General features: G+C 38.0%; 4 protein-coding genes across 4 annotated transcripts; 3 read left to right on the top strand and 1 right to left on the bottom strand.

The window, feature by feature from the left end:
• Positions 1-7,866: 7,866 nt before the first annotated feature.
• Positions 7,867-13,851, top strand: LOC306879125 (zinc finger protein Gfi-1-like). The gene is made up of 7 exons (XM_079431850.1): positions 7,867-7,967; positions 10,491-10,693; positions 11,137-11,313; positions 11,794-12,191; positions 12,277-12,414; positions 12,533-12,698; positions 12,781-13,851. Exons 2-7 carry the CDS (start codon positions 10,582-10,584, stop codon positions 12,957-12,959), a joined length of 1,170 nt encoding a protein of 389 aa, XP_079287976.1. The 5' UTR covers positions 7,867-7,967; positions 10,491-10,581; the 3' UTR covers positions 12,960-13,851.
• A 14,685-nt stretch (positions 13,852-28,536) lies between these two features.
• Positions 28,537-31,102, top strand: LOC306879122 (glomulin-like). The gene is made up of 3 exons (XM_079431843.1): positions 28,537-28,758; positions 29,033-29,152; positions 30,222-31,102. Exons 1-3 carry the CDS (start codon positions 28,720-28,722, stop codon positions 30,378-30,380), a joined length of 318 nt encoding a protein of 105 aa, XP_079287969.1. The 5' UTR covers positions 28,537-28,719; the 3' UTR covers positions 30,381-31,102.
• A 10,365-nt stretch (positions 31,103-41,467) lies between these two features.
• Positions 41,468-44,243, top strand: LOC306879120 (glomulin-like). The gene is made up of 9 exons (XM_079431841.1): positions 41,468-41,952; positions 42,221-42,262; positions 42,357-42,426; positions 42,576-42,660; positions 42,766-42,875; positions 43,424-43,481; positions 43,582-43,717; positions 43,808-43,899; positions 43,990-44,243. The coding sequence occupies exons 4-9, from the start codon at positions 42,583-42,585 to the stop codon at positions 44,095-44,097; spliced, it is 582 nt and encodes a 193-aa protein (XP_079287967.1). The 5' UTR covers positions 41,468-41,952; positions 42,221-42,262; positions 42,357-42,426; positions 42,576-42,582; the 3' UTR covers positions 44,098-44,243.
• cUnh1orf146 (chromosome Un C1orf146 homolog) lies at positions 43,402-46,238 on the bottom strand. The gene is made up of 5 exons (XM_079431842.1): positions 46,131-46,238; positions 45,929-46,022; positions 45,188-45,359; positions 44,790-44,868; positions 43,402-44,555 (listed from the first exon to the last, which is right to left on the bottom strand). Exons 1-5 carry the CDS (start codon positions 46,188-46,190, stop codon positions 44,445-44,447), a joined length of 516 nt encoding a protein of 171 aa, XP_079287968.1. The 5' UTR covers positions 46,191-46,238; the 3' UTR covers positions 43,402-44,444.
• Between the last annotated feature and the right edge of the window lie 20,055 nt (positions 46,239-66,293).

The following is a 66,293-nucleotide window of genomic DNA, read 5'->3' as shown; positions in this document are numbered from 1 at the left end:
ATATTTGTACCAACTAGCTTCTGAGTCAGTTTGCTTTTTTGCACAGATGACATGCATATCACTTCACAACAATGGAAACTACTACTACTCCCTGTTTTTGTCAATTGAGCTTCACTCTACATAGTTGTTCTCCAATGAGTTTGTATGTCCCAATGGTTCTTTTGAAGACTTTGGAAGTCATCTTCAAAGAAAAGAAATGAAGTTATTTCACATCAGTCTGCTATTTCTGATGTTATGCTTGGCTGGAGATGAATAGCACCTGAGAACAAGCCTTAAAACCCATCATGATGGATGTAAAGTTGGTACACTATCTGCCCACCTTTTAAAATGGCTAGTTCACCTACAGTAATAAGACTTTGAGAAACGAACTTGCAAAGCACTAAACACTAAAGTGATTTAAAGTAATTAAGTAAAGACATTATTTAATATAAACTAAAACCTTACAAAAAATTGAATTCCTGTGGAATGTTACTGTGGGCATTAGAGGCTTTACAGACTGTTGAGAACGCTAAAGATAAGTGTCTTGAAGATGGAAATGTTGATTCAGATCACAAAATTTAATTTGATAGTGGCCTACGAATGTCATGCTTTGTTCGCATTTTTCCGTGCAGCATTAGAATTAAAAAAATAAAAGTAATTTAATAAATGAGTTGTTTGATGAATCGAAAATGTAGTCATATGTTTATCTATCTATCTATCTATATATACACAGTGGGACAAATAAGTACAGGTCCTTTTCAAAAAATTAGCATATTGTGATAAAGTTCATTATTTTCTGTAATGTACTGATAAACATTAGACTTTCATATATTTTAGATTCATTACAACACAACTGAAGTAGTTCACGCCTTTTATTGTTTTAATATTGATGATTTTGGCATACAGCTCATGAAAACCCAAAATTCCTATCTCAAAAAATTAGCATATCATGAAAAGGTTCTCTAAACGAGCTATTAACCTAATCATCTGAATCAACTAATTAACTCTAAACACCTGCAAAAGATTCCTGAGGCTTTTAAAAAGATTCCTGAGGCTTTTACTCAAAACCGCAATCATGGGTAAGACTGCCGACCTGACTGCTGTCCAGAAGGCCATCATTGACACCCTCAAGCAAGAGGGTAAGACACAGAAAGAAATTTCTGAACGAATAGGCTGTTCCCAGAGTGCTGTATCAAGGCACCTCAGTGGGAAGTCTGTGGGAAGGAAAAAGTGTGGCAGAAAACGCAGCACAACGAGAAGAGGTGACCGGACCCTGAGGAAGATTGTGGAGAAGGACCGATTCCAGACCTTGGGGGACCTGCGGAAGCAGTGGACTGAGTCTGGAGTAGAAACATCCAGAGCCACCGTGTACAGGCGTGTGCAGGAAATGGGCTACAGGTGCCGCATTCCCCAGGTCAAGCCACTTTTGAACCAGAAACAGCGGCAGAAGCGCCTGACCTGGGCTACAGAGAAGCAGCACTGGACTGTTGCTCAGTGGTCCAAAGTACTTTTTTCGGATGAAAGCAAATTTTGCATGTCATTCGGAAATCAAGGTGCCAGAGTCTGGAGGAAGACTGGGGAGAGGGAAATGCCAAAATGCCTGAAGTCCAGTGTCAAGTACCCACAGTCAGTGATGCTGGTGTTGGTCCACTGTGTTTTATCAAGGGCAGGGTCAATGCAGCTAGCTATCAGGAGATTTTGGAGCACTTCATGCTTCCATCTGCTGAAAAGCTTTATGGAGATGATTTCATTTTTCAGCACGACCTGGCACCTGCTCACAGTGCCAAAACCACTGGTAAATGGTTTACTGACCATGGTATTACTGTGCTCAATTGGCCTGCCAACTCTCCTGACCTGAACCCCATAGAGAATCTGTGGGATATTGTGAAGAGAAAGTTGAGAGACGCAAGACCCAACACTCTGGATGAGTTTAAGGCCGCTATCGAAGCATCCTGGGCCTCCATAACACCTCAGCAGTGCCACAGGCTGATTGCCTCCATGCCACGCCGCATTGAAGCAGTAATTTCTGCAAAAGGATTCCCGACCAAGTATTGAGTGCATAACTGAACATAATTATTTGAAGGTTGACTTTTTTTTGTATTAAAAACACTTTTCTTTTATTGGTCGGATGAAATATGCTAATTTTTTGAGATAGGAATTTTGGGTTTTCATGAGATGTATGCCAAAATCATCAATATTAAAACAATAAAAGGCTTGAACTACTTCAGTTGTGTTGTAATGAATCTAAAATATATGAAAGTCTAATGTTTATCAGTACATTACAGAAAATAATGAACTTTATCACAATATGCTAATTTTTTGAAAAGGACCTGTATTTGATACACTGCCGATTTTTCAAGTTTTCCCATTTACAAAGAATGGAGAGATCTGTAAATTTCATTGTAGGTACACCTCAACTGTGAGAGACAGAATCTAAAAAAAAAAAATCCAGAAAATCACATTGTATGATTTTTAAATAATTAACTTCCATTTTATTGCATGAAATAAGTATTTGATCACCTACCAACCAGCAAGAATTCTGGCTCTCACAGACCTGTTAGTTTGTCTTTAAGAAGCCCTCCTATCCTCCACTCATTACCTGTATTAATTGCACCTGTTTGAACTCGTTACCTGTATAAAAGACACCTGTTCACACAAAATTGTAGACCTGCACAAGGCTGGGATGGGCTACAGGACAATAGGCAAACAGCTTGGTGAGAAGGCAACAACTGTAGGCGCAATTATTAGAAAATGGAAGAAATTCAAGATGACTGTCAATCTCCCTCGGACTGGGGCTCCATGCAAGATCTCACCTCGTGGAGTATCAATGATCCTGAGAAAGGTGAGGGATCAGCCTAGAACTACACGGGAGGACCTGGTCAATGACCTGAAGAGAGCTGGGACCACAGTCTCAACGGTTACCATTAGTAACACACTACACCGTCATTGATTAAAATCCTGCAGCGCGTGCAAGGTCCCCCTGCTCAAGCCAGCACACGTCCAGGCCCGTCTGAGTTTGCCAAAGACCATCTGGATGATCCAGAGGAGGCATGGGAGAAGGTCATGTGGTCAGATGAGACCAAAATAGAACTTTTTGGTATAAACTCCATTCGCCTTGTTTGGAGGAAGAAGGATGAGTACAATCCCAAGAACAGCATCCCAACCGTGAAGCATGGGGGTGGAAACATCATGCTTTGGGGTGCTTTTCTGCAAAGGGGACAGGACGACTGTACCGTGTTGAGGGGAGGATGGATGGGGCCATGTATCGCGAGATTTTGGGCAACAACCTCCTTCCCTCAGTAAGAGCATTGAAGATGGGTCGTGGCTGGGTCTTCCAGCATGACAAAGACCCTATCTGACCCCAAACACACAGCAAGGGCAACTAAGGAGTGGCTCCGTAAGAAGCATTTCAAGGTCCTGGAGTGGCCTAGACAGTCTGCAGACCTGAACCCAATAGAAAATCCATGGAGGGAGCTGAAACTCCGTGTTGCCCAGCTAAAGCCCCAAAACCTGAAAGATCTAGAGAAGACCTGCATGGAGGAGTGGGCCAAAATCCCTGCTGCAGTGTGTGCAAACCTGGTCAAGAACTACAGGAAACGTCTGACCGCCGTAATTGTAAACAAAGGTTTCTGTACCAAATATTAAGTTCTATTTTTCTATTGTATCAAATACTTATTTCATGCAATAAAATGGAAATTAATTATTCAAAAATCATATAATGTGATTTTCTGGATTTTTTTAGATTCTGTCTCTCACAGTTGAGGTGTACCTACGATGAAAATTACAGATCTCTCCATTCTTTGTAAGTGGGAAAACTTGAAAAATCGGCAGTGTATCAAATACTTATTTGCCCCACTGTATATATCTATATACAGTGCCCTCCAAAATATTGGAACAGTAAGGCCAATTCCTTTATTTTTGCTGTAGACTCAATCAATTAATAGGACACACCAGGGCAACAAAACACACCTGTCAGTCACATGTTCCAATACTTTTGGTAACATGAAAAATGGGTGGGTTCAAACAAATGGCGCTATCTTCTAAGTTGTGTATCAGATCCAGATGAAAATACCTGTAAATAAAAGCTGAAATGTTAATCTCTCATCTCATATTCATCTTTTGATGTCAAACCCAAATGTTTTCAGTCTACAGCAAAAATAAAGGAATTGGCCTTACTGTTCCAATACTTTTGGAGGGCACTGTTTATCCATATACTATATATATATATATATATATATATATATATACACACACACACACACACATACACTCACCGGCCACTTTATTAGGTACACGTTCAATTGCTTGGTAACACAAATTGCTAATCAGCCAATCACATGGCAGCAACTCAATGCATTTAGGCATCTAGATGTGGTGAAGACGACTTGCTGAAGTTCAAACCAAGCATCAGAATGGGGAAGAAAGGGGATTTAAGTGACTTTGAACGTGGAATGGTTGTTGGTGCCAGACGGGCTGGTCTGAGTATTTCAAAAACTGCTGATCTACTGGGATTTTCACGCACAACCATCTCTAGGGTTTACAGAGAATGGTCCGAAAAATAAAAAATATCCAGTGAACGGCAGTTATGTGGACGAAAATGCCTTGTTGATGTCAGAGGTCAGAGGAGAATGGGCAGACTGGTTAGAGATGATAGAAAGGGAACAGTAACTCAAATAACCACTCGTTACAACCAAGGTATGCAGAATACCATCTCTGAACACACAACACGTCGAACCCTGAAGCAGATGGGCTACAGACCACACCGGGTGCCGCTCCTGTCAGCTAAGAACAGGAAACGGAGGCTACAATTCGCACAGGCTCACCAAAGTTGGACAATAGAAGATTGGAAAAACGTTGCCTGGTCTGATGAGTCTGGATTTCTGCTGCGACATTCAGATGGTAGGGTCAGAATTTGGCGTAAAGAACATGAAAGCATGGATCCATCCTGCCTTGTCTCATCGGTTCAGGCTGGTGGTGGTGTAATGGTGTGGAGAATATTTTCTTGGCACACTTTGGGCCCCTTAGTACCAATTGAGCATCGTTTAAACGCCACAGCCTACCTGAGTATTGTTGCTGACCATGTCCATCCCTTTATGACTACAGTGTACCCATCTTCTGATGGCTACTTCCAGCAGGATAATGCACCATGTCACAAAGCTCAAATCATCTCAGGCTGGTTTCTTGAACATGACAATGAGTTCACTTTACTCAAATGGCCTCCACAGTCACCAGATCTCAATCCAATAGAGCACCTTTGGGATGTGGTGGAACGGGAGATTCTGACAAATCTGCAGCAACTGCATGATGCTATCATGTCAATATGGACCAAAATCTCTGAGGAACGTTTCCAACACCTTGTTGAATCTATGCTACGAAGAATTAAGGCAGTTCTGAAGGCAAAAGGGGGTCCAACCCTACTAGCAAGGTGCTAGCAAGGTGTACCTAATTAAGTGGCCAGTGAGTGTGTATATATATCAGATCAGGCAACGTTTTTCCAATCTTCTATTGTCCAATTTTGGTGAGCCTGTGCAAAGAGTAGTCCGTTTCCTGTTCTTAGCTGACAGGAGCGGCACCCAGTGTGGTCTTCTGCTGCTGTAGCCCATCTGCTTCAAGGTTCGACGTGTTGTGCGTTCAGAGATGGTATTCTGCATAACTTGGTTGTAACGAGTGGTTATTTGAGTTACTGTTGCCTTTCTATCATCTCTAACCAGTCTGCCCATCAACAAGGCATTTTCGTCCACACAACTGCCGCTCACTGGATATTTTCTCTTTTTCGGACTATTCTTTGTAAAGCCTAGAGATGGTTGTGCGTGAAAATCCCAGTAGATCAGCAGTTTTTGAAATACTCAGACCAGCCCATCTGACAGCAACAACAATTCCACATTCAAAGTCACTTAAATCCCCTTTCTTCCCCATTCTGATGCTCGGTTTGAACTTCAGCAAGTTGTCTTCACCACATCTAAATGCATTGAGTTGTTGCCATGTGATTGGCTGATTAGCAATTTGTGTTACCAAGCAATTGAACAGGTGTACCTAATAAAGTGGCCTAATAAAGTAACTTATTTCAAAAAGTGAAACTTTCATATATTTTAGATTCATTACATCTAAAGTAGAACATTTAAAAAGTTTTTTTTGTTTTAATTTTGATGATTAGAGCTTACAGCTCATGAAAGTCAAAAATCAGTATCTCAAAATATTAGAATATTTACATTTGAGTTTCAATTAATGACCATCCCTACAGTATAAATTCCGGGTATCTCTTGTTCTTTGAAACCACAATAATGGGGAAGACTGCTGACTTGGCAATGATCCAGAAGACGAACATTGACTCCCTCCACAAAGAGGGTAAGTCACAGAGGGTCATTACTGAAAGGTGTGGCTGTTTACAGAGTGCTGTATCAAAGCATATTAAATGCAAAGTTGACTGGAAGGAAGAATTTGGGTAGGAAAAGGTGCACAAGCAACAAGGATGACCACAAGCTTGAGAATTCTGTCAAGCAAAGCTGATTCAAACACTTGGGAGAGCTTCACAAGGAGTGGACTGAAGCTGGAGTCAGTGCATCAAGAGTCACCATGCTCAGACATCTTCAGGAAAATGGCTACCAAGCCACTTCTGAACCAGAGACAACATCAGAAGCGTCTTACCTGGGCTGTGGAGAAAAAGAACGTGACTGTTGCTCAGTGGTCCAAAGTCCTCTTTTCAGATGAAAGTAAATTTTGCATTTCATTTGGAAATCAAGGTCCCAGAGTCTGGAGGAAGAGTGGAGAGGCACAGAATCCATGTTGCTTGAAGTCCAGTGTGAAGTTTCCACAGTCAGTGATGATTTGGGCTGCCATGTCATCTGCTGGTGTTGGTCCACTGTGTTTTCTGAAGTCCACAGTCAACGCAGCCATCTACCAGGATATTTTAGAGCACTTCATGCTTCCTTCTGCTGACAAGCTTTATGGAGATGCTGATTTCATTTTCCAGCAGGATTTGGCACCTGCCTACACTGCCAAAGGTACCAAAAGCTGGTTCAATGACCATGGTATTACTGTGCTTGATTGGCCAGCAAACTCGCCTGACCTGAACCCCATAGAGAATCTATGGGGTATTGTCAAGAGGAAGATGAGAGACACCAGACCCAACAATGCAGATGACCTGAAGGCCACTATCAAAGCAACCTGGGCTTCCATTACACCTGAGCAGTGCCACAGGCTGATTGCCTCCATGCCACACCACATTGATTCAGTAATTCATGCAAAAGGAGGCCCAACCAAGTATTGAGTGCATAGAAATGAACATACTTTTCAGAAGCCTGACATTTCTGTTTAAAATATCCCTTTTTTATTGATCTTATGTAATGTTCTAATTTTCTGACACACTGAATTTTGGGTTTTCATTATCTGTAAGCCATAATCATCAAAATTTCAAGAAATAAAGGCTTGAAATATTTCACTCTATGCGTAATGAATCTATATAATATATGGGTTTCACTTTCTGAAATGAGTGACAAAAAATATTGACCTTTTTCACGATATTCTAATTATTTTAGATGTACCTATCTATCTATCTATCTATCTATCTATCTATCTATCTATCTATCTATCTATCTATCTATCTATCTATCTATCTATCTATCTATCTATTCAAATAACATTAATAACAATACAATTTTGCAAATTTGTTTCTCTAAAAATCGAGAAAGAAACTATGTATTTTGTGTATTTTTATCCGTATTGTGCGAGATTTATTTGTTTAAATTTTATGTAACACTTACATGACAATTAAAAAGCATTCACGCTTCAAGCATTGCGCTTAAATAAACAGCTTCTGAAGGTACAGCCCTCCTTATACCGGATTACTATTGAGATGTGTCGCAAATAACGTTCAGGAAGCTTTTTGTCTATGCTCTTATGCTTAAAAACCCATGAGATGAAATGGGCTGCGCGCGCTCTAAAACACCGCGACCATACTGAATTCATCTTACAACGAAAAGTGAGATCAGGTAAGCGCTGCAATTCCTGTTGGCAAATGAGCCCTTATCAAATTTAAAGTGATTGTTAGGTATAAAACGTAGCTAATTCTTAAATCAGGGTTTCGCTGAGAGCAAAATCACAGTTCGCGCGTTTCCAGTTATGCATGAAGTTTCATACTGTAGCCTTAACATTAATAAAACTCATTGACTCATCTCAGCACTGTTTTATCAGTGCAAATGTAAACGTTGATGACATTACTTTGTCAATTAGGACGTACATGAACGAATAATTTGAGAAAAACATCGCGTTATTTTGGTAGGACGTTTTTGGTTGTTCGGAGAAATAATCTTCTCTCTATAGTCTGTCTTTATAACTATTAATTATGCACTGTATTTTAGAAGTGTAATATAATGCTCATCATTATATTAAAATTTATATTCAGAATAAAAAGAAGCAACAAGACTACAGTCAGGTTATTTTTTGTGCTAATTTTCTGATTTTATTCCGAGAGTTGCTTTATGGATCGTTACACTGACGCGATTCTGGGAACGACAAAAGTAGGCCTATTTGGTGCTGAGATTCAGTTATTTCAGTTATTTATTATACAGTGTTCTGTAAGTAGCTTTGGGTTTCTGTCACTTTCGTTATTTGGGATAAATAGGCTGTATAAATATATCCAATATATGATTTTCGTGATGAAGCACAAAGCAAAAGTGAGATAATGTTTGAGCATCAGTCAAGATATTGCCTATAGTGTCCTTACATGATCTGTATCCTATCTACCGGATGCCCTGCGGTGATATGTCTAATCGACGGAGGGCACATTGCGCTTTGATTTCCTGGGCTTCGCGTCCTCCTCTACAGATCCTGGACTGTGTGATTGTAGGCTATCAGTGTAGCCTACTGATGGGCGAGACAGATTTCATAAATCCATGCAGACTGATCAAAAAGTGATCGAAGCTTGAAAACAAAAAAGTTGAAGCAGTAACTTACATAGCGGTTTGCCCACATCATTTTACAGCTTTTTTCTCAATGCGATAGACTGCAGTAGCCTATATTGCGCACTATGTAAGTGAAGTGAAGCGATTAATTTAGGAGACGGCTGTCACGAGTCAAAGGCAGGTGAGACGCAGACTGATGGACTGGCTATGGTCTCCCACTGATTGTCTGCCGCACGAGTTGAATGCGTGTCCCTGTTGTGTCCACGACAGATCACCAGCGTCCACTCTGAACAAGGCAGCTCTGTTCACTGAGCAGCCACGAAACTCGAGAACACCGTGACCCCGCTGGCGTGTGGACAGCTTTATTCCAAGGCTACAAAAACCAAGTTTTACCTTATCACTTTGATCAAGCCCGATTAATGAACCTATAGTCAATTAACAAAAAAAAAAATCAAGTGCAGCATGTAAGGAGCCTTTTAATTTCGGCATTAACTAGACTTAATATATGTCATTCCACAAAATGGTTGATTTTTCATTTTGAAAATGTTATTAATGTCTATGGCTTCAAAACTAGCTTGAAGGTTAGTTTTGTTAATTTGGCCATTTTTCGCCTTGCGGTCAAGCGCATGACAATTCATTGTGTTTATTGGAAAGAAAATTTGATGTTGATATTTCTACAAATGTCAGTTTAAAATTTTTTATAGTTTTTTTTTTTCAAAATCATAACAGGGTTGACTATATAGGATAAATAACTATTCAGGACAAAAGTAGAAAAAAACAAAGTTGTTAAGAGAGGACAAACTTTCTTTGAAGGGTTGAAGGTGTCATTATGATGACGTGTCATATGACTTAAAAAAAATGGAATTGTATATGAGGGGGCGTGGTGACGATAAAAAGTTGACAGGCCTAACCTGAAATTAAAATATAAAAAATATAGAATTATAAATACAAAATTACAGTTCTAATTTCATTAGAACAGCAATATTTCTTTCTTTTGTTCAAAGTGTGCATTTGCGAATGCAGCAAACGAAAATAATTTTAAAAAAAGTAGGCCTGCATTTAGGCTATGTTCGATTTTTGTTGATGTGCATATAGTCTATACTACATATATTAAATAAGTTGTGTTAGCATTTACACATATTCATGTTTAAGATTAAAGACACAAAAAGATTATCAATGACATCCATAATGTGCTAACAAAACACAAAATAAGCGACGATTAGTGAGCTACGATTTTCGGCTGTTTTTCGAAGTAACAACTTTTTTTTTTCTTAACAGCCAGTTTTTAATACCTGCACAAATCATGAGTCTATAGAGGGAGAAGGCACAGGCTGGGTTGCCGTCTCCGCGTTTCCTCTCCCCCTGCAGCTAAGGATTGAGTAACACATTGATAAAACAGTGTATCACTTATCCTGATAGCCACGGTTCCCCCCGGACCTGTCTGTCCTCTCGTTGAGGGGCGGACCAATCACAGGCCTAAGGCTTGGTAGTTGTTCCTTTAAAGCACCTGTCTTCATAACACCTGGCAGACGAGAGAACTGCTTTACGCATGCTCCCACTCTGCCTCTATACAGACGCGCTGCTAAACCAATGGTCTTCAAATCTTTTCAGAGATAAAAAAGCCGCCGCATCCGTGGATCTGACAGATTGCCTGATCTTCACTAATGACTGAAGACAGCAGGGAGGAACCAGAGGAAACACAATGCCTAGGTCTTTCTTGGTGAAGAGCAAAAAAGCCCACAGCTACCACCAGCCACGATCTCTGGAGGGTGACTACAGCAGACTTGATACTATTTTAGCTCATATATGTGCAGGTATGTCAAAATTATATGATTTACTGATAGTGTGGATAACAATGCAAAATGCCTCGCAATTATCAAACATACGTCAGACAGAAAGTGTATAGGCCTATTTATTCAGAATAAAACAACGTTGTCTAGCTTTTTTTTTTTCTTTTTTTTTTTTTACCATAACCCTAACCCTTTTATTATGACATTTTTCCTTTTAAACTATTATTTTTCTGATTCCTAATAGATGAAAGACAGACTTACTTGTCTAAGAAAGAAAGTGATGTAAAATAGCGAGCGCATATGACAAGCCTATAATTTTTACATTTGTGTGGGGGGAACTCTAGATTCTAGATTTTGGTTGGCATAGTCAACCATACGTAGTACATTAAATGTTCGCGAACAGTTGTGAGATAAATATTTTATGCAGCTGTGGTTTTGACGAAAAAAAAAATGAAATCTCATAACAGAAAGCAAAACTTTAGACGAGTCAGAGTGCTGTGCGGATGCCCTGACAGGCGACACGGACTCGCACCTGGTGGATCAAGCGGATCTTTCTTCCAAGTCACCTCTCAGCTGTGGACTTACTGACCGCTCCTCAGATTATGATGACTTTTGGCGACCTCCATCACCATCAGCATCACCTGGTATGGATTTATTTATTAACGTAGCCTATTTAAGATATCTGAATCTCATCAAATTTGATCTACAGTGTGAATGCACTGTTAGGTTATAAGACTAATGCCTTTCTTTACATATGAATAGGCCTACTTTTGAACGTCAGCCTGTTTTTTTAAACATTTTGTTTTCTACCAAAACATTTTACATGCCAGTGGAAATTTGCATGTAGGTAGCGACCATAATATTAGGCACGCTTCGTTCATTTTAGGCACAATAATATTTAGGCTATCAATTAGCCTAAAAATATGTAATTGTAAATCGTTTGTGTTTTGTTTTAAAAGTATTTAAGACATTTGCGAAATTAACTTCAGCAGATTTTGGCACAAATTGTAGGTAACAATTAGGCATAAATTGGTAAAAATAGCTATGTAAGTCACTGCAAAATCCCTACAAGGTTTATTAAATACGTGGAAATCATTAAATTATCGATTTTGTTTCTTTAACAGAATCAGAAAAGTCCTTTTCACCCTCCGCTGAGGAAACACAGCCCTTCGCCGTCCCCTTCAGGCCTTACGCGTGGAGCAGGTACTCGGGATGTGAAATCAGACAGTTGGCACAGCGTGCTCTCAACCATCAGCACTCTCTGGATCTAGACCGGCCTTCTCCTCCAGCCTATTACAATGACCGCGTGGTCGAGTCCTCTCTTTTCACTGAAAGAGGATCTGGCGCTAGCATTTACAACAGTTATAGTTCCACCGCCACCCTGTTCGAGCGCGCCACTGCCTCAGGACTTTATGATGACAGCAACATACTGGGAAAAGGAACTGAGATGAAATCCAGCTCTGATGTGATGTGTAGTCGTCTCCTGCTGAATGGCGCATACAAATGTATAAAATGCAGCAAGGTAATGTAACTAGCGCAAATAGCTCGCTCGGGTTTTTATAAATCACGGTTAGATATTAATAAAGATCCCCCTCTCTGTTCCACAGGTGTTTTCTACTCCACATGGCTTGGAAGTTCACGTCCGGAGGTCGCATATTGGAACAAGACCTTATGCTTGCGACATCTGCGGGAAAACGTTTGGACACGCAGTCAGTCTGGAACAACACAGAGCTGTTCATTCACAGGTAGAGTGCTCGAGTTTTCTTCTTATTTGGTATTATAATGAAAATTATAGCAAAGACGTCTAAATTAAATCGACTGAATGCAAAACGATTTTTTTAAAACACGCCTTTCATCCCACAGGAGAGAAGCTTTGATTGTAAAATCTGTGGGAAAAGTTTTAAAAGATCATCCACTTTATCCACTCACCTCCTCATTCACTCCGATACACGGCCCTATCCGTGCCAGTACTGCGGAAAGAGATTTCACCAGAAATCAGATATGAAGAAACACACATTCATCCACACAGGTAAGCTAAATACACGGAGAGAACTGTATCTATAAAAACAGAATTTGGATAGAAACGCTGATGTATGGATTTTCTCTCCCAGGGGAGAAGCCGCACAAATGTCAGGTGTGTGGGAAAGCTTTCAGTCAGAGCTCCAATCTGATAACACACAGTCGAAAACACACCGGATTCAAACCTTTTGGATGTGACCTCTGCGGCAAAGGATTCCAGCGCAAGGTCGATTTAAGAAGACACAAGGAAACACAACACGGACTGAAGTGAGGAAACTCTTTACCAAACACTATTGGACAAACCATCGGGACTTTAATAGTCTTTTTAATTTAACAAGCTACAAATGCTCTTTCATGAAACATTAAATCAGTGTTTTAGAGTAGGCGACTAATAGCGTTTCTAGAGCTGTTTGTGCTTTGTGAGATTTGCCTACGAGTCAGCAGCAGGCCAGCAGGTCTGGCAGCTTTCATGCTGATGTTATACAGGGTATCACAGGGTATCTTGATCCAAATCAATAGCCCGCTGCAGAGACATTGTGTCTGAACCCAAAATATTATCACCAAAATAATCAGGGACGAAATATAACCGCCGCGAGAAAGGACACTGTATCACCCAAAATATCAGCTGAAGGAGAGAAAAATCACCGCATCTCAAAAGAATGTCACTTTGTTTTCAACGCAGCAAAGGGAATGCTGGCAAAACAAGCACTACAATAGAATGCGAGATTTCATCAATAAAAGGATTGTTTGTGTACTATAGCCCAACATAAATGATTTGGCAACTTGTCGAAGTCTTTCCATTCATCATTTTTTATTTTCTATTAGCTTCATTTTCTTTAGCCTAAATAAACAAATATGTAAGAACTCAATTGTCAAGCCTATATCTTTTTAAATCGATAAATAACATTTAATTTGTTTTATCATTTACACTATTTATTGGAATAAAGAATTTTAAGGACAGATATTTCGTTTGTATTTTTTGTGTAATTATCAAAGTTTGTATATGCTTTCATGCAGATTTATAAATTCTCTGCATAGTGCGCAACGAATAATTTAGGCTATCTTGAGCTAAGCATTTTCATTTCATGACTGTAAATGAAAGCATTTCATTATTTTAAGAATTCAGTATTTCATTACATGTTTAAAATAAAATGATTTATTCGAAACAACTGTGGGAATTTCCAAATGTGTTCCGCAATCAGTGCGTTATTTTCAAGATAACACATATGGGACAGACCAATAGATAGGTTAATGGAAAGTCAAGAATTATTTTATATTAGAAAGGAAAGGGAAGATACAAATGTGGAAAAATAAAGATGATTGTCTTATGTCTTTGAATACAATAACATCTCAGCCTAATTCACTGAAGGCCACAACATGAGTCAAAAACAGATTCATTGAAACCAAGAATAATTTATGTTCGTATTGTTAATAAAAAAGACCAAAAATATATCTATTTTTTTCTCAAGCTGGAAGTAATATTTTGACTATTTATTTGTCCATTTGGTTTCAGACACCAACTTTTCCAAAGATTTATTGCACAGCCCGAGAAATGAATGTCACATTTATTGAACACCAACCTACGATTTATACGGTTTATTTTATAGCTTACTTTAATTCATAATTAACTGCAGAAATTATGAATTACTATCACAGATCAATTAGTCATCAAAAACAGGATAAATGTGGCCAAAACCTTACATTTTTTAATCGAAATGTATATAGGCTGTATACAGGTATCGTTTTTAGAAATCAGATGCAGATGTCGTCAAATCGAACGTCTATTTGTTTTTCGATCTTATCTGAAAATAATTATCCCTTTTTATTTACACTCTAAACACTCTTGGATTTCTCCTGTTAACCAAACTGAGTTTATTCAGCAGAAACAGTTCACTCCCACGGAACAATAGGGCGGGTCAGTGCATTCTGCTTCCCTGCAGCCTAAAATGGCCCCGGGATATAACGTCAACTTTTCTAGGGATCTGGCACAGTGAAGGTAAATACTGTACAGTCTAAAATCTGTTTGCAAAAACGCAACCGCCCATTTACGCCGGATTTAAAAAAAAAAAAAAATCTAATTTTCCAGAAGTAGCCTACCCTCAACATTTAAAAAAAATAATTATTTGTTGGATGCGCAGGTTTTTGTAAAGGAAGACACAATCACAGAACACTATAGCACCACTTGATTGAAATCACTGACTTTCCATGGCTCAAATCTTACCCGTGAAAATGCTGAATATTTTAAAACCCTGAAGATTTGACTGCAGGGAACATGAAAATGCATATTTATTCCAGAGAAAACAGAGATAAGAGCACAGCTGTGGGATTTACATGTCCTACTGTTGTTTGGAAAATCGAACATGACCCAGGAATTAGGACAATATTTGGTATGTAATCTGCTCCTCCTTGTTTGACTTTATCAAGAGCTGATAACATTCATGATTGTCAGATTGACATAATCATTGTAGTTGTATCCATCATTTAAAATGCAACATTAGTTATTTCCCTGTTAGAGAACATTAGAGTGTAAGAATAGACAGTATGACTACAGTGGGTATAGACAGTGGATGTGGTCCAGGGTGCTGCAGGGATTGCCTTAAGGTAGGTCAGTACCCACCACAGATATTTCAATCCTTTTGTTTTGCAATTTGTTTGTCAAATTGCCCCACAGCCTCCAGGCATATCAAATATGAATAGAAGAAGTCCTGGAAAGAGCCTAATCAATTTCAGTGGGCGAGTAATCAGAGCACCCCAGTCTTTGGCTAACACACACACACACACACACACACACACACCAACATAAAGGTTGCTATAATCTGTCTGATAATTTAAAACAAAAGGTATAAAGAGTTATGGAAATATTCACATGGTGGTGTATAGATATGTGTAGATTCCCTATTCGACCGCTCCAGGTACGTTGAGGTGTTGGCCAACTCTCATTCACCATAATAATCAATGAATATTCATAAATGGCAGATGGCTTACGTATGGCGGCCCATAGAAACAGACATGAGGCATGCTAAACTTCAGCCGCGAAACAGGCTAACTAGGAAATTATTAGGAAAGACGATCTGCAAAGATGAATAAAAACCCTTATACTCACTTCAGTATATATTGGGTTTGGATGAAATAATGGACGAAACGCATTTGTCCGTGTTTCACTCCGTCTCGAATCGCACTCATGTTAAGCGCTTCAGAAACAGTATCTCTTCCGCGGCTCAGCACGCTTTCAACTCGGTAAGATCAAGAGACTGTATGACAATCACGTTACATGATTTGACTGATTTTTACATAGAGAGCGTGACAGCACACGCATTAAAATAAATGATCATTCAACTGCTGGCCAAATTCGAGAAACTAAAATTAAAACGTCTTTGAGAGCAAAGGGGCCCCCTGGTGTTTCGGGGGCCCTATGCAGCTTGCGTATTCTGCGTATAGGGAGGATCGGCTCTGCTACAACTAACATCTTGTCTTCCCCTGCACCGGAGGCGGACAGCTCACAGCTCACTCAGGGTGGGTCTAAGGTAAGATGGACTTGTCAATCAACTATCATGGGAGGCAGGGAGGGGCCTGTACAGAACTACGTCATTCTGACAGGAACCTCAGTACAGCCTGATTTGAGAAAGAGGATTTTAAAATAGGGATTTAAAAAAAAAAAAAACACTGGGTGCATTTTTATCATTACAGGATGGATGTGTACACACACTTCCAACACACATTTATGTTCAAACTTGTAAAGTGAATTTTGCATCCGATGACCCCTTTAAAACTTGCCTGTTTAATGATAGACAAACAACATTTCCTAAGTGACCAGACCAGAGAATATTAAGTACTAAATCCTAGGAATCCTCCAAATTGCCAATCACTACTTGAATACTGTGTTAAACATATTTGTGAAAATAGCTTGAAAACCACAGGCACTTTAAATAGAAAAGATGGGTGGATTGGTTATGGTGTGTGTTGTATAAAAATAATTTCACTTTTTTTTTTTTTTTTAAAGCAGAAGTATCATGTAAGCAATTAAGCATAAATAGGTAGCCTAAGTACTGTATTGGATCACCTGTGAAACATATTTTGTTTTTCATCAAAGATGAATTACTCAGCAGTCCCTCACTCAGCCACATGAACAGTAGTGACAGAAGAAATGCAGGGCGTCTGCACCCCTGTGATGGGATAGCAGTGGAAGGTCTCAGCGAGACAGGGCTCAGGTACTGTGTTCTTTTGTTGTGGCGCTTTATTCATTATTTACTTGATCTGAAAAATAGACTGCAAGACAACTGCACAGCTGTCATCAGGCCGTAGGGTGAGGATACAAATTATTCATGATTTTAGAAGGAAAGCTAGATAGAATAAAAAGAGAGATAGAAAAAACATAACAGGGAATTTGCTTGGCACAGATGACAGACCCTAACACTATCCGTGAGAAGAACAATTTGCTCAGGTTTTTATTAATTATACTAGATGAAGATACATTTTTTTTTAAAAATTTGATTACAAATTTCAATGGGGGAACTATATATATGTATATATGAAATTTTGTATTTGAATGTTATGTATATCTGAAATCTAAAAACTACAAAATGCCCATCAATAAAACATAATGCAACTTTTTTTTGTGAAGATTCTGTTCAAGCGCTATCCAAATGATACAACTTTTATAACAGTATAATATGGAAAAAATTGATGTACAAATATTAACTCTATTATTTACTTAGTGTGACAAAATGACACTAAATAAAACAAATACATTTATGAATTAAAAAGTAATCTCAATAGCAAAGTTTGATTTGCCTTAAACTTTGCATCAGGTTACAGTGTTTCAGGCCATCAGTGTAAAGTGTCTGTCTGCTCCTATTCATCCTATTCCAGTTTGACATGACACCTCAGTACAGACCCAGGGGAACAGGGAGCATTTTTCCAGTCTGCTCTGGGATGTCCCAGCTGAGCCTGAGTACCACACTTTTACTGCCCAAACGCCACACACTTTTGTTTTGAAGTCCTTGTTGTTTTCAGGACTGTTTAACAAGGTAAGTCTCCTGAGTCCTGGCACGCTCTAAAGTCAGTCACTCTGAAGAGTCCGTAGGGTGAGTGTAACAGGGAAAAGCTAAGTGTGGGGGTCTTGGTAAAAATGGGTAAGACCAGTGGTGATTGCCACAATTGGGAGACATTAGACCTGGGTGAGCGGCCAAATGTGAGCTGACGTTTTCCTTCAGGTTTAAGGCCCTGAAAGCTTTTCCATTAGTTATCTTGCAGAGGGGACCACCAACCCCTGCACAGCACGCAGTCGGCCTAGAGAGCCCCCACCAGCTGCTGAAAGGTGGGTGCAGTAGGTCGCTGCTCATTTAAAGACATGTTTATCTGCTTCATTTAGCATTACATATCACTACCACTATTTGGATGCTAGCTGTCGCTCAAAAGGAGATGCAAACGCAGGGTTCTACACTTACTTTTCTTTTTAGGAGCACTTGTGCTTCTAATTAAAAAATTTAGGAGCACAGTCAAAAATTTCAGGAGCACCTTCTAATCAATAATCAAAAATTCTGATTAAAATTAGCCTTCCCATTACGAGGTGATATTTGACTTAAGACTTAAGACTTTATTGACTTAAAATATCTTTTATGTCAAATTCAAAAAATTACATTTATAAGTTTTAAGTTATGAGCTTAGAATAAGTTACCGATCAAATTAAATCAGTATTAACAAAATAAATTTGTACTACAAGTGGCACAGAACACAAAAGTGGCTTGTAGGTGTATTTTCAGACATTTAATGAGGCTCAGAGACAGCATAGGTGCAATTAAATAAAAAAATTAATGTTGAGATTAATGTTTTAATTATAAAAATTTGAATATAGAAATATTAAATGACTTACAGTAAATAACTTAAATAACTGAAAAGATACTGAAACTAAAACTGCCAGGTTCGAATGGCTGATTCATTCAGGAATGAAGCAAGTGATTGTCTTTATTAATGGGAAATTGAATCATTGACTCACTAGATTAATGCTGTGTTGGAATGGAGATGCGAGGCAGCTTAGCTGGGACTTTGTTTGAAACTATTTTCGTTGACGAAATAGAGCAAAATTAGGCAATAGTGTTACAGTCAGATAATTTAAGTCACTTAATAACTTCTTGTTTATCGAACTGTTGTTTTAAATCAATATCACATTTGCACACTAATCATTAAAAGCTGTCACTCTCCTTAGTTCATTGCGATCTCACAAAGTTCCATTATAATCAACAAAGCTCCCACACTGCACAATGAATCTGATTTACACCCTGTTTATGAAAGGATTCGTAAGCTTGCATAACTCAGCGCTGAACAAAATTCCAGTGTTTTGAGCAGTGAATGGATTCTGATTAACATTGTGTTCAAGGAATCAACAGATACAGTATGTTTGTGATACATTACTCAACGCTGCAAAAACATGTTCACAAATAAAATGGTAGATATGTGTAAACAGCATATATCTAATAAACGTTTAGAAATCAGAATTCCAATCAAGACAGTTTCACTTACGGATTACAAAAACAATGGAAGATACGTTGAGATGTGATTGAGACTAAGAACTAATGGAAAGTATATCTTAAAAAAAAACATTTGACATTTCCCAGAAATCTACCTCTACTACCCACATCAATAAGTCAAATTTCCACGACACTATATCTAATTCATCCTGCTATGGAGCATTTTCTTTAGCCGGAGTACATCAGTATAGCTCTGTTTCATCAACATTTAAAGAGTAATCTAATAGCATATGAATCCTGACAAAAGCACTAAAAGGATTCATGTTAGTAAAAGGTTGAACAAAAAGAAACTCTCAGGTCAGAAACAAATACAATGTGACAGACAGGCCCAAGCTGCACAGTTGCAGTAGAATTAAAAGCTCTAAAATCTTTTATGCAACAGTCTGTGCATTTCTTCATCTAATACCATTGCCCCTGTCTACAATTCAAGAAAAATAAAGAGTTTTGTAAAGTAATATTTTATATCCTGTATTTTAAGTTTATAACACTAGAATATTAGTAGTCATCCATTAATGTCAATAAGCTTAAATCTCTCCTCTATAAACAACATGATGAAGGTTGCGAACTGATACAATCCTCCACTTAACCAGGCCTGACTAAAGCAATGAACCTCTCTGAAAAATTCATAAGATCCATTTCACAAAATACCAAGCCAAGCAAAAGGATGTATCAAACTAGAGAAGGAGAAAGGGATGCAGCAAGCTGATATGTAGAGACTGGGAGAGGGTGAGAGAGAGAGACAGGAGACGGTGGTGGTGATAAAAATGACAAAAGATTTATTCTCAGTAATAATAAAAAATTAATGTCGAGGCATTCAAGTAAAGTTCCTTTTGATGTTCTGATTTAATGAATGAGTTGAGGCTCAGATGTAGGTTTGCTGAAGCCTGTGCTAATGTCTGTTCAGGGTCTGTGTAGTCATGTGTCACTCTGCAGCACCATCAAACCACTGCACTGCTTCTCAACAGATCAAGCAGTCTGCAGTGAGCTGGTAAGTACTTCCAAAGTCCCCGAGGTCCAGCACGCACACGCGCTCGCACGGCCTCCTACACAGACGCATTCTGACACTAGACCCACAAATACACCAACACGTTTGCTCACTAACTTGGACACGCTGATATGCTCCTACACTGTTTAAAAGCACTAGAGATAAAAGGCTGTCTCATGTAGTGGTGTATGTGGGAACAGCTGTGATGTTTTTCTGCTGTTGTGTGAATATGGTTGGTGTTGACTCTCTGATGGGCATTGAAGTGTGAAAGGAACAAAAGACCAAGCTTCATCAAAACTAACAAAACATACATTTGTGTCCCGCCACTAGGTTTAAAAATATATTATCTCCCTTTTGTCAAACATGATCTTTAGTGGACAAATCTCACTCAGTCTGATTGCATTAAATAATAATGGCCCACGGCCAACAGAAAAGGGAAAATTATACACAGTATAGACAAGAGCCAATGCCCTGTTACAAAAAAGTGATTAATTCAATTGAACTGAAGTGTAACAAATCCATGTTACCAAGTTGAACAGGAATTAATATAGTTATCAATAATTTTTTCTGACTCAAGCTACCTTTATACAACTGTGGGCATATGCAGCTACTACACATATCACTGTAAAGTTAATTTGTCCCACATTAAATATTTCAAAGAGAGAAACAAATCTTTAGTTTGCAAAATAAAGACTCCTTTTCATTTTTTTCACTGTAAAAGACTAGAGACACCATTACAAAGACAAAGATCTGGGTTGCAGGGGCAGATGAGCCTGGCCCTGCTCGTTTTCCCGCTGGTGTATGCTAAATCATTAATGATCACAACCAGTACCTGATCTGCTCAAATCAACCTGCTTTCCACACAGACCAGCTATAGGTGTTTGCACAACAACAGCATGAAGAGGCAGGTGTGGCAACTGACCTCCAAATCACATTTACTTGATTTATCACTTTATTTTGTTATAAGAAAAGTAGGAAAGTAGGAAAAAAAGGTAGCCTAATTGTGAGGCATAGTTTAAAAGAAGAAATAATTTTACAGTGCTAGAGAGAAGTCACACTGAAATATAGAGTAACAATTGTAAGATGTAAAGCTGATTTTATAAGAAATAAAGTTGAGAAAATAAACTGTGAGGTATAAAATAATTGACAAAATTAGTTTGTGAGATATAAAGTAACTTTTATAAGGTTTAACAATTAACAATAACAATTTAAAGTTATAATAAGTCACAATAAAAGTAGAATTTATGAGAAAGTCACAGTTACTAGAAATAAAGTTTCAATTGTAACATGTAAAACCACAATAGCAAGATATGAACTCACAATGGCAAGATACAATTGTAACGGAACGGGTCGGACACAGAAGGTAAGTGAAATCACAAGGTGTTTATTTATAAGGTGAATAGCAAACAGCAATCGTGCAGATTCTTCGGACTTGGTGAGTGTCAATTCGTGAGATTAAAGCAAGAGGAATGTCAGTCACAATCAGTCTCTCTGTCTTGACAGATCCTGGAGATGGGCAGCATCAGAGCGGCAGAGACATACGAGGATTCAACCAAGCCACCGGGGACAGACGAGGAGGATGACTGGAAGAGGACAAGGCAGAAGGTGAGTGATGACAGGTAAGTATTAACAGGTATCTATACTCAGCTTGTAGGGGAGTAGAGACGGTTCAGGTAGCAATCCTGAGATCAGAACTTTGTAGTGCTTGTCACGTCACTTCAAGATCGGACGATCTAGTGAGCTGAGGGAAATGCTTTTATGTGGCTGGTGATAATGAGGTGCAGGTGCCGGTGATGATTGGAAATAAACAGGTGATAGTGATGAGTGACAGGGAAGACGGGCCATTCTGTGACATTACCTCCCCCTCCCGGACGGCGCGTCCCGCGACGTAACAACAATAATACCGGGGAGGGGGGGTGGGCGCCCTGGAGGCTGGAGCAGAACCTGGACAGGACAGGGAAGCCTCCAGGGCGGATCAGGAGCCTTAGGAGGCCAGGGCAGGACTGGAGGCTCGGGAGACCATGGCGGATCCGGAGGCTTGGGATGCCATGGCGGATCAGGAGGCTCGGGGAGCCATGGCGGGACAGGAGGCTTGGGATGCCATGACGGGACAGGAGGCTTGGGCAGCCATGGCCATATTTTTTGGGAAGCCCAAAGGGATTCATGTGGCCATGCGAAATGAGCCATAGTGGCCCTGACAAATGTCCCTAGCAAGGCCACTATGGCTACTAGGATTACAAGTATATAGCCCCCCCCCCAAAATTTCTTTGGGAATGTTCCCCATAAGGGGTCTCACCGGAGGAGCGGGCTCTGTGGGGCGCTCAGAGGGAGCGGGCTCTTGAGGGCCCCCATGGAGGAGCGGGCACTTGAGGGCGCTCTGGAGCAGCGGGCACTTGAGGGCGCTCTGGAGCAGCGGGCACTTGAGGGCGCACGGGAGGCGCGGAGCTGGATGGAACCAGCGAAGACACAGGAGGGCGCTCTTGCAGCGCGGACATTAGAGGGCGCTCTTGCAGCGCGGACATTAGAAGGCGCACGGGAGGCGCGGAGCTGGACGGGACCAGCGGGAACTCAGGTGGGCTGGACGGGACCAGCGGGAACTCAGGTGGGCTGGACGGGACCAGCGGGAACTCAGGTGAGCACTTGCGAGGTGCAGGAATTGGTGGGCGCAGACGAGGAGCAGGCAATGGAAGGCACTGGCGAGGAGCTGGCACTGGAGGGCGCTTGCGAGGAGCAGGCACTGGAAGGCACTGATGAGAAGAAGACATTGGAGAAAGAACGGGAGCCGAGAACTCCGGGGGAAGAGCCTCATCCATTAGCCCCTCGTTCTGCGTTGGAGGAGCCTGAGTGTGAGTGGGCAGTGGAATCATCCCCATCTCCCACGGCGCAACGTTCATCGCCGGTTGCGGCGGATTCCTCATCGCCGCTGACGGAACATACTTCGCCGGGGATGGCGGAATTTTCTTCGTTGAGGGCGGTGGAATCATCCCCATCCCCAACGTTCATCGCCGCTGACGGAACATACTTCGCCGTGGGTGGAGGAAGCAGGAGGATCGGCAACGACCCTCCATTGCGGGGAACCAGAACCAGCCGCCTCCTCATTTTCGGTTGAGGTCCGATCTTCTGTAACGGAACGGGTCGGACACAGAAGGTAAGTGAAATCACAAGGTGTTTATTTATAAGGTGAATAGCAAACAGCAATCGTGCAGATTCTTCGGACTTGGTGAGTGTCAATTTGTGAGATTAAAGCAAGAGGAATGTCAGTCACAATCAGTCTCTCTGTCTTGACAGATCCTGGAGATGGGCAGCATCAGAGCGGCAGAGACATACGAGGATTCAACCAAGCCACCGGGGACAGACGAGGAGGATGACTGGAAGAGGACAAGGCAGAAGGTGAGTGATGACAGGTAAGTATTAACAGGTATCTATACTCAGCTTGTAGGGGAGTAGAGACGGTCCAGGTAGCAATCCTGAGATCAGAACTTTGTAGTGCTTGTCACGTCACTTCAAGATCGGACGATCTAGTGAGCTGAGGGAAGTGCTTTTATGTGGCTGGTGATAATGAGGTGCAGGTGCCGGTGATGATTGGAAATAAACAGGTGATAGTGATGAGTGACGGGGAAGACGGGCCATTCTGTGACAACAATCACACTGCAAGATTTATTATTACAATATTGATATTGTGAGAAACAAATGTTAGACATAAGTCGCAATTGTGAGATATAAAATAACAATGGCAAGAAATAAAGTCACAATTCCAATAAATAAAATAGACATAGTAATATACAGTAATTATAATTATATTATATATCAATAAAAGTTAAAATAGCAAAATATGAAGTAGCAATAGTGTTTAGTGTAAAGTTACAATAGTGTTTTTTTTGTTGTTGTTTTTTTGTGGAAACATACTTTCATGGAAACATTTTCTGTCTGTTGTGGTCACAAACTAGGTCCCAAATCTTTGACAAAAGGCCAAAATCATATAGCTTGGAAATGTTCAGATAAGAAAAATCTCAAGAAGCGTTAATAAAAAAATGTCACCTAGATTTACACTACAAGTTATGCTGATTTAAAGTTAAACTAATACACAAACAAACATAAAAATAAAAGGATGATCTATTGACCTAAATGACAGGAAACCAAGGTGCCCCAGAGACGTTTTTGGCAGAAGGAATACAAATTAAAACACTTGTAAATGTACTCGTGGATAAAAGGAGAGAGGGAGGGAAGAGAGGAAAAACACACCTAAAAGCTTCCATCACCTCAATAAAATCATGGGAACCAGTACACAGTGTGTCAGCATCTCTAAACACCAGAGAATGAGCAGACTGACAAAATTGCTTTGACAGCCTGTTCACATGTAACATCCCAGCCTCTTCTGCCATTGGGGGTTGCCTACAGAGATGAAAGCTCAGGGTACCCAAGCACACAAGTGGACTCAGCCATGCTGGTGAGCGAGGTATTGATCAAAGCCAGACGGGGTGTCTATCCTTCAGAAAAGGGGCCAGCGTTATCCTTGTCAATTAAGGTTCCCACACTGTACATATTGATTTGGAACAACTCAACACAGGTAACTGCCATCAAAATGCCGATTTACAAAAGGGCAAGCAGGCATCGGCAATAGAAGCACCTGTATGGTTGTATGGATCTGTTGTGCTCTCCTCCCCATGGTCCTAGTCACTCTGACAACACTCAGAAAATGAACATATTACAGACGCTGCTGCTGTCTGGAAGATTGAGTGCTTAAACACATATGCTGTACATTTTCATTTGGACTTGTTAGATATTGTTAAGATAACTATGATACAGTACATCAAGGCCTAGCTGATTTCACTTGACTCTGACCCCTCCTCTTTCTATGTTGAAGGTTCACGCAGGGGTCAGAGTTATAGCTATATCTTGAGTAGTTTCCATGAATCACAATATTTATTATTAATTTTTTTAATTCTTCTTGCACTTACTAAATCATGGGGAAGGGAAAATCTGAGCCATGTCCATATAAAGTGCACTGTTCCAAATCAAATGCAGAAGTCCATCTGTAGGCAAGGCAGTGAAAGCTAAGGAACAGACTCTAGGGAGCGAACCCTAAACAGCACAGTTTTTCTTGACAAGCTCGCTGGGGTTTAGGGAGGGATACTGGCAGACAGCATCAGCTCTAGACATGGCCTCTAGGGGCCTTCAGGGCCACTCTATTGCCAAGAAATAGGCAAGAGAGGGATGGAGTAAACAGTCCTGTCAGCATGCCATTTGAAAAAAAAAAAATTATAATTGAGTGAAAAAAAAGCATAGTATGTCTCACAGTATGTTTGTCTGCGATATGGAAAATATTTTAGAAATATTTCAAATAATATATTTGAAATATTTTAGAATCTGTAAGTTTTATTTTCCTTGTGCAAAAGTTTACAATTAAAACTAAAGATATTCTGTAATTGTAATGCCTCATTTCTCTTTGCTAAATTCCACTGAGAAGTCAAAGCCTGAAAAGCTGATGTGTCCGTCAGGTAATCAAGTTACACTTTTGTTGTCCTGTTGCTGTTCCCTATTAAAAATACATGGATATATGATAGTAGTGACCTGAGACAGCCCTATTATACACACACTCAAAGAAATGCTGCATAAAAGAGGCATCATGTGAATTTAGGACATCTTATGCAAAAATATTTAACACGAGAAGTCAAGTATCACCAGAGACAGTATACAATGGTCATCATACTTCTGGCCAAGGCCACAGTATACTGAACATATACTGTATATAATAATATTAACTAGGGATGCACGATATTGGTATTCTGCCGATATTCGATATGCCGATATTTTTCAACTCATTTTGGCCGATATCGATGCCGATACCGATATATTTCCTTTTGTTTGGAAACAACACCAAGTCTCTCCTGTGCAGAAATTATAAGCAAAATATTATTAATTTTGGTTAGTTTTTAACAAGAACTTATTTATTAGAATTAAATAAAAAATAATAAAGGTTTTTTAACAGTACATTGAAGCTTTGAAAATAAATATAAATCAACTATATCAATCGCTGCATTTTTTCCCCCAGAAAGATGCCGTTTTAACCCTAATATTTTATTTTAAGATTTAACATTTGTAGATGGTCTAAAACAAAAGAGTTGTAAAAATTCTGAAAATCTTTTAGAGCTCATGATTTGTTTAAAAAATAAAACGTTACACATTAATGAATAAATCAGTATATATAAAATTATTTAATTTACAAGTGTCATGTTTGTGATTTTTTTTTTTCATGTAAGCTATAGCTTCTGACCATTAAATCAAAACATACTTATTTTATTACATCAATTACTGCTTTATTTAATCAGAAACACACAGTCTAAATGTTATTTGTGTAGGCTATTTTACTTTTAATTTAATTAGAAGTAGGCCAACTGCGCCCCTACTATTAAAACTACTTACCGAACGGGCATTAGGACCTGGGGGAGGCTGTCACTGCTGCCCCTGCTTGTGCTATAACTGTTTACTCTATCCCACACCGAACACGTCATTCTGTACATGCCTTCACACATTAAATGCAGCGATCCAAAACAGTCAATCTATTCATCATTCAGACAAAACTTTGCTTCAAGAATGAGCCACATTGCTGACGTGATCTAATCGCTAGCACACCCTGAGCACATGCGAGTTAACCCCTTCCCCTTATCGGCAAGACATATCGGCATAATTTTGCATGTCAGGCCGATGCCGATATTTACATTTAACGTCATTATCGGCCGATTTCGATATCAGTCCGATAATATCGTGCATCCCTAATATTAACCTAATCATCTGAATCAACTAATTAACTCTAAACACCTGCAAAAGATTCCTGAGGCTTTTAAAAACTCCCAGCCTGGTTCATTACTCAAAACCGCAATCATGGGTAAGACTGCCGACCTGACTGCTGTCCAGAAGGCCATCTGTGGGATATTGTGAAGAGAAAGTTGAGAGACGCAAGACCCAACACTCTGGATGAGCTTAAGGCCGCTATCGAAGCATCCTGGGACTCCATAACACCTCAGCAGTGCCACAGGCTGATTGCCTCCATGCCACGCTGCATTGAAGCAGTCATTTCTGCAAAAGGATTCCCGACCAAGTATTGAGTGCATAAATGAACATAATGGCCATTCTTTTATTGGTCGGATGAAATATGCTAATGTTTTGAGATAGGAATTTTGGGTTTTCATGTGCTGTATGCCAAAATCATCAATATTAAAACAATAAAAGGCTTGAACTACTTCAGTTGTGTTGTAATGAATCTAAAATATATGAAAGTCTAATGTTTATCAGTACATTACAGAAAATAATGAACTTTATCACAATATGCTAATTTTTTGAGAAAGACCTATATATATATATATATATATATATATATATATATATATATATATATATATATATATATATATATATATATATATATATATATATATATATATATATATATATATATATATATATATAAGAACTTAAATAATTGCATTCAAATTCCCTCCACCTTGTGAACATACAATGAGTCCTAAAGGACATGGGCCGACCGTGCAAAAACAACAAACCTGTTTGTCTGTCAGCATACAGTGAGAGATCTTTTTTTTGAGCTTGACTTTTATTACACGCAGTCTGTTCACTGTCAAAACACCAAATCAGCAGTCTGCAATTAGCCACAGGCAAATCTGAAGCTAACATGCAACCAGCCTGTCCTTTCCTGTTATATTTACATTGTGCCTTTTGTTAAAGCCTTTCACCACACTGTAATAGACAGAGCAAACTTCGCAGCTGCTGCTTAAATCCTATTGCTCAAAAATGGTTTGTGTCCATACACCTGAAATCAGGGTCTACAATAGTTATCCATGTAGGAAGTCAAAGACATGGCTGGTATCAGATTACATGTCCACTGGAGCAATACTGGACTTAATAGGGATTTAACTAAGGGGCTGTACACACATGCTTGCCAAAGGTTACTAAGCAATTTCTGATGTGCTTTCAGTATTTCCATGGCATGACATGTTTAAATAAAGTCATGACTTATTTGAGAGGGTTATTGTGAGTCAGTGTTGTCTTCTGTATGATCCAATGATCAGTTACATCTAGTGACAGCGTAGTGTTTAATTAATTATACTTAGACTGTGCCTCTGAAAGTCAGTTTAACAAAGAATTTGACTGAGTAAATATTAATTGACTGTAAATTATAATAAAAACACCCATGACTGATTTCCAGGGCATTCGAGAGAGTTCTGTCTTGTCCCATCTATTTCAGATTGCTCTGTCTTAATCCTATTAGCAGACACTCAGCTGCAATGCTTACCAAGAGGTTTACAAGGGTCCCCTGTCAGATTGCCTCCTGCTCGATTCTTTTCAAACACTCTGACCTGTGTTATAAACCTAGCTGCTCTATTCTTTTGTGCTGAAATGGTATCGCAGATGTCATTCAGATCCTGAGCAGAAAAGTCTCGGTTATAATCCTGACCTTGAATTGTCAATTGTATGGATTGTTTTTGAAAATCCCAGCTCTGAAAATGGCAGTGAATCAACTAGAGGACGTGGTTCAAAGATGGGTAAGAAACCAAAAATTAAGCATCAAATTTGGTTGCAATTACTTTTTTATTACTACAATATGTATTTGTTATTAACTTTGTGTTTGTACTTGCATCAAGCTAAGCATACATATGATATGTGTAATTTATTATGCATGATAATGGCTGTAAAAGGCATAACCACAAGGTAACATACTGTGAATGGTTTATACATTGTATACGATTTACAGTATGATCTTTTTTTCTCTTTTCTTGTGATTAAAATATTTGACAATGACTCCGTCCACATTTTCAGAGAACAACTGAAGACTTTAAACCAGAGGACCATGAGCTCTTTCTGAATGCTGGTCATATATGCATTGCCCAAGGTGATTACACTCAACTCCTGGACTTCTTAAAAGAGGAGCCCAATCAGGTAAATCTGGAATCATTGACATGCTTTTAAAACCTGTTTTAGATCTTATTGTATTGGAAATTATCGCAAAATATTTTTCATTTAAAGCTTTAAGGACATTTTATGAAGTCATATGACATATGTACATATAACCAGTGTTGTGCAAGTTACTGCCAATCTGTAATACATTACAGATTACTTGTTACTGTTATTTAAAAGTAATCCCTTACCTTACAATATTACTGTCTCAGAATTGTAATGCGTTACATGACTCCTGTATTACTTTTGAGTTACTTTCACCAAAATATCTACAGAAGTAGAACTTAACATTCTAAAATGACAAAATGTACTAGAGCCCTGCCCTAATGACAAAGTGTTTATATTTCGTTCCGGCTTTTTATTAAGTTAATTTAGAAAAAAACATTTGGAGCATTTTTTGTTCATCAAATAAGTTTTTTTCTTTCTTAAAGTAACGACCAAGTGGTCAGCAGCAGACCGGCAGGCTGATCATAGCTTATGTTTTATAAATGTAGCCTTCTCAAATCATCATGACTTGCCTAAAATAAAATCTATAGATATATTAAAACAGTTCAAGCATATAACAATGTTTAAACCTTTAAACTAAATGTGTGCTGCATCCAGTAGTTTGTACAGAGAGTGGAAGCTAAAGCGCAGGACATGAGGCACCAGCGCAATCAATTAAAAAAAATTTTTCAATGGAAACAACTTATGCCATAATTTTTGCTCATAAGAGTAATACATAATTTGTAACTGTAAAGGGTCTACTTTTATTTGTGTGCACTCACAATATTAAAAAAACGTTGTGCTTTTATCTTGAACAGGAGCGCTTCACAAAAATGAACCGAAAGACAGCGAATACATGCCTCACAGACATGATAAATATCTATATCGAAAGCTTTAAATTACTACTTAACGAAATAAATAAAAACAAAAACTATTTAATATAATCGTTATCCGTGAAGATGCACTTCTCTCTAAAGGCACGTCTAACGAGGAGATGGCGAATCCTTACTATTTCCCCCGGACACATTCATGGTAATTACTTTTGCTTTATTGTGTGTATTTGAAGGCAGAACTCTTCATCTGTGCTGACGGCTCGCTGCGGGACACTAAACACTGCCAAGTCGGTCTTGACAGTCGCTGCAGCACGGACTCATGTTGTTTCCATGATGGATGTCTAAAATATAAAGAGAAGGAGAAGCCTAAAACAGCCGCGTCTGAACTATGACGTGAATATTGGCCCGAAGCCCGGCTCTATGGATATAAAAAAGTCAGAGCCTGACTTTAAATTAAATAAAATAAAATCGGGGGCTAAAAGTGTGTTGTAACGCAAGCGTTACTGAACATGTACCGAGTAAAATATTACTGAAAATTGATTAGTAATGCCTTACACTACTGCGTTACAGCAAAAAGTAATACGTTACTGTAATGCATTACTTTTGTAACGCGTTACTCCCAACACTGCATATAACACACCACTGGAAAGAAGGTACCTCACTGTAAAACCTAACAAACGTCCTAATTAACATTTTTTAGTTGACTTTACTTAATGTACAACAATTTATTAATTTTAAATGTAAAAATGTTGTAATCTGTGCTGTGTGTGTACTATGCCTTTGTTACTCAGAAAACTGTAATTAAGATAAATTGATTTGTTTGAGTACTATGTCAAGACAGTTTCTAGTTCCCAGCATTCTTTGCTTTAGACTTTAGGAATAAAGAGATTCAAGGGAATTGAAATTAAGTTATTTTACAACCCCAATTCCAAAAAAGTTGTGACATTTTATAAAATGCAATAATTCAAAATCTGTGATTTGGTTATTCATTTTAACCTTTATTTAATTGACAAAAGTAAAAAGATTTCCAATGTTTCCTCTGACCAACTTATAAACCCAATTCCAGAGAAGTTGGGACATTTTGTAAAATGCAATAAAGAATCTGTGATTTGTTCATTCTCTTTCATTTTTATTTAATTGACAAAAGTACAAAAAAATTTTTTTCAAAGTTTTCACTGACCAATGTAAATGTATTTGGTAAATATGAAATTTTTTTGATTTTGATGGCTGCAACACACCCCAAAAAGTTGGGAAAGAGGCATGTATAACTGTGTCACATCAACCTTCTTTTTTATTACAATGTTTCATTGTTTGGGAATTGAGGATACTAATTGTTAAAGTTTTGCAAGCAAAATTTTTGTCCAGTCTCGCTTGATACAAGACTTCAGAAGCTCAGCAGTGATTGAGGGACTCAAACACAACAATTAAAAAAGGTTCAAACATTTACTGATGTTCCTGAAGGAAACACGATGCATTAAGAGCCGGGGGTGAAAACTTTTTGAATTTGAAGATCAAGGTAAATTGTACTTCATTTGTCTTCCAGGAAACATGCAAGTATCTTCTGTCGCGTCAGAAGGGCAGTACTAAATGGAAAAATATGATATTTCAACAAAATAAGAAAAATTTGGACATCTTCATCCTGTTCAAAAGTTTTCACCCCCCGGCTCTTAATGCATCGTGTTTCCTTCAGGAACATCAGTGAATGTTTGAACCTTTTTTAATTGTTGTGTTTGAGTCCCTCAATCATCCTCAGCGTGAAAAAGTGGATCTCAAAATCATACAGTTACTGCTGGAAAGGGTTAAAATATGCAAAAGATGCTGGAAAACTGAAGATTCTGCAGGACCTGGAGGATTTTTCTGAAGAACAGTGCTCAGTTGAACTGTTCAGAATAAACAAGGGACTCATGAACAACCATCACAAAACAAAAAAAAACAGTCGTAGATCATCCAGGTAACCACGCACAGTATTAAGAACCAAGGGTTCCCAAACTTTTGAATGTGGTTATTTTAATAATTTCAGCTATTTTTTTGTCTTGTGGACTATATGTAAACATCTTTTATGGAAAATATCTTACTCAGGACAGTACTAAATAAAAAAATAACATGCATTTTGTATGATCTCTCTTATTTTGGTAAAATTATCCACATTTTCACAGATTCTGCAAGGGGTTCCCAAACTTTCGATCCCCACTGTATGATTTTTTAATAATTAATTTCCATTTTATTCCATGAAATAAGTATTTGATCACCTACCAACAGTGTTGGGGAAGCTACTCTGAAACTGTAGTTTGACAAGCTACAAGCTACTCGTAAGTTAAAGTAGTTAAACTACAGTCAAGCTACCCTTTTGGAAAAGTAGTTAGCTACACTACAAGTTACTATCAAAAAGTAGCTAGCTACATTGAAACTACTTTAGATTTTTTTGAACAACGTATATTATAAATAACTGAATAAGTGTCTGAGGAATGTTTTAAGTAAAATATTTAGTGTTTAAAACAATGCAATACAATTATGATTTCAAAGAGTATTGTTTTATTACACACAACACTCAAATATCTCAGACTGTTACAAAAAGTGTAACCTTTACTTGTCGTTTCTTTGAGAGACATGAACTTGGACAAATAAGGCCATGGGTAATTAACGTTAGTTGTTTCTCCATCCTCCAAATCTGCCGCCACGTCTTGCTCCATCATGGATAATATGGGTGTGTCAACCCACTTCTGTACGTCAGTGAACCGTTAGCCGCAAGATGCGTGATTAAACAACAGGTGGCGGTAATGGCAAAAAATGAGTTTGTAATCTAACAAGAAGAATATCCTTGCATCGCGCTGATTCGCGCAGGCTCGACAAAAGGCAATGTAGCTTTTGCTCGCGCTACACCGCTACTTGCTGCAAAAAGTAGTTAGCTACTGGAAAAGCTACACTGTTTAAAAAGCAACTGAGCTACTGCCAAGCTACTGAAAAATGTAGTTAAGTTAGTAGCGTCGCTACTTGTAGTTAACTACTCCCCAACACTGCCTACCAACCAGCAAGAATTCTGGCTCTCATAGACCTGTTAGTTTGTCTTTAAGAAGCCCTCCTATCCTCCACTCATTACCTGTATTAATTGCACCTATTTGAACTCTTTACCTGTATAAAAGACACCTGTTCACACACTAGTGATGGGTCGTTCTTGAACGATTCGTTCATTTTGAACGAATCTTTAATGTGACTCGGGAAGAACGAGTCGTCTCGGGGAGTGATTCGTTCAGTCGCGCATGCGCATTGCACAGCATTCTCGGGTTTGAGTCGTTCGTTCATCACGTGACAGCCCCATACGCTTAACCAATGCAGCCTGAGCCGGAAAGAGAATTGATTAGTTCTTCGATTGAGTCTCGGGTTTGAGTCGTTCGTTCTTTTGTCACGTGACGTGACAGTTTTGGACAGAGAAATTAGTTAATTTACAACCTTCCTTACAAACGGGTGCATAGTCATTATTATTATTATTAGAATTATTAGTATTATTATTTACTCTTACAGTTATGTGATGCTTTTCTGGTCTCAAATTATTGCTTTTAATTTCTGTCACATGGTTCTTTTCCATAACACCATGTGGTAAAAAAAGATAATAACGAGTTGGTTAACCTCTTCTTGCACTACACATATATCTGCACAGTTTTGTTTTATTTAACTGGTTTGCACTCTATCTATTCTGCCATGTGCCTTATGCCACTTTATCTCTTTTTTTATTTTTCTACAATGTCCTCATTTGTATATCTGTATAGTTGTATGTACATATGTTTAAACTGTATTTATCTGTATTTGAACGTCTACTGTCAGTGTCTTAAATGTTAACTGTATGCACCAAGGGTCTGAGAGTAACGCAATTTCAGTTCTCTGTATGTATGTACTGTACATGTGGAAGAATTGACAATAAAGCAGACTTGACTTGTTATGCTTTGTTTTTATACATTTTTTTTAGTCTAATCTTCATAAAATACAATACCTTGTTGTCTTTATGTCTTTTGAGTTAACCCTTTAGATTGGACTATAGTGTTACTTACTATACTTTTGTAACATATGACACTTTAGACATTAACACTCTGTACACACTCCTGAATTGTTTTTTATTGTTTATTTTTGTGCCAGAAAAAGCTATAGTAAAGAAGATAACTATTCCAAAATTAATTTAAATAAAAAATACAAGAAAATTAAAATATACTAAAGCCACAGAGCCTTAAAAAACTAAAACAAAATACTGCACAACAAGCTAGGCTTTTTTTAATAATAAATAAAATAAAAAAGCTTTAAAATAAATAACACATTTGTGCCAAAAAAAAGCTTTCTAGCTAAGAGAATAACTAATCCCAAATGAATTTAAACAATGAAAAAAAAAAAGATTTTTTTTATATATATATATATATATATATATATATATATATATATATATATATATATATATATATATATATATATATATATATATATATATATATATATATATATATATATAAAGCACAGCAAGCTAGGCCTTTTTTAAATAAATAAAAAATAAATAAGCTTTAAAATAACACAACACTTGCATTCAAAAAAATGAACAGACCATTTTTATTTCTAGGAAAATGCTTATTACACATATTTTGATAATTTTATGATAATTCTTAAATATGATCCAACATACAAAAAATACAGTTTTACTTTATGGTAGCCTATTTGATATGTACTGATCCGGCAAGTGGTCACGTGACAAAAGAACGAACGACTCAAACCCGAGACTCAATCGAAGAACTATTCAATTCTCTTTCCGGCTCAGGCTGCATTGGTTAAGCGTATGGGGCTGTCACGTGATGAACGAACGACTCAAACCCGAGACTCGATATAGACGAACTAATCAATTCTCTTTCCGGCTCACGCTGCATTGGTTAAGCGTATGGGGCTGTCACGTGATGAACGAACGACTCAAACCCGAGACTCGATATAGACGAACTAATCAATTCTCTTTCCGGCTCACGCTGCATTGGTTAAGCGTATGGGGCTGTCACGTGATGAACGAACGACTCAAACCCGAACACTTGTCAGATAAGAGGTGGTGCGCTAAACATAGACTAAAGACCCAGGTAAACAATTAAGTAATATTTTCTGTTTCTTATAGCATAGTTTTGTATTGTTTGTAGTGTGATAAACGTTTGCATAAGTAGTAGATGTGTTTGGAAAGTAACAGATAACATTTGAATTATATTTTGCTAAAATGAACGAAATGACTCGAAAAAAGATTCGTTCATTTTACTGAACGAGACTCAAAGGTCCGAGTCGGTAAAATGATCCGAACTTCCCATCACTATCACACACTCAATCCATCAGACTCCAAACGCTCCACTATGGGCAAGACCAAAGAGCTGTCTAAGGACACTAGGGACAAAATTGTAGACCTGCACAAGGCTGGGATGGGCTACAGGACAATAGGCATACAGCTTGGTGAGAAGGCAACAACTGTTGGCGCAATTTTTAGAAAATGGAAGAAATTCAAGATGACTGTCAATCTCCCTCGAACTGGGGCTCCATGCAATATCTTGCCTCGTGGAGTATCAATGATCCTGAGAAAGGGGAGGGATCAGCCTAGAACTACATGGGAGGACCTGGTCAATGACCTGAATTGAGCTGGGACCGCAGTCTCAACAGTTACCATTAGTAACACACTACACCGTCATGGATTAAAATCCTGCAGCGCGAGCAAGGTCCCCCTGCTCAAGCCAGCACATGTCCAGGCCCGTCTGAAGTTTGCCAAAGACAAAGGCATGGGAGAAGGTCATGTGGTCAGATGAGACCAAAATAGAACTTTTTGGTATAAACTCCACTCGCCGTGTTTGGAGGAAGAAGAAGGATGAGTACAATCCCAAGAACACCATCCCAACCGTGAAGCATGGGGGTGGAAACATCATGCTTTGGGGGTGCTTTTCTGCAAAGGGGACATGACGACTGCACCGTATTGAGGGGAGGATGGATGGGGCCATGTATCGCGAGATTTTGGGCAACAGCCTCCTTCCCTCAGTAAGAGCATTGAAGATGGGTCGTGGCTGGGTCTTCCAGCATAACAATGAACCTGACTTACCTGACTTACATTTCACTGCTGGTTATACTCTGTATAATTGTGTATGTGACGAATAAAAAAAGAAATCTTGAATCTTGAGCTACAGACACAGAAATGGCATGTCCTAAGGAAAGCTCATTGTGGGACTGGCTCGTAGTGGCTGAAATTCTGCACCAAGGCTGAATTTCGGGAACGAGACTTCAGATACAGTACTAGGGACCACTTAGGCCTACATAAAAGCATCCAAAAAACAGCATGACATGGGACCTTTAATCATCCATCACAATGAGAAAAACCAAAGAATAAATTTCTGATGTGCAGCAAAAGATAATTGTGCTTCACAAATTAGTGAAACGGCTTTAAGAAAAGAGCTAGAGCAGTGAAAATTCCCATTTCCACCATCAGGGCAATAATTAAGAATTTCCAATCAACATAAAATGTTACGAAACTGCCTGGAAGAGAACGTGTATCTATATCGTCCTAATGCACGGTGAGAAGGAGAGGGAGGGTTTCAAGAAAAATTCTCATCCCTCATCCAAAAACAAACTCCAGCATATTCAGTTCGGTGAACACAGGGATAAAAAGTACCCCTTGTGTACAATGAAATATACTGCTGTATTTTTGATGTTGTGGGCCTATATTTCTGCTGGAGGTCCTGGACATCTTGTTTAGACACATGGCATCATGGATTCTATCAAATAGCAACAGATCAAAAATCAATAAGTGACTGACTCTGTTAGAAATCTTATAATGGGCCATGCTTGGATCTTCCAACCATACAATAATCCAAACACAAACCTCAAAAACAACACAAAAATGGGTCACTGAGCACAAAACCAAAGTTTCTGCTATGGCCATTCCAGTCCTCTGACCTGAACCCTATAGAAAATGAGTGGGGTGAACTGAAGAGAAGAAGCACCAACATGGAGCTGGAAATCTAAAGGGCCTGGAGTGATTCTGGATGAAGGAATGGTCTCTGATCTCTTGTCAGGGGTTCTCTAACCTCATCAGGCACTATAGGAGAAAATTTAGAGCTGTTAAACTGGCAAATGGAGGTTTAAAAAAGTATTGAATAAAAGGGTGCCGTTAATTGTGGCCAGTGTATATTAGAGAAAAACATTTATTTCATAATGATATTTCCCCCCATTTTAAATTATTGTTATCCAATGAAAATTTAGATTTTTGTGAATTTTTAAAATAAAAGATCAAAAGGATCAACAATGCAGATTAATTTTCACAGCCGCCTTGGATCATATTTGCCAAGGGTGCCGATATTTTTGGCCATGACTGTATATGCCTAACCCCCATACCATGACAGACGTTTTGCATCTGTTGCTGGTGAAAGTCTGGATAGTCCCTTTGGTCTTTGGGACTGAGAATTTAATGTCCGTTTTTCCCAATAACAAGCTGAAACGTGGACTCATCTGACCACAGCACACATTTCCACTGTCTATTTGACTATCTGAGATGAGCTCTGGCCCAGAGAACTCGGCGGATTCACTGCATTGATGTATAGCTTTCTCCTAGAGTAACAGATATTCAGGTTGCATTTCTTGATGCAGCGGCAGACTGTGGTAAATGACAGTGTTTTTCTGAAGTACTTCTGAGGAAATGTAGCTATATTTAACACTGCAGCATGATGGCTTCTTATGCAATGCCATCTGAGGGCTCAAAGGTCAAGCACATTTACCTGAGGTTTCCTGTTTTTCCCTACATGTACTGAGATTTCTCTGGATTCCCTTAATCTTTTACAATATTATGTATGGTAGTTCTTTGCGATTTTGCTTTGAGAAATGTGATTTTTTATTTGTTTGACACATACATCATGAAATTTGGCACATAGTGGCTTTGCTGGCAAAGACTGAAATGCTCCTTTTATACACAAACATGATACCCTCACCTATTACCAATTGACCTGTTTATTTTGGACTGTTTCAAAACAGTTGAACTTGGATATTCTATAACATTTTCACTTTTATTTAGCCTCTGTCCTAACTTTTTTTGGAGTGTGTTGCAGCCATCAACATCAAAATTTGTTTATATTTACAAAATACATTTAAGCTGGTTAGTTGGAAATTTTTCTTTGTACTTTGGTCAATTAAATCAAAGGAAAACTGAAAAGAAAAAAAAAAACAGATTCTTGATTTTGCTACATTTTACAAAATATCAACTTTTTTGGAATTGGGGTTGTATGTGCTTTTGCACAAGATTATGATGGGGAGATCTGTTAATGTTTTGACATTTTTGGTTAAAAAAAACAACAACAATGTCCTATGTCTGCATTTTTGGGGAAGTTACCATTGTGCTGAAGAGTGGAGCCTGCAGGTTAGGTCAAAGATGGGTCTAAACAATGTAAAACCTATAATGCTTTAATTAAATACCCGTAACTGCAGCTGTTGATGCAGTGATAGTCGCTCTGATGGTTATGTAAGCACGTGCATGAGTGCTATTGCTGGATAGGTGAAGCACTTAAATTATTACAGTAACACTTAGCTGGTAAAACTTCAAGACAATCAGTTTGCATGATTTTAACAAATAAATTAGATTGCTGTTCAAGTAAATTCAACTGAAAAATGCCAAGTTGCAATAAATGTTACATTAGCTAGCTCAACTTAAATGAATGAGTTGTTTGGTGTAAATCTAGTATATTTAACTTAAAACGAATTAGTTGTTGAAACTAAAAACTGTTTCTAATTTAAATTTAAGGCAATCTGTTTGTATGCTTTTTTAAGGTTAAAGTAAGGTTAATTCATTCGATTTTACAGTGCTTTTCTGGTTTCTGAGAGACAGCAACAATCCAGGCTCATATCCCATCCTAGGCTCATATTTTGTGACATCAATCCACTGGGAATGGGAGAATTTGATGGGCTGTACCTCTGCTAAACCACCGCTTTGTCATTCTGCCTAACTGATTGGCCCCCTTGACCCTTGGGTGTGGGAATGCAGTTTAGTGGAGAACCAGTCAGATTTCATGCTCCACTGGAAGCCCTTTCAGGAGCAGCACTCCATTAAGTGCTGTTGATTTACCAATTTCTTGCACTACTCCACACATGTAGCACACACTAAGGAACATGCCATTGCGTGTTTTAAAGCAGAGCTTAAATGCACCAAATACACACTATACTTTCAAACAACTGATTTCAAAATACACAGCCAGTATCCATCAAATGCTAAATTGTTATAATGATGATTGTGAATTATTTAATTTCAAGCATGTGCAGAAGACAGGTCTACATAAAAAAAAAAAAAAATGTAGGCCAACATGTATTAAATAATGGATTAACTACACACTTTTATCAATATGTACAGTACAGTAAAAATGTCAAATGTACCATTAAATGTAAAAAAGTAAATATATAAATGTCTTCCCAGCACATAGTGAGGTCTATGGGCAGTGGTCTACTGCCTGCACTGCTGAATGAAGTGCTGAGAAAGGACCGGAGTCCTGCCAACTGTCAGGCTATCCTCAATCAACTTGTACAGGTAAGATTGTGCTAATTCAAATATGATATTAAATACTACTGTTACTGTACGATGATGACAATACAGTTTTATTGCAGATATGCAGCGTGGAAGAACTCCTTGATATTTTACTTCAGCAAGTGGTGGACACTGATCCAAATGCCATTGCAGACACTATCACTGTCCTTATGCCTCTTATTCAGTCAGGTAAATGAACAGCTGCTGAAGAAAAGGACCTCAAAACAGCTAAAGCCATAATCCTGATGCATCCTGCAAACCAATATAAAACAGTGTTTCTTTCAACTCAAAAATACAAGCCAAAAATAAACAGAGCTCCCTCTACTGCCACTGCAAGTAATAACACATTTTCTGTTTGTTCCACCCAGTGCTGTTGAGAATGAGTGAGTCGAAGGCCCATGGATTGGCTTTGGCCCTTGATTCTCTGCAGAAACAGATTTCAAAGCTGCCTGTACCTTACACACACAAACAGGAACAGGAAGATGTGTACGGGCTCTGCCGATGCTGCACTGCAGTACTGACCTTTGTACAACCCTTTGTGCAGGAAGTCAAGAATCTAGACACAAACTCACTGGCCACCAAACTAAGAGCTGCTCTTCTGAAGTTGTATGTTTTAAACCTGTTCTTACTAATGCAGTCAATGAGGCATTGACCCATCTGTGTTAAGTCAAGTCAAATTATTTGTATCGTGCTTTTACAATACACATTGTTTCAAAAAGAAAGTCACACTGTAATGTCTATAATGCCATAGGGCTTTACCACAGAGCAAGTTTTAAGGCTGGGGGATATAATGATATGAGCGATAATCCAGATTTAGATCTATATTGTATTTATAGTGTTAGTATAGTATTAGATTTACCAGTGCTGCAGTGACTCAGGCATGTCTAAACGTTCAAAGGCTATTAAAATATATATTGATCAGTGCTGTTCTATTAAGCAATTTAAATGTTGGTTATTTTTTTCAAAACAAAAGCAAGCAATTCTCAAAAAGTATTAATGAAAATATGATTGGTTGTCGCAAGTCTGAAAACATCTACATAGCAATAATAACAATAATAGTAATGGGATTTAAACGATGTTCAGTTTTGTTCCAAGAGAAACAGTTCTCAGAAACCATCAATGAAGAGATGATAGATTGTCTTAAGTAAAAAATAAGTCTGATTGTCAGAGTCTGATGTCAGTTAACAATTTTGCAATGTAGCAGTCATTTAAGCAACAATGTTGAGAAATATGTAACTCTTTGTTGATTATATGCATGGGATCTTAACCAGTATTTTACATAATTCTTCACATTTTCCTTTCTTTCTGTAATTGCTCAGTTGCATGATGAGTCTAAGGGAACCTCTCCTCCAAGTTCAACTGGACAGAGAGGCGAACATGACAGAAATTTCACCCTTGTGGAATTTTGCCACAGAAATAATGGTAATGATATCACTTACTTTGTTGTTACTATTAAGCTTAGGCAAGGTACTTTTATAAAAAAAAGGATGATCTGACTTCTGAGTGCTTCTGTGCTTCTAATACTAGGCAATCCTAGCAGTGATCCAACAATCTCTGCCAAAAATCCTGTTCTACCATCCTTTGAGAGGAAAAGAACACACAATTTCGGACAGAGATGCTTTTCATCTGAATGAATCAAGAGCTTGCATGGCTTACTTGCTCTTTGTTCAGCTTATTGCTATAGAAGTGTTTCCTGCAGTTTTTAGGTAAGTAGCAGTTAGACCTCAAAAATGTTTTTCCCCCCTCATCTCACCATGTGTTTACCAGACTCGAAGACAGTGTGAACTGTTAAGGCCACAGATCTCTTGGGCTTTCAAAAGGGGTTAAAATACCCTTCACTTGCAGAGCTGAGAATCTTGTTTAGTGCGCAAAAACATTCTGATATTTGGCACCAAAAGAATTGAGACTTTTTCAATTTGTGGCACACAATGTCTATATGAAAGCAATTGATCGCTACACCTTTAATGTACTTGCGCTCTAACAAAATTGTTTTTTTTAATATTTCAGCCCTGTTTTCGTCCTGCAGTGTAATATGCAATACATCAATCTTCTTTTAAGTATATGTAAACAACAAAAATTTTATTAGTTAAAAATAAATAAATATGAATACCAAAATGATGTGCCGTGTATTTAGTCTGACTTTCCTTCCTGCTTTTTTATCTCTATACAGAAAGGATGAATCATGGATATTGAAAGGACTGGTAGAGTAAACTTCCATCAAAACATTTATTATTACAGTCATTACTAGCACAAAAAATTATGTTCATGCTTGAATTTTCAGTAATGAATAGTCATTTGCTAGAAAATGTCTTCTTGTATTTTTTTAGGACTTACATGTTAAAAGTTTGGAAAGAGTAACAGACTGCAGTCTCCCAGTGAAGCTCTTAGAGCTCAAACCATTTCATGAGGTTCCAAAGGTAAGCAGCAATGCTATGTATTGTTATGGAATAAAAAAATAATATATCACCCACTTCTTAAAACATACATAACTTCTTGGTGGTAAAATCTAAGCATGCACAAATTATTGGTTCCATATCAGTAATCAGTATTAGATTATTATTTTTACTTATTGGTAGAATGATTCCCAGAATTTTAATAATTGGTGCATCCTTGATAAAAACAAAAATGTTTACTATTTTAACGACAGTGTAAATTTACAATATAACTTGTGTTATTTGTTCACAGAACTTAATTATAATTATGATTGACTGTCCTATCCAGCATTTGGTAAGTATCGAATGAGACACAACTTGCTTTTACAAGTAAATCTGATTTGTTAAACCAGTTTTTTGTTTGAGGTCATTTGCCCTTTTTCATTCAGAGAGGAAAAAGCCTTGTGGTGTTCCAGCTCTTTATAGAGAAGCTTTTTTTTTCAGCATACCATTTTTCAGGTATGGTATCTAGAAAGTTTAAATATATATATTTAATTAAAACTGCTATCAATATGTGAATGCAATATTCTGCTTTACGTAAATATAAATGTAAACATTTTTTCATCTTTGTGTTAATTGCTTATTCCTCCTTTGTTGAATGCTCTAAGACGCATCATGAAGACTAGCCATCATGCAGGTGTAGAAAGTATCGTCATCAAAAACATAAAGAATCAAGTGGAATGGTGCAGAAAGGTAGTGCACAAAACATTGCTTATCTGTCTGCTTGTCCAAGTGACAGGATTTTGATCAACACTGAATCAATAATGTTAGAAATATTTTTCTCTTTTGCTATTAAAGTCAGCCTACGAAGACAGCTGGTTTGAGGGGACTCCGCTCATCTCACTGCTCAGAGACACTCTCATTCTCCCACAGGGCCATGAAACCGACTTGCTACATGGGATGGACAGGTGAAGAAAACCTGTATATTTACAAACCTTAAAGAAAAACAATCACCTGACAAGCCGCTAAATGCTCAGAACTGCATCTTGATGGATCTAGTCAACTTTTATATCAACAAATCATTGACATGAATCGTAACCCAAGTACAGACTCCACATATGGCAGCTGTCTCTATTTTAAATGTTAGATCTCCTACTAACAAGATACAATCCATCCCTAACCATAATTTATTTATGAGTGTAGTCCAGGTTTACTGCCATGATCCCACAATACAGAACAGATGGTGAGCAGTCCAAAATTTTGAGGCAGATCCTGTGTCATTCCTAAAACCTGAGTGATTGACATACCTTGTCTGAATAATCTGCCCCTGATAAATTACTTAGGCCTTCCTTCATCCTGCTGATATGCAAATGGTAAACCTGTCAGTTTTTACCACAATATGCACCTGTTCTGCTTAACTCTCTGTATTAGGCAAAAGAGATATCAAAGGATCAATTTTGACTATAATAATAAAAAATAAAAATAAAATGTTTTCATATTTTCTTCATTGTTTTAGGGTGATGGAGTCTCTGAATCTTCTGCGGTATTTATTGATACAGGAAATAAAACTTTCTGTAAGATTTTTACAGCATTTTGCCAAAATACAACTAGATCTAACATTACACTTACATTTTCATCATGTTCCATTAATAAGACTCACTCTGTTATTTTCAGACTGGAATATGGACAGACCTGTGCCACATTGCAGACAGTTACACAAAATTATTACGCCTATGTCTAAGCATGTCAAAATCATACTATGGTACAGAGTTGAAAAGACTTAAAGAGGACAAAAAGATCAAAGCTAAAGGTAATAAATGCTTTGTATCCTTTCTCTGTTAAACAGTAATTTAGTGAATATAGTGAAGAAAATGGATTTTGACTTGTTTTTTCCGAACAGAATTTAAGGAGGCCTCTGGGAAGAGATCAGTTCAGAGCTTGATTGTGAAAACGGAGATGCTTGGCAACATGCCATGTGAGGCACAGGATAAGGTTAGATGATCAGTTCTACTTATCTGAATTCAGTTTTACAATACTGACAGTAAGTCATAAAACAAACTGTACTAAACATATCATTTGCAGGTCTTGCAGTGTGCCCTGGTCACATATGACTTAATGGAAAACCTTGTAGTCCGTATAGAGGAAATCATTGAGGACAAAAATGAAATGGGGACAATTGCTGCTTTCTGAACTGAATAATGTATTTATTAATTTACCTTCTCTGTAGCATGACGCATTTGTAATGATAAAGAGCAATGTGAGAGCTACAATAGCAATATACTATTCTGTATTCTGACTTTGAAGACTTTTCCAGCACAAATAAAAGGTGGACATTTTTCCTCTGACTATGTTTATACTTTGTTCTTAATAGTTTATGAACTATTTTGAAAGAAAATGTTTTTTTTAAGGCTAAACAACAAAGTATGAATGGCAATAAACAGTTTTGACACAACTTACTATGAAACAATACTGACATCTGCTGTTCAAAACAAGTATAGTAAGCAATAAGAACATGGAGAGGAACAGAGTAAATCTCACTAGAACTGCATCTCTTGAAGCATCCCCCAAACTGGGCTATGATCAATGATGTGAGTACAAGCCAAAGACATCTGATCTCTCAAATTCGCCACATTGGGTTTACTTGTGGCCTGGAATAAAAAGGCCAATAAAAGTTTTGTATGCACCATGTTAGTAATAAACTTCTTATCTATGCAATTTTCCTATCACATGCTTGTGACAATGAGCACTGTCCTTGACGGTAAATTAAAATTAACATTAAAAGCCCATAATCAACCTCGATACAGCATTCACTATTAACAAGTCACAATTAATAAAGCATGTGAATCATTCACACTGAATTGCAGAAAGACATCACAGCTTACCTTAGCAATGACCAGAATTCCTTTCACTAGATCAGCAGTACTGTGCACAGGTATGACTCTGAGGTTACAGCCAAGAAATCTGTTGCAAAAGTAAAACATCAGAGCTAAGCCATTTTATCACATACTTGTATTTGTCCAACTCGGTAGACTAAAATCATTTTTAAATTAAACGGTCCTCACTGCTGGTGTGGTTCATTAGTTATTAATTATTAATATTACTCTTTTTGTTTTTTTTTAATAATTAGGTCACACAGGCATTTTATTCTGAGTCTGAGTAGATCTTAGTCTGAGTGGCTCTCCAGATGCCATCCCTAGAACCCTTTGGTCATGCAAGTATGTATGGGGTGCTTGCTTTCAAAATAAGGTTGTACATTTGTAGTTTTCAATTCATTATGCACCTGTTTTGCACTGATGATAAAATCTCCCACTCCTTTTTTCCGTAAACTGGGGCTTGAAGCAGAAGAAAACTGTTTCTATGGACCTGCACAAATTTCTCAATTCTCTCAAAAAATACTGCATTCTCAAGCTTAGCTGGAAACTCCTCCGGTGTGACCAGCAAGAAAGCCGTACCTGCGCAACAGAAAAGGGACAGGAAGGCAAAAAAACGTTTATTTCTGATGATTAAAACTTTATGATGACATAAACTTTTGTTGATCACAGAGCTTATTTTCTGCAGCAATCCAAAAGCCAATGGGAAAATCTAGTGAGCGAGGAATAAAATAGTTTAGAGAGCTACTTGCTTGATAGATATATATATATATATATATATATATATATATATATATATAAACATATCAACACACATATACAATTCAACAATCTATGCTAGAAAATGTTCCAGTTAAATTTATATAAATATAAATATTAATTTCCCTGAATATTTTACTGCCATATTATACATATCGATATTTATCACAATATTAATTTACCATTAATGGGGAAGCAAATGCTTTCCATTTGTTTGTTAGATAGACCTTAAGAATTAAGGTACGTTAAACATAACTTTGTTAAACCTTTTTAAATTGAGCTGCACATTCGTTAAATTATTTGATTTGAAAAAAAAAGAAGAAAAATCCAGTAGGACGTCATCTTTTTGATAAAGGGATTCAATTTACTGATAAAATGTAACTCCTTTCTACCTGACAAGGGGCAAACAAAGGAAGAGGACAGAATGCCGTCCGAGCGGCGAATCCTGTGCTGCTGCGCCAGAAGAATCTGCGAGGCTTCATCACACTGCGACAACAACACGAAAACATAAACAGATAAGTGCATAAATAGCCGAGAGTAAAGGGTTTTAATCAGTTCGTATTATCAAAAAAAAAACAGTATTTTTCCTCAAACCTGGGGTGAGGTGCTGATTATAAGTGTTGTTTTCCAAGAGGTGTTGATATCGATTGCCATTTCCAGTTGATATTCGGTTGTGGCGCTAACAGTTTTAAAATTTAAACAGACACCAGTGAGCACACGGGCACAAACTGGGACATGTTAATTAAATATATATTTTTTTTAACTCAAATTGTTATGCTCATAATATAATTTATTTTAAAAATACATATTACAAAAATGCAAATTAAAATAATTAAGCTTGTGTAATTTTTTTTTTTTTTAAATCGATTTTTTTTTCCGTTACACAAATAGCTGAATATGTATATTTAATAAGAATGAACATTTTCTTGTTTTTATTAACTGTTTTCAATCACCCAGTTTTGTTTAATTGACAATCATTTAATTGTATGTAATGTTTATGCCAAAATTACTACTCGTGGTAGCACTGCCAATGTGTTTGCCTACTAATTAATATTAATGAATTAATTGTTAGACATTGTTACATTTCAAGGCAGGTACTGCATACATTCTAAACTATTTTGAAACACGAAGAACACAACAAATACATAGGGGTTGCATCTGTCAAAAAATTAAAATTATATATGTGAGGATTTCCAGTCAGGTTTTAGACCATATCATAGTACTGAGACTGCTCTCATTAGAGTTACAAACAACCTGTTTTTATTATCTGATCGTGGTTGTATCTCTCTATTAGTGCTACTGGATCTTAGCGCTGCATTTGACACTATCGATCACAACATTCTTTTAAATAGAGTAGATAATTATGTTGGTATTAGAGGAAGTGCACTGGCATGGTTCAAATCGTACTTATCTGACCTTATCATACCAATCACAAGTGCAGTATGGAGTACCTCAAGGCTCAGTACTTGGCCCCTTACTTTTCACGCTTTACATGTTACCCTTGGGAGATATCATTAGAAAACATGGTGTTAGCTTTCACTGTTATGCTGATGAAACCCAGATCTATATTTCTTTGTGATCTGATGAAACTTACCAATTTGCAAAACTAACGGAATGTATAGTTGATATCAAAAACTGGATGACAAGCAATTTCTTACTGCTAAATTCTGAAAAAATAGAGGTGTTAATTATTGGACCAAAAACTTTTGCATGTAATAACCTAGATCACTGTCTAATACTTGATGGCTGCTCTGGAAATTCTTTGTCGTCAGATAGGAACCTAGGCGTACTTTTTGATAGCAATCTTTCCTTCGAAAAACAAGTTTCTAGCATTTGTAAAACTGCATTTTTCCATCTTAAAAATATATCTAAATTACGACCTATGCTCTCAATGTCAAATGCAGAAACATTAATTCATGCATTCATGACCTCGAGGCTAGATTATTGTAATGCTTTACTGGGTGGTTGCTCTGCTCATTTAATAAACTAGCTGCAGCATTTTAAACCAGCTGGAGGAGGTATGACCAAATTAGCCTGGTTCTCTCAACATTGCACTGGCTCCCTATTAAACTTTATACATTTTAAGATCATGCTAATTACCTATAAGGCCCTGAATGGTTTGGCACCTCGGCATTTGAGTGAGCTCTTATCACACTATAGTCCTTCACGTCTGCTGCGATCTCAAAACTCTGGCCATTTGATAATACCAAAATCAACTGCGGGCGGGATATTGTTTTCTTATTTAGCGCCTCTGAAACAATCTGCACTGTTCGGGAAGCAGACACACTCTGTCAGTTTAAATCTAGATTAAAGACCCATCTCTTTAACCTGGCTTACACATAATACACTATCGCATTTCTATAATTTACATCCATTAAAGGATTGTTAGGCTGCATTAATTTGGTCAACTGGAACCGGGAACACTTGCCAAAACACCTGATGTACTTGTTACATCGTTAGAAGAATGGCATCTATGCTAATATTCGTCTGTTTCTTTCTTATTCCAAGGTCACCGTAGCCACCCAGATCCAGACTGTATCCAGATCAGATGGTCACTGCAGCCACCCTGATCCAGTCGGTATCCAGATGTAGGGCTGTCGCGATTCGTCGATTTTAGTCGAGTATTTGATTATTAAAAATCATCGATTTAATTTTGCTCGCGTCGACTAACCGGCAAAATACCGCATGTGGCGAATTTCATGGACGAGAATCCATAAAACACATTATTAGACTGCTTTTCAAGGCTGCATGGTATATTAAACCCATTTAAAAATTATAATTAAGCATAATTGTGAATTCACAAACGCTATGATTTAATTAATTATATGCGATGCAGTTCTAATACAGTATAGGCTCGCTTTAATTATTTCCATGTGTGTAGGTTAAGTGCTGCAGAAACTGTTATCATTTAAATGTGTGGAGCGTCTCAAACTCATCTCTGCATGTTGTTGTGAGTTTGGGTTTATTATAACGTTCATCTGGGAACGCAACGTGCCCCATTTCATCAGATTGGTAAGGTAAATCATTAATAAATCTATGCAAACAGGAGAATACATCGCGATTTCAAAATAAAAGCTCAAACCCTCAGTCTGAGTTTACACATATTCATTTAATTACAGTGCTATAGCTGTCCTAAAGAAATGGCCAAATATTAAAGATTAAGTGGACATGTGAATTAAATGGTGCTTGGCCAATATTAAACAAGGATTAGATCACACAGTAATGTGTAAAAACCATCATCAGGCCCCTGCAGGCCTTTGTTGTAATGCGTAATGCACATTCGCTCTATAGTTTATAATACATTATGTATTTTAACAGTTTTGTTTAATAAAACCATACAATTTCTTGCTTTTGATATTTTATTTAAACTAATTATTATTGCATCATTGCTATTATATATGAATTTTACGTCATTTTAAAAGCTATTGTTCACTTGCATCTATTTTTATTACCACAAAAATAAAGAAATAAATAAAAAATAATAATTATAGGGCCCTATGGGCCGTTTTATTTCCAAATTCATTTTTTTCTATTGTCATTTTTCTATACTCTGTTATAATAGTTAAATGAAGTTGTATTAATCAAAAAGCTTGTCTAATTGAGTTTTACAGTTTTATATTTACCAAATTCTGTTTTCCATTATTTTCTGGATTCCATTTTAATGGTTCCATTAAATTTTAATAATCAATAGCATCTCCAATTAATTGATTTTATATTTATTTATTTATTTTTCAGAAATACTGCACATTTACATTTTTCACCCAAATAAATTCTGGTAAATACTCCTTTAAATAGTGTTTTTTCATTATGATTTTCTTAATAGTAGACTAGAACACGTGGATATGCTGTCATTCTTGCACTGTAATACTGAACTTTGGACTATGAGATGGACACTTGCTTCTTGCACTCCATGTTGCACTTTACTTTTGCTATAAAAAAAGGATTTCATAGAAATTTGGATTTCATTTGGTTTAATAAAATATAGTTGAATAAAATATTCTTAAGTAAAATTGTAGATTTTTTTTTGTGGGAAATTAATCGTTTAATCGGTAAATTAGTCGATAGATTAATAGAAATAAAAATAGTCGTTAGTGGCAGCCCTAATCAGATGGTGGATCAGCACCTAGAGATGACTTCTACAGCCCTGAACGTCAGCGGAGACCAGGACAACTGGATGAGCCCCAGAGACTGATCCCTAATGAAGACCCTGTCTCTAGACAGCCATCAGGACAAGACAACAGGAACCAGATGAGTCCTTTGCACAATCTGACTCTGCTGCAGCATAGATTTAAACTGCTGATTTTGTCAGGAGAATGACACTATTTTAACACACTATTTCCCCATCTAAATACTGTAAAGACACCCAGCTTTATATCAAGCTGATGTAAAGCTGCTTTGACACAATTTGCATTGTTAAAAACGCTATACAAATAATAGTGACTTGACTTGACTGTGTCCTTCCAAGCAGGAATGGGCAGTATTTACATGTATTTTAAATATATTTCACCTTAGTATTTTTGTATTGGGGGGGGTTCAATGCTGTTTCATGCATTCAGAGTTGTTTACATTGTTAAAGATTTGGATTCTCATGCTAAGCATGGACAAAGTTTCAAAAAACAATTTGGACGTATAACAAGAGTATTTCTGTGGCAAAAATCTTCACGCTTGGTTAAGTTGGACTGTAGTTAATGTGGTTAAGTTGGAATGTAGCTCAGTGGTAGACGCTTGGTACATTCCAGTGACATCACAGGAAGTGTTGCAGTTGTAGTAGGTGGGAGTGACCCACATTTTTTTGTTTTTCTGTTTTATTTGTATAGTTAGTTTGTTTTTCATTTTTTTGTCTTCACAATCTTTTTAGTTGGAATCTCCAGCAGTTAATGCTGCTTGGGGGAGCCATTTTCTTCTTGAGATGTCAAAAATGGATGGATTAACGGCAACGGATAAGGTCATGGCAAGAGTAACAGAAAAGGGAAAACATGGACAACAAATGACAAAAGATGATGGATTTGGGAAAAATATCAATAAGCTCGGTGGTAAAGCAAAGGAAGGAATTACAAACCAGTCTTTTCTAAAGGAAGCTACAGTAATTGTGAACTTGATGGATATTCGAGATGCAAAGGTGGAGGACATTATAGAGGCTGTGATAGAAAAGATTGGATATGGAAAGCTGTTGGCCTTAAGACCAAGACCTGATAGAGAATATGAACTGACTTTGGATGATGAAGGTATGTGTGATGATTTAATGGATGGTTTAATGATAAAAGAGAAGATGTGTGAAATCAGGAAATTGCAGACAAAAGAATGCATTGTTTCGTTTATGCACTTACCAGCATATATGGACGATAAAGACATTTTTTCAAAGTGGGGTGTAACACCAATATCAGATATTAAAAGGCGATACTATCCAGGCACAGGAATAGCTGACGGAACAAGATACCTTAAAGTCCGCTTTCCAAAAGAGGTGGTATCTTTGCCCTATAGTGCCAAGTTTGAGACGGCCGAAGGGGCACAATACTTCAGGATTATGCATGATAGGCAAATGAAAATTTGTAGGCTATGCATGGATCCTGGCCATGTCTTTTAAAGACTGTCCTGATTTGAAGTGCTATGAGTGTAAAGAGCAGGGGCATTATGCTCGTAACTGCAATGCTGTAAAGTGCCCAGATTGTAAACGTGCTTTGGTAAAGTGTGAGTGTTGGATGGAGGATGAAGAAGTGGAAGGAGATGGCAACCAAATAAAAGAGACTGAAACTTTGAGTGGAGAAGGACAAGTATGGAAGGAGAACTCAACTGAAAAGGAAATAAATCAACCTGAAAGGATGGATGAGGAAGAACGGAATAATGACTTGATGGATAATGGAGATAATGAAGTAGAGCAACAAAAAGAAAAGGACAACGAGGGACAAATGGAATGTGATAAGCAAACATCATTAGAGACAATGCAAGCAACGATAGAGAAACAGGATAAAATGGAGCAAACACAAAAGAACTTGGAAACAGAAGAGGATGTGGGAGAAGAAGAAAAAGAGGAATCTAGAGACATGGGAAAGGAAAGAATGCAGAGAAGAAGATCAATAAAGGTAACCCCCAATATAGAAATGGTTAAAAAGAAAAGACAACAGAAAAGAAAAGAATTTGATGAAAACAGATTTGGGGTATTGAGGAATATGGGAGAAGAACGTGAATAATGAATCTAGTAAATAACTTTTTAATCATTAGTTTTTTAAGCATTGTATCACTAAATGTGAGAGGTTTATTGAATATGACAAAATTTGAAAAAGTGAAAGAACTATGTAAAAAGACAAATGTGATTTTATTACAAGAAACAAATTGGAAAAACGAAATGATGGAAAGTGTTAAAAGAAGATGGAAAGGGAAAATTTATTACAATAATGGGGATGGGGAAAAGGGAAAAGGAGTTGCGATTTTATTTAAAAGGAGTATAAGCGAAGATGTTAAAATTATATATTGTGATACAGAAGGGAAATGTATTATTGTGAGGCTGGTCTGGGGAGGAGAAAATATTATTTTATGTAATGTACATGCTCCAAACGCAGAGGCTGAAAAGAAAATATTTTTTAATAATTTAAATGAATATATAGAAAAATGGGAAAAGGTTATTTTAATGGGGGATTTTAATACAGTTTTGAGTAGAATGGATATAGCAAAATATATGGTTTTTAAAAGAGATAGTGGAAGGGATGAATTGCTTTAATTGATAAAAATGATCTAATAGATATATGGCGAGAACGAAATGAAGGAATAAAAGATTTTTCAAGACAACAGTTGGTAAAAGGAAAAATGAAGCAGAGTAGAATAGATTTTATGTTGATTAAAAGAAATATGACAAGAAATATTGACATGATATATTATAAGATGACTTCTCTGAGTGATCATAGTATGTTAATAGTTCATTTTAATGAAACGGGTTTGGAGAGGGGAAAGGGGATATGGTGTTTAAATAATGAACTCTTAAAAGATGAGAATTATAAATTGGCAGTGGAAGCAATAATAACAAATGAGAGAGAGAAAGGAATGTTTGAGGAAGATAAGAGGGTGTGGTGGGATAATGTAAAATATGAAATAAAGAAGTATTCATTGAGGCATAGTAGATTGAAACAAAAGATTAAAAGGAGAGAAGAAGTAGCAGTTAGGAATATTTTGAAAGAGGAATTACAAAAAGATAATGGAGATATAGAAATGATTATAATTAATGAGTATAGATTAAAAGAAATAGAAGAAGAAAAATGTAGAGGAGCTATGATAAGAAGTAGGGCAAAGAATGTGATGGAAGGAGAAAGGTGTACAAAATTCTTCTTTAATTTAGAGGAAAGTAGACAAAAGGCTGATGCAATAAAGGAAGTATTAAACAAGGATGGGAGAAGAGTAAAGGAGACTAAAGAGATTTTGCAAAGAGTAAAATAATTTTATGCCAATCTATTTATAAGTGAAGGGACAAAAGAAGATGAAAAGCAGTTTTTATTAGAGAAGGTTAAAACAAAAGTAGCTAAAGAGGATAAAGAAATGTGTGATAAAGATTTTTTAGAGGAAGAAATAGAGACAGGAATAGTACAATTAAGCAATGGGAAAAGTCCTGGAGCAGATGGCTTGACTAGTGAATTTTATAAAGTTTTTAAGGACACGTTAATGCCCATTTTAAAAGAAGTTTATGAGGAAATATATGAGAGAGGACAAGCAAGTCAATTTATGAGAGTAGGAATGGTGAAGTTATTTTTTAAAAAAAGAGGTGATTCAGCAGATTTAAAGAACTATAGACCTATATCAATGTTAAATACAGATTTTAAAATTTTAGCCAAAATGTTGGCAAATCGATTAAAGAAGGTTTTACCAGGACTAATAACAACAAATCAAGCTTATTCAATCATAGGGAGAGAAATAAAGATACAGTAAGCAATATACTGTAAGAGACAAAATAAGTTATATGATAGAAAATAAAGAAGAGGGATACATAATTAGTTTAGATTTTGAAAAAGCTTTTGATAGGGTAGAACATGATTATTTATTTGAACTTTTAGAACATTTTGGTTTTGGAAACAAGTTTATAAGATGGATAAGAGTTTTATACAAAGGTGCAATCAGTTTTATAAAGTGCAATGGGGTTTTAACTGATATTTTTAGTATAACAAGATCAATAAGACAAGGATGTCCTTTATCTTCATTATTGTATAGTATAGTAGCTGAACCGCTGGGATTAGTGGTTGGGGAAGATAAAAATATTAAAGGAATAGGTTTTGGAGGAATAGAAAAAGAACAAAAAATATATCAGTATGCAGATGACACAACTTTAATTTTAAAGGATAAAGATAGTGTTGAGAGAGCAATGAATAAAATACAAAAATATTGTAAGAGTTCAGGAGCAAAAATAAACATAGATAAGACTGTCATGATGAGAATAGGAGCAGCAAAGCCTTTGCCAGATTATTTTAGTTTTAAAGAAGAGACAGAAAATATGAAAATTTTAGGAATTAGGTTTGGGAAAGATGAAAAGAAAACTAGAGATTTAATATGGGATGAAATCTTAGGAGGAATGGAGAGAAGACTGACTTTTTGGAGACAAAGAATGTTGAAATTAAGAGGGAAGATTTTGATTGTAAATGCTCTGATGCTTTCAAAAATGTGGTATGCATTAGAGGTCACCTCATTGCCAATATGGGTTTACAAGAGATTGAAAAGTGTATTTTAAATTTTATATGGGAGGGAAAACCGGCAAAGATTGCCTATAATACAATGATAGGACCCATTGAGGAGGGAGGTTTAGGTTTGTTAGATCCGGATATGAGAATGAAGAGTCTAAGGGTTAAAATCATTAAAAAAAATTTTGAATAAAGAAAATAGACAAGAATGGAAGGATGGTATGAAATATTTTTTAAATAGGTGTGGTGGTTTTAATATGGGAAATGACATTATATGGATGAAATTGAAAGAAAATATGTTAAACGCTGTGCCAGAATTGTATAAAGAAGTTTTAAGAGCGTGGAAAGAATTTTTAGTGACAGTGGTCTACAAACCAGAAGGGATGGGGGAACTTTTGAATCAATCATTATTTTTAAATTCAAATATTGTATATGAAAATAATGAAATTTATTTTAGGAAATGGATTAAAGCAGGAATAAATAAAGTCAAAGATGTTTTATATGAGGTTAAAGAAGGTTTTATACCACTGCAAGGTATAGTAGATGAAATTGAAGAAATGGGAGAAGAGGTTGATAAGAGTATAGTAAAGCAACAATTTGACAAAATAAAAAAAGCAATTCCTAAAGAATGGATAGAAAGAATAGAAAAACAGGAGGAAGGAGAGGGAAAGGTTGAAGTGCTTTTAAAAGAAAGTGGGAAAGAAGTGTCTATTCAATCATGTTCTTTAAAAATGATTTATAAATTCTTTAGAAAACTGGTTTTTGTTAAACCAATAGCAAATGGTTTTTGGAATAGATTATTTCCAGTGACAGAATCTGAAAATATTTGGGAGAATTTAAGAATAAGTTATATGGATCCAGTGATTGAGAATTTTAATATTCTTTTAAGACACAATGTAATATATACAAAAATGAGATTATGTAAAATGGGAATTGAACAAAATGCAAGATGTGATGTATGTGAAAATGAAGATGAAGGTCTTTTACATTTGTTTTTATTTTGTTGTGAACTACAAGTGAAGAAATTTAAAATGTTTATTGAGGCATTTTTGGGGGAAGAAATTGAAAGTCAAATGGAATGGAATCAAATGGTATTACTTGGTATAAAAGGGAAAGGAAAAGAAATGTTTATAGTCAATTTCATTTTATCCATAGCAAGATATGCAATATGGTGTAGACGTAATGTCATGAGAGAAAAAAGTGTAAAAATTAATATGTGGAGTTTTTTTAGAAGAAAGTTGGAGGGACATATACAGACTTTATATAATTATTTTAGCATGAATAGACAAGTTGAAAGGTTTTATAAAATATTAACAGGCAATGACATAAGAATATTGGAATGTTTTAAAAAATATAGGATAAATTTGCCAAGATAATTCCTGTTAGTTAATGGTATGTATTTGTAAATGTATAATTAATAATAAGAAAATAATACATAATGTGGGAATGTACAAAGTGAATTCTGTAAAAAAAAAAAAAAATGGGGAATTTGTAAAAAATTATGTGTAATGGTAAAACTGTACTATATTTGAATGCATTATTGTATTGATATTTTATGTTTCTGTGAAAAAAGATTTTGAAAAAATTTTTTGTAATAAAAAAAAAAAAAAAGGTGAAAAAAAAAAGGTGAAAAAAAAGAAAAAAAAAAGTGGTAGAGCGCATGCTTTGCATGTATGAGGTCCTGGGTTCAATCCCCAGCATCTCCAAGCTTTCTTTACTGCATTTCATGCAAATTTGACCAATGGACTTTCATTTCTGTCCTGTGGATTTCCCAAAGCTGGATTTATGGTGTTTGTAATTCAGCAAAAGCAGAAAAGGCTGTGGTTAAGTGGGGATGTAGCTCAGTGGTAGAGCGCATTCTTTGCATGTATGAGGTCTTGGGTTCAATCCCCAGCATCTCCAAGCTTTCTTTACTGCATTTCATGCAAATTTGACCAATGGACTTTCATTTCTGTCCTGTGGAGTTCCCAAAGCTGGATTTATGGTGTTTGTAAATCAGCAAAAGCAGAAAAGATTGTGGTCAACTGGGGATGTAGCTCAGTGGTAGAGCGCATGCTTAGCATGAATGAGGCCCTGGGTTCAATTCCCAGCATCTCCAAGCGGTGTTTAATCCAAATAGGAGCAGAAGAAATTCATTTCAAGCAGATTTGAGCAAACGACTTTCATTTCAAAAGCAGAAAAGCCTGTTATTAAGACACAGCTGGATTTATGGTTTTTATAAATGTATAAAAGCAGATGAGAGTTTAGTTAAGTGGGAATGTAGCTCAGTGGTGGAGCGCATGCTTTGCATGTATGAGGTCCTGGGTTCAATCCCCAGCATCTCCAAGGGTTGATTAATGCAAATTGGAGCAGAAGAATTTTGTTTCATACAAATGATTTTCATTCATGCACTGTAGAGTACCCACAGCTGGATTTATGGTGTTTGTAAATCAACAAAAGCAGGAAAGACTGTGGTTAAGTGGGGATGTAGCTCAGTGGTAGAGCGCATGCTTTGCATGTATGAGGTCCTGGGTTCAATCCCCAGCATCTCCAAGCTTTCTTTACTGCATTTCATGCAAATTTGACCAATGGACTTTCATTTCTGTCCTGTGTAGTTCCCAAAGCTGGATTTATGGTGTTTGTAAATCAGCAAAAGCAGAAAAGACTGTGGTTAAGAGGGGATGTAGCTCAGTGGTAGAGCGCATGCTTTGCATGTATGAGGTCCTGGGTTCAATCCCCAGCATCTCCAAGCTTTCTTTACTGCATTTCATGCAAATTTGACCAAAGGACTTTCATTTCTGTCCTGTGGAGTTCCCAAAGCTGGATTTATGGTGTTTGTAAATCAGCAAAAGCAGATGAGACTGTATTTAAGTGGGGATGTAGCTCAGTGGTAGAGCGCATGCTTCGCATGTATGAGGTCCTGGGTTCAATCCCCAGCATCTCCAAGGGTTGTTTAATGCAAATTAGAGCAGAACAATTTCGTTTCATACAAATGATTTTCATTCATGCACTCTAGAATTCCCACAGCTGGATTTATGGTGTTTGTAAATTGGCAAAAGCAGAAAATACTGTGGTAAACTGGGGATGTAGCTCAGTGGTAGAGCGCATGCTTAGCATGTATGAGGCCCTGGGTTCAATTCCCAGCATCTCCACACTTTCTTTACAGCATTTCATGCAAATTTGACCAAAGGACTTTCATTTCTGTCCTGTGGAGTTCCCACAGCTGGATTTATGGTGTTTGTAAATCAGCAAAAGCAGATGAGACTGTATTTAAGTGGGGATGTAGCTCAGTGATAGAGCGCATGCTTAGCATGTATGAGGCCCTGGGTTCAATCCCCAGCATCTCCAAGCGGTGTTTAATGCAAATTGGAGCAGAAGAATTTCGTTTCATACAAATGATTTTCATTCATGCACTGTAGAGTACCCACAGCTGGATTTATGGTGTTTGTAAATCAACAAAAGCAGGAAAGACTGTGGCTAAGTGGGGATGTAGCTCAGTGGTAGAGCGCATGCTTAGCATGTATGAGGTCCTGGGTTCAATCCCCAGCATCTCCAAGCTTTCTTTACTGCATTTCATGCAAATTTGACCAATGGACTTTCATTTCTGTCCTGTGTAGTTCCCAAAGCTGGATTTATGGTGTTTGTAAATCAGCAAAAGCAGAAAAGACTGTGGTTAAGAGGGGATGTAGCTCAGTGGTAGAGCGCATGCTTTGCATGTATGAGGTCCTGGGTTCAAACCCCAGCATCTCCAAGCTTTCTTTACTGCATTTCATGCAAATTTGACCAAAGGACTTTCATTTCTGTCCTGTGGAGTTCCCACAGCTGGATTTATGGTGTTTGTAAATCGACAAAAGCAGGAAATACTGTGGTTAAGTGGGGATGTAGCTCAGTGGTAGAGCGCATGCTTTGCATGTATGAGGTCCTGGGTTCAATCCCCAGCATCTCCAAGCTTTCTTTACTGCATTTCATGCAAATTTGAACAATGGACATTCATTTCTGTCCTGTTGAGTTCCCAAAGCTGGATTTATGGTGTTTGTAAATCAGCAAAAGCAGATGAGACTGTATTTAAGTGGGGATGTAGCTCAGTGGTAGAGCGCGTGCTTCGCATGTATGAGGTCCTGGGTTCAATCCCCAGCATCTCCAAGGGTTGTTTAATGCAAATTAGAGCAGAACAATTTCGTTTCATACAAATGATTTTCATTCATGCACTCTAGAATTCCCACAGCTGGATTTATGGTGTTTGTAAATTGGCAAAAGCAGAAAATACTGTGGTAAACTGGGGATGTAGCTCAGTGGTAGAGCGCATGCTTAGCATGTATGAGGCTCTGGGTTCAATTCCCAGCATCTCCACACTTTCTTTACAGCATTTCATGCAAATTTGACCAAAGGACTTTCATTTCTGTCCTGTGGAGTTCCCACAGCTGGATTTATGGTGTTTGTAAATCAACAAAAGCAGAAAATACTGTGGTGATGCGGGGATTTAGCTCAGTGATAGAGCGCATGCTTAGCATGTATGAGGCCCTGGGTTCAATCCCCAGCATCTCCAAGCGGTGTTTAATGCAAATTGGAGCAGAAGAATTTCGTTTCATACAAATGATTTTCATTCATGCCCTGTACAGTTCCCACAGCTGGATTTATGGTGTTTGTAAATCTACAAAAGCAGGAATTACTGAGGTTAAGAGGGGATGTAGCTCAGTGGTAGAGCGCATGCTTTGCATGTATGAGGTCCTGGGTTCAATCCCCAGCATCTCCAAGCTTTCTTTACTGCATTTCATGCAAATTTGACCAAAGGACTTTCATTTCTGTCCTGTGGAGTTCCCACAGCTGGATTTATGGTGTTTGTAAATCGACAAAAGCAGAAAATACTGTGGTAATGCGGGGATTTAGCTCAGTGATAACGCGCATGCTTAGCATGTATGAGGCCCTGGGTTCAATCCCCAGCATCTCCAAGCGGTGTTTAATGCAAATTGGAGCAGAAGAATTTCGTTTCATACAAATGATTTTCATTCATGCCCTGTACAGTTCCCACAGCTGGATTTATGGTGTTTGTAAATCTACAAAAGCAGGAATTACTGCGGTTAAGTGGGGATGTAGCTCAGTGGTAGAGCGCATGCTTTGCATGTATGAGGTCTTGGGTTCAATCCCCAGCATCTCCAAGCTTTCTTTACTGCATTTCATGCAAATTTGAACAATGGACTTTCATTTCTGTACTGTTGAGTTCCCAAAGCTGGATTTATGGTGTTTGTAAATCAGCAAAAGCAGATGAGACTGTAGTTGAGTGGGGATGTAGCTCAGTGGTAGAGCGCATGCTTAGCATGTATGAGGCCCTGGGTTCAATCCCCAGCATCTCCAAGCGGTGTTTAATGCAAATTAGAGCAGAACAATTTCGTTTCATACAAATTATTTTCATTCATGCACTCTAGAGTTCCCACAGCTGGATTTATGGTGTTTGTAAATCAGCAAAAGCAGAAAAGACTGTGGTTAAGAGGGGATGTAGCTCAGTGGTAGAGCGCATGCTTTGCATGTATGAGGTCCTGGGTTCAATCCCCAGCATCTCCAAGCTTTCTTTACTGCATTTCATGCAAATTTGACCAATGGACTTTCATTTCTGTCCTGTGGAGTTCCCACGCTGGATTTATGGTGTTTGTAAATCGACAAAAGCAGGAAATACTGTGGTTAATTGGGGATGTAGCTCAGTGGTAGAGCGCATGCTTTGCATGTATGAGGTCCTGGGTTCAATCCCGAGCATCTCCAAGCTTTCTTTACTGCATTTCATGCAAATTTGAACAATGGACATTCATTTCTGTCCTGTTGAGTTCCCAAAGCTGGATTTATGGTGTTTGTAAATCAGCAAAAGCAGATGAGACTGTATTTAAGTGGGGATGTAGCTCAGTGGTAGAGCGCGTGCTTCGCATGTATGAGGTCCTGGGTTCAATCCCCAGCATCTCCAAGGGTTGTTTAATGCAAATTAGAGCAGAACAATTTCGTTTCATACAAATGATTTTCATTCATGCACTCTAGAATTCCCACAGCTGGATTTATGGTGTTTGTAAATTGGCAAAAGCAGAAAACGCTGTGGTAAACTGGGGATGTAGCTCAGTGGTAGAGCGCATGCTTAGCATGTATGAGGCCCTGGGTTCAATTCCCAGCATCTCCACACTTTCTTTACTGTATTTCATGCAAATTTGACCAAAGGACTTTCATTTCTGTCCTGTGGAGTTCCCACAGCTGGATTTATGGTGTTTGTAAATCGACAAAAGCAGAAAATACTGTGGTAATGCGGGGATTTAGCTCAGTGATAGAGCGCATGCTTAGCATGTATGAGACCCTGGGTTCAATCCCCAGCATCTCCAAGCGGTGTTTAATGCAAATTGGAGCAGAAGAATTTTGTTTCATACAAATGATTTTCATTCATGCCCTGTACAGTTCCCACAGCTGGATTTATGGTGTTTGTAAATCAGCAAAAGCAGAAAAGACTGTGGTTAAGAGGGGATGTAGCTCAGTGGTAGAGTGCATGCTTTGCATGTATGAGGTCCTGGGTTCAATCCCCAGCATCTCCAAGCTTTCTTTACTGCATTTCATGCAAATTTGACCAAAGGACTTTCATTTCTGCCCTGTGGAGTTCCCACAGCTGGATTTATGGTGTTTGTAAATCGACAAAAGCAGGAAATACTGTGGTTAAGTGGGGATGTAGCTCAGTGGTAGAGCGCATGCTTTGCATGTATGAGGTCCTGGGTTCAATCCCCAGCATCTCCAAGCTTTCTTTACTGCATTTCATGCAAATTTGAACAATGGACATTCATTTCTGTCCTGTTGAGTTCCCAAAGCTGGATTTATGGTGTTTGTAAATCAGCAAAAGCAGATGAGACTGTATTTAAGTGGGGATGTAGCTCAGTGGTAGAGCGCGTGCTTCGCATGTATGAGGTCCTGGGTTCAATCCCCAGCATCTCCAAGGGTTGTTTAATGCAAATTAGAGCAGAACAATTTCGTTTCATACAAATGATTTTCATTCATGCACTCTAGAATTCCCACAGCTGGATTTATGGTGTTTGTAAATTGGCAAAAGCAGAAAATACTGTGGTAAACTGGGGATGTAGCTCAGTGGTAGAGCGCATGCTTAGCATGTATGAGGCCCTGGGTTCAATTCCCAGCATCTCCACACTTTCTTTACAGCATTTCATGCAAATTTGACCAAAGGACTTTCATTTCTGTCCTTTGGAGTTCCCACAGCTGGATTTATGGTGTTTGTAAATCGACAAAAGCAGAAAATACTGTGGTAATGCGGGGATTTAGCTCAGTGATAGAGCGCATGCTTAGCATGTATGAGGCCCTGGGTTCAATCCCCAGCATCTCCAAGCGGTGTTTAATGCAAATCGGAGCAGAAGAATTTCGTTTCATACAAATGATTTTCATTCATGCACTGTAGAGTACCCACAGCTGGATTTATGGTGTTTGTAAATCAACAAAAGCAGGAAAGACTGTGGTTAAGTGGGGATGTAGCTCAGTGGTAGAGCGCATGCTTTGCATGTATGAGGTCCTGGGTTCAATCCCCAGCATCTCCAAGCTTTCTTTACTGCATTTCATGCAAATTTGAACAATGGACTTTCATTTCTGTCCTGTTGAGTTCCCAAAGCTGGATTTATGGTGTTTGTAAATCAGCAAAAGCAGATGAGACTGCAGTTGAGTGGGGATGTAGCTCATTGGTAGAGCGCATGCTTTGCATGTATGAGGTCCTGGGTTCAATCCCCAGCATCTCCAAGCTTTCTTTACTGCATTTCATGCAAATTTGACCAAAGGACTTTCATTTCTGTCCTGTGGAGTTCCCAAAGCTGGATTTATGGTGTTTGTAAATCAGCAAAAGCAGATGAGACTGTAGTTGAGTGGGGATGTAGCTCAGTGGTAGAGCGCATGCTTTGCATGTATGAGGTCCTGGGTTCAATCTCCAAGCTTTCTTTACTGCATTTCATGCAAATTTGACCAAAGGACTTTAATTTCTGTCCTGTGGAGTTCCCACAGCTGGATTTATGGTGTTTGTAAATCGACAAAAGCAGGAAATAATGTGGTTAAGTGGGGATGTAGCTCAGTGGTAGAGCGCATGCTTTGCATGTATGAGGTCCTGGGTTCAATCCTCAGCATCTCCAAGCTTTCTTTACTGCATTTCATGCAAATTTGAACAATGGACATTCATTTCTGTCCTGTTGAGTTCCCAAAGCTGGATTTATGGTGTTTGTAAATCAGCAAAAGCAGATGAGACTGTATTTAAGTGGGGATGTAGCTCAGTGGTAGAGCGCGTGCTTCGCATGTATGAGGTCCTGGGTTCAATCCCCAGCATCTCCAAGGGTTGTTTAATGCAAATTAGAGCAGAACAATTTCGTTTCATACAAATGATTTTCATTCATGCACTCTAGAATTCCCACAGCTGGATTTATGGTGTTTGTAAATTGGCAAAAGCAGAAAATACTGTGGTAAACTGGGGATGTAGCTCAGTGGTAGAGCGCATGCTTAGCATGTATGAGGCCCTGGGTTCAATTCCCAGCATCTCCACACTTTCTTTACAGCATTTCATGCAAATTTGACCAAAGGACTTTCATTTCTGTCCTTTGGAGTTCCCACAGCTGGATTTATGGTGTTTGTAAATCGACAAAAGCAGAAAATACTGTGGTAATGCGGGGATTTAGCTCAGTGATAGAGCGCATGCTTAGCATGTATGAGGCCCTGGGTTCAATCCCCAGCATCTCCAAGCGGTGTTTAATGCAAATCGGAGCAGAAGAATTTCGTTTCATACAAATGATTTTCATTCATGCACTGTAGAGTACCCACAGCTGGATTTATGGTGTTTGTAAATCAACAAAAGCAGGAAAGACTGTGGTTAAGTGGGGATGTAGCTCAGTGGTAGAGCGCATGCTTTGCATGTATGAGGTCCTGGGTTCAATCCCCAGCATCTCCAAGCTTTCTTTACTGCATTTCATGCAAATTTGACCAATGGACTTTCATTTCTGTCCTGTGTAGTTCCCAAAGCTGGATTTATGGTGTTTGTAAATCAACAAAAGCAGAAAAGACTGTGGTTAAGAGGGGATGTAGCTCAGTGATAGAGCGCATGCTTTGCATGTATGAGGTTCTGGGTTCAATCCCCAGCATCTCCAAGCTTTCTTTACTGTATTTCATGCAAATTTGACCAAAGGACTTTCATTTCTGTCCTGTGGAGTTCCCACAGCTGGATTTATGGTGTTTGTAAATCGACAAAAGCAGGAAATACTGTGGTTAAGTGGGGATGTAGCTCAGTGGTAGAGCGCATGCTTTGCATGTATGAGGTCCTGGGTTCAATCCCCAGCATCTCCAAGCTTTCTTTACTGCATTTCATGCAAATTTGAACAATGGACATTAATTTCTGTCCTGTTGAGTTCTCAAAGCTGGATTTATGGTGTTTGTAAATCAGCAAAAGCAGATGAGACTGTATTTAAGTGGGGATGTAGCTCAGTGGTAGAGCGCGTGCTTCGCATGTATGAGGTCCTGGGTTCAATCCCCAGCATCTCCAAGGGTTGTTTAATGCAAATTAGAGCAGAACAATTTCGTTTCATACAAACGATTTTCATTCATGCACTGTAGAGTACCCACAGCTGGATTTATGGTGTTTGTAAATCAACAAAAGCAGGAAAGACTGTGGTTAAGTGGGGATGTAGCTCAGTGGTAGAGCGCATGCTTAGCATGTATGAGGCCCTGGGTTCAATTCCCAGCATCTCCAAGCGGTGTTTAATCCAAATAGGAGCAGAAGAAATTCATTTCAAGCAGATTTGAGCAAACGACTTTCATTTCAAAAGCAGAAACGCCTGTTATTAAGACACAGCTGGATTTATGGTTTTTATAAATGTATAAAAGCAGATGAGAGTTTAGTTAAGTGGGAATGTAGCTCAGTGGTGGAGCGCATGCTTAGCATGTATGAGGCCCTGGGTTCAATCCCCAGCATCTCCAAGCGGTGTTTAATGCAAATTGGAGCAGAAGAATTTCGTTTCATACAAATGATTTTCATTCATGCCCTGTACAGTTCCCACAGCTGGATTTATGGTGTTTGTAAATCTACAAAAGCAGGAATTGCTGCGGTTAAGTGGGGATGTAGCTCAGTGGTAGAGCGCATGCTTTGCATGTATGAGGTCTTGGGTTCAATCCCCAGCATCTCCAAGCTTTCTTTACTGCATTTCATGCAAATTTGAACAATGGACTTTCATTTCTGTCCTGTGGATTTCCCAAAGCTGGATGTATGGTGTTTGTAATTCAGCAAAAGCAGAAAAGGCTGTGGTTAAGTGGGGATGTAGCTCAGTGGTAGAGCGCTTTCTTTGCATGTATGAGCTCTTGGGTTCAATCCCAAGCTTTCGTTACTGCATTTCATGCAAATTTGAACAATGGACTTTCATTTCTGTCCTGTTGAGTTCCCAAAGCTGGATTTATGGTGTTTGTAAATCAGCAAAAGCAGATGAGACTGTATTTAAGTGGGGATGTAGCTCAGTGGTAGAGCGCATGCTTCGCATGTATGAGGTCGTGGGTTCAATCCCCAGCATTTCCAAGGGTTGTTTAATGCAAATTAGAGCAGAACAATTTCGTTTCATACAAATTATTTTCATTCATGCACTCTAGAGTTCCCACAGCTGGATTTATGGTGTTTGTAAATCAGCAAAAGCAGAAAAGACTGTGGTTAAGAGGGGATGTAGCTCAGTGGTAGAGCGCATGCTTTGCATGTATGAGGTCCTGGGTTCAATACCCAGCATCTCCAAGCTTTCTTTACTGCATTTCATGCAAATTTGACCAAAGGACTTTCATTTCTGTCCTGTGGAGTTCCCACAGCTGGATTTATGGTGTTTGTAAATCGACAAAAGCAGGAAATACTGTGGTTAAGTGGGGATGTAGCTCAGTGGTAGAGCGCATGCTTTGCATGTATGAGGTCCTGGGTTCAATCCCCAGCATCTCCAAGCTTTCTTTACTGCATTTCATGCAAATTTGAACAATGGACATTCATTTCTGTCCTGTTGAGTTCCCAAAGCTGGATTTATGGTGTTTGTAAATCAGCAAAAGCAGATGAGACTGTATTTAAGTGGGGATGTAGCTCAGTGGTAGAGCGCGTGCTTCGCATGTATGAGGTCCTGGGTTCAATCCCCAGCATCTCCAAGGGTTGTTTAATGCAAATTAGAGCAGAACAATTTCGTTTCATACGAATGATTTTCATTCATGCACTCTAGAATTCCCACAGCTGGATTTATGGTGTTTGTAAATTGGCAAAAGCAGAAAATGCTGTGGTAAACTGGGGATGTAGCTCAGTGGTAGAGCGCATGCTTAGCATGTATGAGGCCCTGGGTTCAATTCCCAGCATCTCCACACTTTCTTTACTGCATTTCATGCAAATTTGACCAAATGACTTTCATTTCTGTCCTGTGGAGTTCCCACAGCTGGATTTATGGTGTTTGTAAATCGACAAAAGGAGAAAATACTGTGGTAATGCGGGGATTTAGCTCAGTGATAGAGCGCATGCTTAGCATGTATGAGTCCCTGGGTTCAATCCCCAGCATCTCCAAGCGGTGTTTAATGCAAATTGGAGCAGAAGAATTTCGTTTCATACAAATGATTTTCATTCATGCCCTGTACAGTTCCCACAGCTGGATTTATGGTGTTTGTAAATCTACAAAAGCAGGAATTACTGCAGTTAAGTGGGGATGTAGCTCAGTGGTAGAGCGCATGCTTTGCATGTATGAGGTCTTGGGTTCAATCCCCAGCATCTCCAAGCTTTCTTTACTGCATTTCATGCAAATTTGACCAATGGACTTTCATTTCTGTCCAGTGGATTTCCCAAAGCTGGATTTATGGTGTTTGTAATTCAGCAAAAGCAGAAAAGGCTGTGGTTAAGTGGGGATGTAGCTCAGTGGTAGAGCGCATGCTTTGCATGTATGAGGTCTTGGGTTCAATCCCCAGCATCTCCAAGCTTTCTTTACTGCATTTCATGCAAATTTGACCAATGGACTTTCATTTCTGTCCAGTGGATTTCCCAAAGCTGGATTTATGGTGTTTGTAATTCAGCAAAAGCAGAAAAGGCTGTGGTTAAGTGGGGATGTAGCTCATTGGTAGAGCGCATGCTTTGCAT

This window comes from Barbus barbus (genome assembly GCF_936440315.1).
Source record: "Barbus barbus genome assembly, chromosome: 13".
Lineage (NCBI taxonomy): Eukaryota > Metazoa > Chordata > Actinopteri > Cypriniformes > Cyprinidae > Barbus > Barbus barbus.
This window is presented reverse-complemented; position numbering and strand designations above follow the sequence as displayed.

Excerpts from the sequence above, each read along its gene's own strand:
- LOC306879125 (XM_079431850.1), top strand. The coding sequence starts at position 10,582 with ATGCCTAGGTCTTTCTTGGTGAAGAGCAAAAAAGCCCACAGCTACCAC. Across the intron at positions 10,694-11,136 it reads TTTAGCTCATATATGTGCAG|AAAGCAAAACTTTAGACGAG; the intron begins GTATGTCAAAAT and ends ATCTCATAACAG. Across the intron at positions 12,415-12,532 it reads ACAGAGCTGTTCATTCACAG|GAGAGAAGCTTTGATTGTAA; the intron begins GTAGAGTGCTCG and ends TTCATCCCACAG.
- LOC306879122 (XM_079431843.1), top strand. The coding sequence starts at position 28,720 with ATGGCAGTGAATCAACTAGAGGACGTGGTTCAAAGATGG. Across the intron at positions 28,759-29,032 it reads AGGACGTGGTTCAAAGATGG|AGAACAACTGAAGACTTTAA; the intron begins GTAAGAAACCAA and ends CCACATTTTCAG. Across the intron at positions 29,153-30,221 it reads TAAAAGAGGAGCCCAATCAG|GCAGAACTCTTCATCTGTGC; the intron begins GTAAATCTGGAA and ends GTGTATTTGAAG.
- LOC306879120 (XM_079431841.1), top strand. The coding sequence starts at position 42,583 with ATGAAGACTAGCCATCATGCAGGTGTAGAAAGTATCGTCATCAAAAAC. Across the intron at positions 43,482-43,581 it reads TACAGGAAATAAAACTTTCT|ACTGGAATATGGACAGACCT; the intron begins GTAAGATTTTTA and ends TGTTATTTTCAG. Across the intron at positions 43,718-43,807 it reads CAAAAAGATCAAAGCTAAAG|AATTTAAGGAGGCCTCTGGG; the intron begins GTAATAAATGCT and ends TTTTCCGAACAG.
- cUnh1orf146 (XM_079431842.1), bottom strand. The coding sequence starts at position 46,190 with ATGGCAATCGATATCAACACCTCTTGGAAAACAACACTTATAATCAGC. Across the intron at positions 46,023-46,130 it reads TAATCAGCACCTCACCCCAG|TGTGATGAAGCCTCGCAGAT; the intron begins GTTTGAGGAAAA and ends TTGTTGTCGCAG. Across the intron at positions 45,360-45,928 it reads CTTTGTTTGCCCCTTGTCAG|GTACGGCTTTCTTGCTGGTC; the intron begins GTAGAAAGGAGT and ends TCTGTTGCGCAG.